We start from the raw sequence: 72,089 nt of genomic DNA, 5'->3' as shown, positions 1-72,089 counted from the left end.
CACATTGACACTTCTGTGTATGTGACTGAGAGCAGATTCGTTCCTGGGTGCAGTTATGACAGTAGGAGAGGAAGAAGGTACAAAGGTACTGAGTTACCAAGGAATAGGGGGAAGTCATCAAAAGCTGGGGTCCTGAAAGCTGTCCCCAACATCCGATGTTGACTGCAGAGCAGACCCCCTCCATCCCTCCTCCAGCCCTGCTGGACTCTCCCCACCCCATCCTGCAGGAGTGTTAACACAGGCATGCTCACTTTCCATCCTGTAGGCTTGCTCAGCTCAACAGATAAAGCTGTGGGAGATGGTATCCTGGGCAGGTCTGCCCTAGAAAGTGAGTCTGTGGGTGGGGGCCAGATATACAGCTGAGTCTCTGGGTCTCATGGAAGAAAAGTAGAGGCTTCATACTCACAGATGGGGCTGTCACCTCAGGGGACAGAAAACCCCTGGGAGATTCCGTCGTGATCACTTAGCTCAGGGGCTGGTTCAGCGTAAGTGTGCAATACATGAGTGTTATTATACCTATTACCATGATCATCCCCATTTTTGCTGGCAGGGAGAGTGGGCTCTATGGGGAGGTTGGCTGGGTTCTAACTGGGTTCACAAACTTGCCACCTATAGGGCCTTGGGCAAGGCAGTGCTCACCACTGACCTCGGTCTCCTTGTCTGTAAAATGGGAGAATCACAGCACTTGCCTTGTGGGAGCTGCTAGGAGGATTCAGTGGGATAATGAAAAGCGTTTTGCACAGCACCCTGCACATTACTAGTGTCAGCTCATATAATTGTTAACCAGCTGATTTCCATCTACCGAATGCCTTCCAACCTGGGCGAACGGAGAAGACCTGCCCCAGACTCCCCAGGGAGACTCCAGGACCAGGAAACCCCTTTGCAGCAGTGCCCAGGGCAAGTTCAACGACTGGGACCCTAGTTGGTGTCAGGCTAGGGTTGGGGGGGCTCTCCCACACTGTCATGTTCCATCCTCACCACAGCCCTGTGAAATGGGTGTTACCACCCCCATTTTACAGATGAGGAGCCAAAGGCTCAGGAAGCCTGGGAAGCTCCAGACAGCAGGCTTCCTAAGGCTAAGGACAAAGTGGGGCTGGAACAAGGGCTGCTGTAGCCTCTGGGGTGAGAAAGGAAGGCGGTGAAGGTGCAGAGCAACCTAAGGGAAGGAGATAGTCTGAATCCAGGACTGAGCCTGGTCTGGGACATACAAGTCCTGGGTGTGAGTCCTTGTCAGCCTTGATACCACCCTGGCTGGTGACTTTGGACTTATCATTGCCTCTCCCTGAGTCTGAGCCCCCCGTCTGTCAAAGGAGGGTTGGATTCAGCGCTTCCCAGGAGTCAGGAGTACCGACTGTTGCTGTGTGTCCTTGGCAGGTTACTCAACCTCTCTGAGTCTTCCCTTCCTCATCTAGAAAGCAGTGGTAACAGCAGCCACCCATCCCAGTCCACAGGGGATTCTGGAACCAAGTCATATTTGTGAATGGTATTTCACAGTGGGGAAGAAGGGCTCCAGGGTAAGATGAGAGCAGGAACTCACACACAGTGAATTCTCCTTCTTTGTCTCCCTTTCTCTGGCTCCGTGTGTGTGTGTGTGTGTGTGTGTGTGTGTGTGTGTGTGTGTGTGTGTGTGTGTGTGTGGGCGCGCGTGTGTCTGTCTGTCTTTCTCTTTGCGTGTGTGTCTGTCTTTCTCTTTGCGTGGGTGTCTCTGTCTGTCTTTGCCACTCTCTTTTCTGTCTCCCTGTATCTCTCACTCTCTCTCTCTCTCTGTCTGTCTCACATATACACTCTCACACACATTCTCACGCAGGTACAGACATGCACACACACTCAAACACACACTCACACACTCAAACACACACTCACACACTCTCTCACACACAGTCTCACACACACCAACACACACACACACACACACACACACACACACACACACACACACACACACACACACACTGATTTCCCTGCTGCCTTCTGGCCTCTCTCCCAGCCCCTCCTGCCGCCTCTGAGTCTGGCCCTTTTCTGGCAGCAGCTCAGGAGCTGGCTGGGCTCCAGGTGTCCCAGGCACAGAAGCAAAGCAGGAGCCCCTGAGTGTGGGGAGGAGGGGGGCAGACAGCCAGCATTCCTGTAAGGTCCTGGCCTGAACCTGGGAGGGAAGGTTTGGCTTTCAAAGCTTGGGCCTGGTGGTGTTTTACTTTTAAATGTTTTCTTGTTCCCTTTCACTGGTTGGTACCTCCCAGGTCACGAAAAAGCAGTCCGTCAAGAGCAAAGAGGTGACTGAACAGTTATAAGTGTCAAAGCCCCACAAAGAGGATCACATTTAATCCTCACCACAACCTGCGTGGTGGGATCATCATTCTCATTCATAGCCAAGGAACTGAGGTTCAGAGATGGGTAGTGAATTGTTTGAGTCTGTGACCCAGGCCCACCTGGCCCTCAGTGTCTCCTCTTTCCCTCTAGCCCATGCCGTCTCTGAAATCAGCTGTGGTTCTGATTTTTAAGACAACAATAGTCTGTACAGAAAGTCGAGGACGTTACTGAGGCACTGGCCAGGCAGGAGGAAGGCAGGCAGGCCTTGCCTGTGGCCACTTCTTGAAGGTGGTGTTCACCTTTGGGGGACGTTTGCCGACCTTCCAGAGGATGGGCAGCAGATGAGGCCCTGACGTCTGACTTCCCTGGGCTCAGCCAGAGCTGACTCCAGCCTCCTTGAGGATGACCAAACTCTGGAACTTTACTTATCCAGGAAGCCCTGCCGCTGTCTTTATTAAGAGCAATAAATCTCTGAGCATCCTGCCACTGGCCAGGAAGGGTCAGGGAAGCAGGTTCAGGGGGTCTCAGGCAGGCACTCGCCAAGCCTCACAGCCCTTAAGCTTTTCTGCTTGTAACTTGTCACCTTTCATAACTCATGCTGTTGGCATTTAAAGACTCAGTGACTCTCCTTCTCAGGGGTCACGGGGTCTTCCAGCAGCTCCTGGTCCATCCCCATGTGCCATGTGACAGAACCTGCTTTAAAACCCTGTGATGAGGGGATGAAGCAGCCCCAGCTAGAGGCCTCCCGCTGGTCCTCACTGCTCCTCTCGCAGCAGGAAGGGGGGCTCCTCCCCTCCAGGCCAAGCATGTCTCTCTCTCCATACAGACAGTCCTGGAGAGCCCCTGGGGACTGTGGGGAAGGGGCTGGATTGGGACAGTCCTCATACTCTATCTGCCCCAGCTTCCCTGGAGCCTACCTCTGGAGCTTCATGGTTCAAGTCCATGAAAAGTTCAGGAAGTCTGGGATAATCATAGTGGAGTCACTATGAGGATTCAAAAGCCAGTGTGTCTGGTCCAGTCCTCGCTCAGTCATTGACCAGCTGTGTGACCTTGGACAAATTACTTAGCTTTCTTGTGCCTCAGTTTCCTCATCTTGGAAATTCAAATAATGATTTATTTCTCACAGGCTTGTGAGCGGTGAATGAGTTAATGCATGTGAAGTGCTTAAAGCAGTGCCCAGTACTTACATGGTAAGTGCTCAGTAATCAACTGTTAGCATTGTTATTATTGACACCATTTTGGAAGCACAGATTGCAGGATGACAGCTACAGAAAGGAGTAGTTAGAGCTTCTGGTTTTCATCTTTTAACACGTCTAAGTTTAGGGCTTGGAGCAGGAGAGGACCTTCCCGCTGGAGGGGGACTTAGTTCTCTGCGTCCAACTGAGACGCACTGAAATCTTTCCCTCAGCATCTGGGGCGTGGGAATGAGGGTGGTGCCAGATGGGGCCCCCGGAGGTGGTGGTGGGAAGGGAGGCGGAGGGGCACCGAGGAGCAGTGGCAGTGGTGAGGGCAGCTGGGCAGAGGGCTCCCTTCAGGCCCCCCACACCTTCCTCCCATTGATTGGTCCAGCCTGGGGCAGATCTCAGAACTTTGACATCCGAGTTGGAAAGAACATTAGTGTCCAGCATGCTCCCAACCCATTTTACAGATGAGGAAACCGAGGCCCCAAGATGGGAAGACCCTCATCCAAGGTCACACAGCACATCATTATCCAGGCTGGGCTGAGGCCCCAGGTTTCCTAACTCCCTCTCCAGTGCTCTTTCAGGTCCTCTCAGGGAGTCAGAGAGAGAGGAAGTTGGGTGGGACAGGGCTGACCTTCAGGGGCTCCTCAGAGGCCTCCGGCCTGGGGGTTTCTTGAGGAGCTTCCTTCTTTTTTTTTTTTTTTTTAAAGTAAAAAGAAAGTTTTCTTTGGCATATATTCAAAAGGACAAAAGTGGGAAGCAGACAAGCATGCTTGAGGAGCTTCCTTCTGAGCAGGACCTCATCCACTCTCACCACAGCTGGGGGTGGGTGGGCGGAGTCACCGCTGATTGACAGGTGAGGCAGCTGAGGCCCAGCGAGGACCCTGGGAGCCTCAGGTGGCTCACTGTACAGGCGGCAGTGTGGGACTCAAGCCAGACTCAAACAGAGAGCTCCTGTCTCCAAACCCAGCCAGTACCCCTGAGCTGATCGCTTTCATTTAAAATCTCACCTAGAGCTTTGAAGCAAAGGCCAGTTTTATTACAGCTTTCATGTCTTGCACAATCCTTGCCCATACGCCCAATGTCTTGTAATTATTTTCATACCTCTCTTTGTCTCCAAGCCTCCAGGGTCCCCAGGCTTGCCGCCTCTCTTCTTGCTGCCAAGCTCCCAGTGCTGGCCACAGTGTGGCACAAAGTGCCTGCTCTATTTATTTCCTAATAAAAAGACAGCCTGGGTGGCCCACTGGGAGATTAAAAAAGAGATTTACTGCAAGAAGATTAACCATAAAGCAGCAGGTTAAATCAACACTGGACAAGGAGGAAGAGAGGGAGAAAGAGGATAAAGGACGGGAGCTGCTGGAGACGTTAGCAAAGTGGGCTGACACACGGGTGACTGGGATCGCTATCGTCTGCACGTCTCGGCTCAGAGGAGGCTAAGCGGGAGGCCTGGACCTCAGTCTGCCCCTTCTCTCAGTGCAACTTCAGGCACGTCCCTTCTGCTCTCTGGGCTTCAGTTTCCCCGTTTATCTAACGCCGAGCCTGGATTAGAAGATTCTTGCCTGGTACGAGTGGAAACAGCATGATCTTTGGCAGCAGATGGGCTGCGCTTTGGATTCCAGTGTTGCAGTGTCCTGGGGGTAGCCTTAGGCAGATCACTTTGCCTAGCTCAGTTTTCTCCCCATGGGGATAGTAGTAATAATGGAAATGCTGCTGCTGCTGCTGATGACAGCAATACAGAATATTTACTGAGAACTTACTACGTGCCAGGAGTTCCTGGGTGGTGCTAACAGTCAAGCGCTTGGCTACTAACCGAAAGGTTGGTGGTTTGAATCTACCCAGAGGTGCCTCAGAAGAAAGGTCTGGTGATCTACTTCTGAAAGATCACAGCCATTGAAAACCCCATGGAGTGCCTTTCTACTCTGACACATGTGGGGTTGCCAGGAGTCAGAATCAACTCGATGGCAACTGGTTTTTACTACAGGCCAAACATTATTTGTTCTAAGTGCTTTACATGTTTTGAACCATTCAATCCTCACAGAAACTCTATGCGTGGGGTGCTATTATTATCTCCATCTTGCAGATTGAGTGGATTTCTCAGGGAGGTTTAGTGATACTCCCAAGAGCGGATTCCTGGCAAGTGCCTTCAGCACTGTAGTCGGCTATGTCCTGCTTGCCAGCCTCAGCCTGTGGCACCTCAGCACAGTCTTCACTGTTCAGTGGGCTACAGCCTCACCCTCTCCAATGAGATCTGAGTCATAGCACTGGCGAGGAATGCTGTGGGGGGCGATTCTTCCAAATTTGTTTATTCCTTGGGTACTCTGTCTTAGCTCATATATTGACTATTTCTGTTTATTTTAGAGTTATCTTCACTCCCTACTAGTTAAACTCATTAACCCATTGCCATCGAGTCTATTCTGACTCATAGCAACCCTATAGGGCAGTGTGTAATTGCCCTATAGGGCTTCCAAGGCTTTAAATCTTTACGGAAGCAGACTGCCACATTTTTCCCCTGTGGAGCCGCTGGCAGGTTCTGCTCAATGACCTTTCAGTTTGTCAAGTCGATTCTAACTCATCGCGACCCTATAGGACAGAGTAGAACTGCCCCATGAGGTTTCCAAGGAGCAGCAGGTGGATTCAGACTGCCGATCTTTTGGTTAGCAGCCAAATGCTTAACCACTGCATCACCAGGGTTCCTAGACAATCTCATTACTAGTCAATAATTCTTTATGTTAAACTTTCCCTGTTTAAATTATTATGTGGTCCTATCTTCTAACTAGGCCCTGACTGATACAGAATTGGTATTGGGAGTGGTCCCAGGATATAGACCAGCAGTGATGGTATATATATACATATATTTTACAACTCTTTAAAATATAATATATATTCATAGCTTGTGGGCCATTCAAATTAGGTGATGGGCCAGATTTGGCCCACAGGCCATCATTTGCCAATCCCTGTACTAGAGTGACTATTAGAGAAAAGAAAATACCCAGACATTTTAGAGATTACTAGATCCCCAGGTGGTACAAATGGTTAAGCTCTGGGTTACTAACTGAAAGGTTGGAGGTTCTTATCCACTCAGAGATGCCTTGGAAGAAAGGCCTGGCAATATACTTCTGAATAATCAGCCATTGAAAACGCTATGGAGTACAGTTCTACTCTGATACACATGGGGTCGCCATGAGTTGCAATCAACTCAACGGCAGCTGGCACTGATACTGGTGGCTATGAATTGATACTAAATCCTGGGGACCCGAAATACTACTGTGGCCATTGATTAAGGTAGGAACTTACAAGAATCAGGTGACAGATGGAGTCTTATTTCAAGTTCATCTCCCAGTGAACAAAACCGGTTATTTCACTGGTTTCTGAAAGTATAATTGGAATAGACAGACCTGGAACTTCGCTTCTCTAGGACAATAGTAAGCTAGAAGAACACTTTAATCTTGAGGTAACAGAACATTCAGTGACACTCTGACTAAATTTGATGAATAATTAATATAGCTAGAGACGGTTATAAAGACTGTTGGGACTAAGCATTTCCTCATTTTGGTGGGGGTGGGAATAAGAAACTTCTTTACTTGTATGAAGGATACTGTATCTTATAGGTGGGCACATACTTATTTCATTGTTGGATGGAAGTTCAAATATGTGTAGAAGGCTGCATATGGAAGCCCAGAGTGCCTAAGCCTTTGGCTTTGCCCAAGGAAGGCAGACTCCACGCTCACCAACAGGCTCTGCTCTGGGGGTCAGAGGTGCAGGGCCAGGGCCTGGACAGGGGTCACAGTACCTTGAGTTCAAGGCCAGTTCTTCATTTACCTGCTGTGTGACCAGTTGCCTCATCTGTAGAATGGGCATGATGATAGTGGGTTGTTGTAAGGAGTAAATGAGACAAGAGTTGTGAAATGTTTGGGATAATGGCTGGTTGTTGACCTTGGGGCCACAGCCTTGTCTTGCTCTTCTACCACATTCTCAGTAGCACTTTACGGGTTACAGTTCCTGCCCTTTCTTCTCACTCTAGCCTGTGAGGTGTGCAGGGAAAATTAATGCCACCCATGGTCTCACATACAAGAGTGGTGTCTTAGTTATCCTGTGCTGCTATAACAGAAATATCACAAGTGTGAGGCTTTAACAAACAGAAATTTATTTTCTCACAGTTTAGGAGGCTAGAAGCCCAAATTTAGGGCATCAGCTCTAGGGGAAGACTCTCTATGTCTGCTCTGGGCAAAAATCCTTGTCTCAGCTTCTGTAACATTCTTCTCAACATTCCTTGGAGATCTCCTAGGCTTGCAGACCAGTCTGCTGCTGTTGTCTTCAGATAGTATGGCTCTTCCCCTGTGTCTGCGCTTTCATATCTAAAAAGGATTGACTTAAGACACAGTCTACGCTGATATGTCCTCGTTAACATAACAAAGAAAACCATATTCCCAAATGGGTTTATATCCACAAGTATAGGGTTAGGATTTACAACACATATTTTTGGGGAACACAATTCAATCCATAACAGATGGGAAGCGGTGGAGCTGGGATTTGAACCCAGGTCTGTGTGGCCCAAACCTGCATGCATATCTTCTCACCCAGCTCAGGAGATGCCAGCTTGAGCTTCCCCAAGGGTATGTTAGCAACTTGAACTTGAGTCCCTTGGAGAGGACACTTGTCCTCAGGTTAGATGTAGAGTCCTAAAGGTGATCTGTGACCAGGCCACGGGGAAGATGAAGATGCTTGGCTCCACCTCCCCATTCCCTCACAACACTTGGGGACTTGACCTCTTACCCCAACCTCACAGTGGCAGTGGCCTGTGTCTAGCACCTCAGGGGCATCTCCTGACTCCCTCCTGTGTGGCACTACTTGTGGGCAGGTACAAAGGGCAGGGTCAGGGAGCTTGTGCTGTCCAGCAGGGCAGCCAAGTGGTTATGAGCTCTGTGTTGCAGACGAAAGGCATGGAGTTTGAGCCCCAGCTCTTCACTCACTAGCTGTGTGTACTTACACACTTACCTCTATGAGCCCACGTTTCCTCATTTGTAGAGTGGGCTGAGGGTCTCCACATCGTAGAGTTATTTCAAGGATTGTCATTATAAAGCCTCACTTTGTGCTGAGCACGGTTCTAAGAGCTCCGTTCGTATGAACTCCGCATTCCTTGCAAGAATCTTAAGAGAGAGGCACTACTATGATGGGGACACTGGGTACAGGGTGGTTAGGTAACTCCCCTGGGTGTGATCTGGTGAGTGGAGGAGCTGGTCCCTAAACCCATGTCAGCTGAATCCACAATCTTTGAGTTTCAACACTGGCTATAAACGTCCATACAACACTTAGTGCAGGGCTAGAACACCCTAAGCCAATGTTCTTCCAAGGGTGGTCTGTACAAGACCTGCATTGACTTACCTAGGTGAGGGGGTATTTCCTTTTTAAAATACACATTCCCTAGCCCTACCCGTGTACTTACTACATCAGAATCGCTGGGTGGGGCCTGGGAGCCTGCATTTTAAACAGACTCACCTTCCCCAGGTAATTCTTAAGCAACCTGAAGACTAGAACCAGGGGCTGAGAGTGTAATGAGACCAATCATGTCTTTATTTCTTAAATGTCAGCTGAAAAGCTGGAGCTCCAAGTTCTGGAGGAAGCCCTGCTGCAAACAGGCTGTGGCCCCCCAGACAGGTCACCCACATCCCCTAGTCTCAGTTTCTGTCTGTTTAATGAGGATCCTGGTCCCTCACTGCCCACCTCTAGGATGCTGAGACCATGAAGGTGGTGGCGGCTGCAGTTGTCTCTGGTGACAGGTGGCCCCAGAGTCACACTGACTTGAGATGGAATCCCAGCTCTGCTGATGACGTGGTCTGACCTTGTCTTGTCCCCTCTGGGCCTTGGTTTCCTGGTCCTTGAAGTGGAGACAATAATCTCTCCCCCACGCTGGTTACGGTGAGGGTTTAATGAAGCAGCAGGTGTGTGAGCGCCAGGTCACATCCATCCTGTCCCTCCATAAATGAGAGTTTTTATGCATTTTATCTGCTCTACTCAGGGCTTTGAACGAGTTCCAACTGGTTCAGTCATGGCCCGAAGTTTTACAGTTTGTATGATCCAGAATATAACTGGAACTGGAAAAACTACGGGTCTAAGCCTTGGAATGGGAAACTCGGAAGAGGTGTAGTGAGCCTTTTCAGGAGCCTTAGGTGTGAGGTTGGATTATTACTGGCAGGACTGTGGAGAGCTACAGTGGCTGGCTGCCATCTTTGAGTGGGGCACCACTGTTTCTGACTCAGCTCAAAATCTGACGGGCGGGAGATTTGGTTGCTATGCAATGTGTACTGCTGCCTTTGTTTTCTAAGAGGAAGATTAGGTTTCTAGCAGGGCTTTGACCCATAATTTTTCCCATTCTGGTTATTGTTCCAGTTCACCCAAATTTAAAAAATTTGAGTCTGTTCCTGTTTCACTTCCTGGGCCACGACTGAACAGGGAAGAACTGGTTTGAAGCCCTAGCTCTAGTTCCCAAAACCTCCAGCAACACCCTCTGCCACAGGTGACTCTCACTCCAGACTTTTTGCTGATGCTGGAACTGAGTCAGCATGGGATGTTTCTCTCTCTCTTCCCACCTCTATAACAACAGGATGAAGAGCTGAACTAACCATCCAGGTGCAAGCAGGGTGGAAACCATAGTTGAGCAGAAACGGCAGCTGCTGATTTTATTAACGTCGTTCAGCCTGTGAGTGAGCTGTAATTAGCGTCATTTTCAATCTGTGTCCCCAATAAAATGAAGGTGCAGATCCAATTCTTTTTCCTCCCACCCCACCTCTAACCCCTGCCCCAGACCTCGTGGACAGAGAAAGCCCTGTGATCTGCGTTCCCATGTCCCCTGCTCACTGGGCTGTGGAGAAGAGATGGGGAGGGAGTGACTAGAAGTGCCAAGACCCAGCTGTGCTCTCTGGGCTGGCAATGAGACATAACTGAGGTGGGCTGCCTTGGTTTCCCCAAGGTGGTCCCAGGGAGATCAAAGAGGGAACAGCTCAGAGAAGCCATGGCTGGAAACACGCTCTGGGGTTATTGACCGACTAGCTGCCTTTAGAGATGCTCTCTCTCCCCCGTACCAGCCTCGGTGTCATCAACACACCCAGGGGAGCAACAGGGCCCCTTACCCTCATCACCCCCACCCTCAATAAGCCAAGGATGCTGCCGCAATGAGCCTTGGTCAGCCAGGTTCTGGGCTCCCCTCCTAGGAGGCCAAATCTGAGAGGTCATCTAGGGAGGAGGGAGGAGCTCGGCTTTGCAGCAGGATACCCCTGAGATCTAACACTAGGCGGCTCCAGGATTCTGACCCAGGAGCGGCTTGGGGAGCAGCTGGGGGAGAGCCAGGGCTCCTGTCCTAAAATTGTATTCTACCTTAGGCATTGTTTACTTAAGATTTGTGGTGGGGGAGTGATGGAGATTACTGGGGTATTAAAAGCCTTAATCAGGCCTTAGTGGCCCACTGGTCGGCATCCTGACTCCACCTCATCCTAGCTGTGCAACCTTAGCCCTGTGACTTCACCTCTCTGATACTCCTCATCCAACCAACAGGATGAGTGATGCCTACTTCACAGGGTTGTGGCCAGGCCCTGTGATGGCCGGTCGCAGCCATTATGGCCTGTGGCTGCCATCACCCTCAGCCTATCCAGAGTCCTCTGGACAGGGAAGTTGCAGAGATGCAAGTAGAACCTGCCTTTCTGGAAAATTACTGACCTGGGTACCAGTCTCGATGCAAACCCAGTCCTAACAGCCCATGGTGACACCAGCACACCACACCTGCTCACGATCCCCGGTGGGGGACAAGGGCATCTGACTTGGTGGAGGAAAACACAGAATGCAGAGCAGGTTTTTAATGAAGAATGTTGGCTTTGAAATGATTCTGAAAGTGATGCATGTCTCTTATGGAAGACACCAAAAAGTATAAAGAAGAAGGTAGCAGTTGCCATCATCCCCTCCTCAGGGATGGCCACCGTTAATATTACAGCCTATTTCCTTTTTATTTTCCTTCCGTGCATATTGCTGTAAGTCAAATTAAGCTCCTATCTGCCTGGTATCCCAGTTGGTGAAAATAGCTCTGTAGGTTTCCATCAAATTAGGCGGCTTCATTTGGCTGGCCTGACTTAAAAGCAATGAGGCCTCCTCAAAATTCATTGCTGGGGGGCTTGGGGGCACCTGAAAGAAATTGTCAGCCACCAAGCAGTAAACTGAAGCTAGGGACAATGGGAAGCCTGCAGGGCTGCTCTTGGGAGGACCCGCCTGGTGGATCCAGATGCAGTGGGTGGTCATAGCAGATGGAAGTTTCACATATGCCTCCACCCCTGCCCTGCCTGTCCCACCCCCATCAGGAGTCACAGGGACAGGTGCTCTGCTTTGTGATCAAGCTGCTTCTCGCCCGGGGATCTCCATACAGGTGAGCAGCAGCAGGGAGATTCGTCCAGTCACAGCTGGTTATTCTCCCCAGCAATACGGGGTGGCCAGCTGCTGTGAGTGTGTCTGTGTGTCTGCGTGTGTGTGTCTGCGTGTGTGTGTGCGCACATGCGTGCATACACATGTGTGTGTGGTTTTTACCTGATGTCCGGCACATACAACTGCACATCCTTTACCCTTCACATTTTATTTTCATAAACTTTTGCCCCACATTATTCAACGTGGGCAGGAAATGAGTTGGTATCCAAGGGACAGGCCACAGGCAGGAGGGTCAGGAAAACAGCGCCTACTGAGCACAGTGTCATCATAAATGGCACATGTCACAGTCACTGTATACCAGGCCCTGTCCCAAATGCTTTACATAGGTGCTACTATCCTCACCCGCATTCTACAGGTGAGGAAACTGAGGCCCGGAGAGTTGAAGTAGCTTTCCCAAAGCCACACAGCCAGGGAGGAACAGAGCTGGGATTTGAACCTAGGCTGTCTGGTCTCAGCCACGCCCTGTACACTGCACACCTACTACATGTCAGGAACTCTCATTGTTGTTAGGTGCCATCGAGTTGGTTCCAAATCATGGTGACCCTACGTACGATAGAATGAAACACTGCCTGGTTCTGTGCCATCCTCACAATCATTACTATGTTTGAGCCCATTGTTGCAGCCACTGTGTCAGTCTATCTCGATGAGGGTCTTCCTCTTTTTTGCTGACCCTCTACTTTATCAAACATGATGTCCTTCTCCAGGGAATGGCTCCTCCTGATAACATGACTAAAGTATGTGAGATGAAGTCACGATATCCTCGCTTCTAAGGAGCACTGGAAATCCTATAGGGGCAGTTCTACTCTGTTCTATAGGGTTGCTATGAGTTGGAATTGACTCTCTGGCAATGGGTTTGGTTTTTTTTTTTTTTTTTTTTTTTTAGGAACATTCTTGCTGTACTTCTTCCAGACAGATTTGCTTGTTCTCCTAGCAGTCCTTGGTATATTCAGCATTCACCAACATCATCATTCAAAGGCTTTAATTCTTCTTCGGTCTTCCGTATTTATAGTCCAGCTTTCACATGCATATGAGGCGATTGAAAATACCATGGCTTGGGTCAGGTGCATCTTAGTCCTCAAAGCAACTTCTTTGTTTTTTTTTTTTTAACACTTTTAAGAGGTCTTTTGTAGCAGATTTGCCTAATGCAATATATTATTTGATTTCTTTTTTTTTTAAATTGTGCTTTAAGTGAAAGTTTACAGCTCAAGTTAGTTTCTCATACAAAAATTTATACACACATTGTTATGTGACCCTAGTTGTTATTTCTATAATGTGACAGCACACTCCTCCTTTCCACCCTGGATTTCCCGTGTCCATTCAACCAGCTCCTGTCCCTTTCTGCCTTCTTATCTCGCCTCCAGACAGGAGCTGCCCATTTAGTCTCATGTATCCACTTGAACTAAGAAGCACATTCTTCACAAGTATCATTTTATGTCTTATAGTCCAGTCTAATATTTGTCTGAAGAGTTGGCTTCAGGAATGGTTTTAGTTCTGGGTTAACAGAGAGTCCGAGGGCCATGTCTTCCAGGGTTCTTCCAGTCTCAGTCTTTATCGTTGCATAGTATTCCATTGTGTGAATATACCGTAATTTATTTATCCATTCGTCTGTTGATGGGCACCTAGGTGGTTTCCATCTTTTTGCTATTGTGAAAAGTGCTGCAATGAACATGGGTGTACATATATTTATTTGTGTGACGGCTCTTATTTCTCTAGGATATATTCCAAGGAGTGGGATTGCTGGATCGTATGGTACTTCTATTTCTAGCTTTTTAAGGAAGCGCCAAATCGATTTCCAAAGTGGTTGTACCATGTTACATTGCCACCAGCAGTGTATAAGTATTCCAGTCACTCCACAACCTCTCCAACATTTTTTATTTTGTGTTTTTTGGATTAATACTAGCCTTTTTGGTGTGAGATGGTATCTCATTGTAGTTTTGATTTGCATTTCTCTAATGCCTAATGATCTTGAGCATTTCCTCATGTATCTACTAGCCACCTTGAGTGTCGTCTTTGGTGAAGTGATTGTTCATATCCTTTGCCCGTTTTTTAATTGGGTTATTTGTCTTTTTGTTGTTGAGGTTTTGCAGTATCTTGTAGATTTTAGAGATTAGACCCTGATTGGATAAGTTGTAGCCAAAATTTTTTTTCCCAGTCTGTAGGTTGTCTTTTTACTCTTTTGGTCAAGTCTTTTGATGAGCATAAGTGTTTGATTTTTACGAGCTCCTAGTTATCTACTTTCTCTTCCGGTGTTTGTGTAATGTTAGTAATGTTTTGTATTCTGTTTATGACATGCATTAGGGCTCCTGGTGTTGTCCCTATTTTTTCTTCCATGATTTTTATCATTTTAGATTTTATATTTAGGTCTTTGATCCGTTTTGAGTTAGTTTTTGTGCATGGTGTGAGGTATGGATCTTGTTTCATTTTTTTGCAGATGGATATCCAGTTATGCCAGCACCATTTGTTAAAGAGACTGTCTTTTCCCCATTTAACAGACTTTGGGCCTTCGTCAAATATCAGCTGCTCATAGGTGGATGAACTTATGTCTGGGGTCTCAATTCTGTACCATTGGTCTATATAGCTTAATCTCATTGACTCTCCTTTGCAGATGACTTTTCCTTTATTCCTAGCTGCTCTTAAAATTCTCTTTTTATCTTTGGTTTTGACAAGTTTGATTATAATATGTCTTGGTGACTTTCTTTTGGAATCTACCTTGTGTGGGGTTCGATGAGCTTCTTGAAAGATATCTTCTCATTTTTCATGATATCAGGGAAGTTTTCTGCCAAAAAACTTCAACAATTCTCTCTGTATTTCCTGTTGTCCCCTCCCTGTTCTGGTACTCCAATCACTCATACGTTGTTCCTCTTCATAGAGTCCCACATAATTCTTAGGGTTACTTCATTTTAAAAATTCTCTTTATCTGATTTTTCCTCAGATAAGTTGGTGTCAAGTGCTTTATCTTCAGTCTCACTAATTCTGACTTCCATTGCCTCAGTTCTGCTCCTATGACTTTCCACTGAGTTGTCTAATTCTGAAATTTTATTGTTAATCTTTTGGATTTCTGATTGCTGTCTCTGTATGGATTCTTGCAGCCTGTTAAATTTGTCATTATGCTCTTCTATAACCTTCTTAAGTTCCTCTATTGCTTTGTCTGTGTGTTCCTTGGCTTATTCTGCATTTTGAATGATTTCCTTCCCGATCTCTTGAAGTGCTCTGTATATCAATCTTTTGAATTCTACCTCTGATAATTCTAAGAAGTTCACTTCCTCTGGAAGGTTTATTGATTCTTTGTTTTGGGCACTTGCTGAAGCCATCATGGTCTGCCTCTTTATGTGGTTTGATATTGACTGTTGTCTCCGAGCCATCAATAAGTATTATATTTATTTATTTTATACTTGCTTACTGTGTCATAGCTTCCTGTTTTTTTTTGTTTTGATGTGCCCAAATACGCTGCTTGTGTGAGTTAGTTTGATTATTGGCACCTTTGAAGCTCTCACGTCCTGTCACCAGGTGGTTAGAGCTGTTACTAGGTATGTTTGTATGGATTCAGCTCAGGTGTTGAGGTCGTTGGTCACCAAGCATGGGATACAGGCTCTCACCTACAGTCCTTTATGGACAGGGGTGACTGGAGTAGGCACAGGTATCTGGCTGCAGTAGGAGGTCATGCACTGAGGAAGGCAGGAGGCTGATGGCTGCCCCTGAGTGTCTGGGAGGAAAGTGTGTCCCTGTTCCCTAGAGTGCATAGGTGGGTGGGTTTTGCAGCCAGACTATGGGCACCCAATACTGTTGGTTGTAAGGACTGGGAGGTACCACTTATTCTTGGGCCCCTGTTGTGGGTGGCTAGGTGGCATGAGTGGAGCCACCAGTCCTCAAGCCCCTGATGTGGGTAGGTGAGAACCCTGCTTAATGGGCAGAGAGGTGTCAAATGTTATGAATCTGCCACTCCACCTTATAGGTAATACAGTTGAAAATAGGCTTCAGGTATATACCCTGTTGTACTGTGGTAATGAGGGCTACACAGTTGAAATGGGCCCACACAGGACTATGCAGGGGTGAAAGGCATTCAAAGTCCGTGGACCCTTTATACTTGTGCCTAGGCAAAGGGGCTGTGCCTGCTCTAAGTTCCCAGCTTAGGGCAGCTGGCAGATTATTTTTTCCTGTTTGTTAATTTGCTCCCTCTCCAAAGCCAGGAGAATGGATCAGGGTGTGCAATGGGTCCTATTTCCAGCCCAGGGAATGTGGAAATCACTGAAGCTGGCCTGGGACCCAGAGCAGAGTGGGGAGGGTGCAGGTAAATGGGAGAGAGGTTCTTCCCAAAGGGGGTGTTTTTAGATTGGTGCGGTAGATTAGACACATGTACTTAACTTTTGCCAATTGAGCACCTCTTCTCACTAGTTCTGGGGACTAGAGTAGACTCTTCACTGCTTGGTCTTTACCGATGTGGAGAACGCGTCCTGAGCATCAGTGCTTGCCTCACCACGCACACCAACCAATCCAGCCTGCACGGTGCCAGTTCCTGCTGGGTCAGGTCTGGCAACTCATTGCTGCTTCAGAACTGTCTCTCCCTCCCCCTGCAGCTCAGTCCGATTTCTCAACTTTGCCTTTGATGTTCAGGGCTCCTAGATTGTCACATATAATCAATTCACTTGTTTTTGGGTCTTTGTTGTAAGGGGGACCACAGGAAGCGTCTGACTACTCCGCCATCTTGGCCCTGGCTCTGTTGTTTGATTTCTTGACTGCTACTTCCATGGATGTTGATTGTGGATCCAAGTAAAATGAAATCCTTGACAACTTCAGTTGTTTCTTCATTTATCATGATGTTACTTATCGGTCCAATTGTGAGGATTTTTGTTTTCTTTGTGTTGAAGTGTAATCCATACTGTAGTCTTTGATCTTCATCAGAATGTGCTTCAAGTCCTCTTTACTTTCAGCAAGCAAGGTTGTGCCATCTGCATATCACAGGTTGTTAATGAGTCTTTCTCCAATCCTGACCCCACGTTCTTCTTCATATAGTCCAGCTTCTTGGATTATTTGCTCAGCATACAGATTGACTAATTATGGTGAAAGATACAGCCGTGATGCACACCTTTCCTGATTTTAAACCACACAGTATCCCCTTGTTCTGTGTGAACGACTGCCTCTTGATCTATGCACAGATTCCTCATGAGCACAGTTAAGTGTTCTGGAATTCCCATTCTTCGCAATCCATGATTTGTTATGATCCACACAGGTGAATGCCTTTGCATAGCCAATAAAACACAAGTAAACATCTTTCTGGTATTCTCTGCTTTTGGCCAAAATCCATCTGACATCAGCAATGATATTCCTCATTCCATGTTCTCTTCTGAGTCTGGCCTGAATCTCTGGCAGTTCCCTGTCGATGTACTGTTACAACTGCTTCTGAATTATCTTCAGCAAAATTTCACTTGCGTGTGATATTAATGATATTGTTAGATAATTTCTGCATTCTGTTGGATCACCTTTATTTGGAATGGGAACAAATATGGATCTCTTCCAGTCAGTTGGTCAGGGAGCTGTCTTCCAAATTTCTTGGCATAAACTAGTGAACGCTTCAAGCATTGCATCTGTTTGTTGAAACATCTCAGTCGGTATTCTGTCAATTCCTGGAGCCTTGGTTTTTTTTTGCCAGTGCTTTCAGTGCAGCTTGAACTTCTTCCTTCAGTACCACTTGTTCTTGATCATATGCTACCTCCTCAAATGGTTGAACATCAACCAATTCTTTTTGGTAGAGTGACTCTGTGTATTCCTTCCATCTACTTTTCGTACTTTATGCATCATTCAACATTTTGCCCATAGGATCCTTCAATTTGCAACTCGAGGCTTGAATTTTTTCTTCAGTTCTTTCAACCTGAGAAATGTCGAGCATGTTCTTCCCTTTTAAGTTTGTAACTCCAGCTCTTTGCACATTTCATTATAATATTTTACTTTGTCTTCTGGAGCTGCCCTTTGAAATCTTCTGTTCATCTCTTTTCCTTCAACACTTCTTCCATTTGCTTTAGCTACTCTACATTCAATAGCAAGTTTTGAGTCTCTTCTGACATTCATTTTGGTCTTTTCTTTCTTTCAAGTCTTTTTAATGACCTTTTGCTTTCATAACAGCATCATTTTATTCTTCACAGACTTATTCAAGGTAGACAGCAGGTGAAAACTATAAAGGTTAAACAGGTCCAGCACCTGGTTTCCTTACAAATCAGGAGGGAACAGGGGAAGATAGTGACATAAGAATCCCATGCAGCAGGTGCCATTATTACCAACTCCATTCTACAGAGGAGGAGACTGAGGTGCAGAGGTGAGATACTTTACTCAAGAGCACTCAGCTAGTGAGAGGCAGAGCTGAGACTCAAACGCAGGCCCAGCTGGCTCTAAGCCCAAGCGTGTCACCATGAGCCCAGCCCTCTCTCTCCTGGTTCTGGAACTGTCCTGTCCTGGGGTAGCAGCTGCAAGCTGGAATGGAAGCCTGGGGAATTGAACGTCAGAGGGGTGAAGGTCAAGTCTGGACAGATCTGCCTTGTTTTCCTAGTGATTATGGTCCTCCTTTTAGTATCAAGCCTGTGTCGTCTCAGCAAATGTCAATGATTGTGAAAACATACCAGTTATATTGTAAGGCCTAAAATTTCAAGTGCTGCCCTGACATCTTTGAGACTCACATGGCCCCAAAGGCCTATCCATAAGTTCCCTGCTCTTTCCAGCTAGGCCCCTCCACTTTGGGGAAAGACACCCACTGGGCTAGTTCCTCTATCACCTGGACCAGCTACACCCTACCTGATTCTCAATGGACTTTATCTCCCTGCCAGCCCTCAAAATTATCCAAACAAACCAACCACATCCTCCCACAAGAACCAGGGGGTACCCCACCCCCTTGTTACTACAAAGCCTGCCTCCCACACCCTTGCTGGTTCACTCTGCTCTGGAGCATGAGCCTTGCATGGTGGCCCTGTATGGTGGGAGGTCTCCTCCTCCTCTGAGCTGTGAGTGTACGTGACTAGTAAACTGATGCCAGTCTCACCTGTCCAGTGTCAGGTGCTGTGTGTTTGATCATCTCATACTATCTAGGGCAGAGATCCCTCTTTCACCAATGGGGTGGGTAGGAGGAGTCAGAAGACCAGTGAAGGCCTAAGAACCCCGTGCACTGCTCCTCCAAGCCCTGCAGCCCGCCCAGCACAGCCTCAGCTCTCTGTGGTTTCCCCCTGTAAGCCGAAGCTGGGCTTGTCCTTTAAAGCTCTACCCAGTATGCATTAGCCTGAGACCAGAAGAACTAGATGGTGCCTGGCTACCACCAATGACTGCCCTGACAGGGAACACAATAGAGAGTCCCTGATGGAGCAGGAGAAAAGTGGGGTGCAGAACTCAAATTCTAGTAAAAAGACAAGACTTAATGGTCTGAGACTGAAGGAACCGCTGAAGCCAGTGGTCCCTGTTAACCCTGAAATAAAACCATTCCCAAACCCCACTCTTCAGACAAAGATTAGACTAGACTATAAAACATAAAATAATACTAGTGAAGAGTGAGCTAATTAGTTCAAGCAGATACAAGAGACTAAATGGGAAGCTCTTATCTGGAGGCAGGCTGAGAAGGCAGAAAGGGGTGGAAAGGGGGAGTGTGCTGTCACATTATAGGGATTGCAACTAGTGTCACATAACAATGTGTATAAGTTTTTGTATGAGAAATTGACTTGGGCTGTAAACTTTCACCTAAAACACAAAACAAACAAACAAACCCTACCCAGTGGTTGGGATAATTAAGCGGCACATCCTTGGGAGGGTGATTTGACTCCATGTATTGACAGCCTTAAAAACATGCCTGCTATTGACCAGGAATTCAGTTCCATGTGGTGAGTTTATCTTGTGGAAACAATTTAAGAAGGGCCCACGTGGACTTTCCTTCCAGTGTGCTTTATAAATACTTTACAGTTACAGATGACAAAGTCCCCACAGACAGGACTATGAAAGCCCTGGGGGCAGACCCCCTCATTTGCACACCCCCCCCCCCGCTCCATCACCTAGTGTAGAGCCAGACACACAGTAGGTCTTCAGTTACAATCTCAAGAGAAGAAAACAACTAACATGATTGGAAAACCCATATATTCTTAGACGGAAAAGACAGGTTTCAAAACCATATATTCAGTATAATGTGTTCTTTGTTTCAAAAAAAAAAAGAAGATAGGTAATAGGTAGAAAAAGTCAAACAGGATATGCTCTAAAATGTGGGTGCAACTGTAACTATCTCCCACCTCCGGGTGGTAGGGTAGTGCGAGAATGTAACTTTCTTTTGTTTATTCCATTCTGTAAAGACTAAATTTTTTTTTTTTTTTACCATTTATAGTTAATATTTATTGAACTTTTCATGTATGTTGTTCTAAGCATGTTAACTCATTTAAGCTGCACAACAACCCTTTAAGGAAGGTAGGTACTATTATTATCATACCATTTTACAGTTGAGGAAATTGAGGCCAAATGTTACTGAATAGTAATTTGTGCACTAGGATTTGAACCCAGACATTGTCCTCTAACTGCTCCATTTCTGGGGGCAAAGCTGAGTTTCTGGAGTGCTGCCCATGACTCCTTTAGGGGATGCCCTGTCCTCTGATTTCTCTTTTTTATTGAACCTCCTTTAATCAGGTCTCTCCACCCGTAGCTGTCCTCCAGGCCCCACCTGGGGGTCACCTGCTACCCACACCTCCTCTGGCAGCTATTACCTGAGAGGCTCTGGGCCCAGCAGCCTTTTGTGAGTACAGGTTCTGCCTTGTGTCTGTAGTGAAGGCACTACTACAAAGTCAGCTCTGGGTGACCCAGATATCCTTGGGTACCAGGCAGTGTTATCAGCCCATTCTTCAGATGGGGAGACTCAATGTCAAGGATGAAGGTAACGTGTCCAAGTCTGTAAGTGCTGGAGCCTGGATTCTTTACACCTGTGTCTCCTGCCAGGTGCAGACCAGCCGTAAAAGCCTCCGAGCAGCCAGCTGATTCCTCTGGTATGTTTCCCGGAGAGCCCACTCCCAGTCCGGCGGATCCATGGAGGAAAGGCTACTTGATCCTGGGCCTGCCACACCCCCTACCATTTGTGGAGCAGGCTCTGCTACGTGCTGGGTGCAGGTCCTCATTATATTCTTTCTCCTAACAGCCTTCTGAGGCAAGGGCTATGATCCCCATTTACAGATGAGAAAACTGAGGCTCAAAGACAGGAGGCAACTCTGCAAGATCACATGGCAAGTAGGGATGCATCGAGGATTTGAATTTGGGCCTGCTGGATTGCAGAGGCTGTGCCCTCCTCCCACCCCAGGCTGGGACTCTCCAGGGCATGGGGCTCCATCCGAGCATTGGCATCTGCAGGAAAAATGCGAGCTGGGGAGAAGGAAACTCACATCATTTGAGCCCCACCAGCTCTCTGCTCAGCTGTCACCTTCGCAGGGAGGGCTTCCCTGACCACTTTGTTAAAGTGTCACCCGCCCCCCACCATTATCGCTCCCTCCCCGACCCTGCTTCATGTCCCTTCACAGGGTATATGTCTCCATGTCACAGCACCAGGCATTGCATGGTTTATGCATCGCCTGCCACCCCCATTCTGAGATCCATGAAACTTGTTTTGTTCAGGGCTATGTCTCCAGGGTCCAGATAGTGCTTGACTTACGGTAGACGCTCAGTGAATATTGGAATGAATTAACAAATGAACCGGAAACATTCTCTACATTCTCTCATTTGATCCTCTCACCAGCCCTGCCAGGTAATTACTATCATCATCCTCATTTTGCAGGTGAGGAAGTTGAGACCAGGGAAGCAACTTTACTTGCCCAAAGTCATGCCTCTCTGTGTTGGAGGAGGCAGGATTCAAACTTTCAAACCAGGACTCCTCTCTTTCCATCTCTAAATTAGGGCCATGACATTAGGGGCAACCCTGTAGGGGAGGGCAGAGTGAAGTGTCCTGAACTGGCAGGAGCCCCTGAGAGCCCCAGCTCAGAGCAGAAGTGGGAGCTCGACAGCCAGTCACAGCGGCTGGTGGATCCTTGACCTGCCTTAGATAGACAGATAGCTGCCGTTGAGCTGACTCCAACTCATGGTGACCTTATGTACAACAGAAGAAAATGTTGCCCACTCCTGTGGCACCATCACGATTGCTAGCATTTTTAAGTTCATCGTTGCGGCTACTGTGCCAGTCCATCTCACAGAGGGTCTCCCCACCCTTGCTGGCCCTCTATTTCACCAAATACATGTTCTCCCCTAGCAGTTGATCCTTCCTGATGATGTGGCCAAAGCAAGTGAGTTGAACAATGTTCTGTTGTGATCCATAAGGTTTTTATTGGTAAATTTTCAGAAGTAGATAGCCAGGCCTTTCTTCCTAGTTTGTCTTAGTCTGGAAGCTTTGCTGAAACTTGTCCACGATGGGTGACCCTGATGGTATTTACAATACTGGTGGCATAGCTTCCAACATCACAGCAACATACAAGCCCCAAGTACTACAAACTGACAGACCTGCCCAGTGTCTTCTAGATAGGCTGCTCCTCAGCCGCATTGTTCAGGGAAGGGAGCTGGGGGGTTGAGTTCAAAGCAACCAGATTCCAAATGGCAGATTCCTAAGCTCTGTTTGCAAAGACGTGCCAGGCCCAGGGATTCAATCAGAGAAAGGGGAATATTCACCACAGTGAGGCGGCTGACTCAGCCAGCCAAGCAGAGCCTGGCGGAGGAGACAGAAAGAATTTAAGGTCTATCATTTTGAGGGGTCGGTGGGGGTGGGGCACTGAGCAAGGAGGCAGGGTCCTGGGTAATAAGGTGGGGTCCCGTCTCCCAGAGCAGGGATGGAGGCAGGGACAGAGAGGACGGTAGGTTTGGCCTCAGGCAGAGCTGGCTTTAAATCCCCATTCTGCCACCCACTGGCTTTGCGTTGCTGGGTAAGTTGCTTCACATCTCTGAGCCTCAGTTTCCCTAGCTGTAAAATGGGAACTTTCCCAGGACTGTCATGAGAGAACATATGAGAAAGAGCCTGGCACACAGGACCTGCTCAATAAATCTGAGCTCCCCTTCACCCTAGCAAGGGAGAAACTGGAGGATCATTCCGTTCAGTTCAAAAGGCAGGTTGTTGCCCAGAGTGAGCAGAAGCTTAGAGGGGCTAGGCAGGCCCAAAGGAAGTAAGGCTTGGCCTCTTGCGCTCTTTTTACAGATGGGAAAACTGAGGCTGGAATAGCGACTTGCCCAATGGTACAGGAGTAGGGACGAAGAGACTGGGATGAGTGGCTAGGCCTCCTGACTTCTAGTTCAGAGCCCATCCCACCATTCGGAGGCAGGAAGGGGGAAATTGAGAAAAATATCCTGCTGTGTGTCCCAAGGTGTTTTCTCGTCCTTTCTGGGCCTCAGTGGTGGGTAGATGAGGGTTCCCTGAATGCTTGGCTGGCCTGAACAGTCTTGGACTCTAGGATAGGTGATATGGTCACCATTCTCAGCCCTCCCTCATGCCCAGGCCTGTGCCAGGTGAGGGAGATGACAGGAAGGGGAGTGGACGGGGACAGGGAAAAAGGCTGTGCCAGAGCCTGAGTCCCCTGTGCAAGGTGGAGGGGCACAGGATGGGTAAACATCCCACAGGAGAGTAGGGTGTCTCCTGCTGGCCCTCCTGGCTCCACCCCTGCCCTGGCTTGCACCCAAGCCCTGCTCCTTACCTCCCCTTTCCTATGCTAGCCCTTGCTTAGACCTAGCATCTCCCTGAAAATGCCACCACCAACAGCTACACACCTGTTCTCTGCTTGGCCACATATCCTCCTGTTCCTCCTTGGGGTACATCCCCTCCCCCTCCTGAGCTCCAAATGCCTTCCACCACTGACCCCCAGTGGCAACTGAGAAAGGTGACTCCCACTCGTGGGCTGAGCTCAGGTACTGGTCCAGGAGGACAATCTTCATTCTGGGGGTGGTAGATGATGGCAATTTTGTCTAGGTCGGTGATCATTCATTCATCAAGTATTTACTGAGTACCTACTAAGTGCCAGGTACCTTTCTAGGTGCTGATGATGCATCAAGGAACAAATCACAACAAATTCCTTGCTGCCCTGGAGTTTACATTTACATTCCTGAGTGTGAGTGTATGTGTGGGCAGACAACAAACAATATACACAATAAATAAGTAAATTATACTGTATGTTTGAAGAGGATAAGAGCAGGGTTAGGAGGCTCGGGAGAGCTGGGAGGAGGGGCTGAAGTTTTAAGTGAGGTAGTTAGGGTGGGCCTCACTGAGGAGAACTTTGGTGGAAGACTTGCAGGAGGAGAGGGCGTGCTTTTGGAAGTGAGATTGTTGTTTGCTGCCTTGTGGTGACCGCTCAGCATGTGAACATTTCTGTGCCAGGGATTTTGCAGACCTGGGTTCACCTCTCACCTGAAGGATGCAGAACCCCTGTCTGTCCTCCCCACCCACTGCACTGCTCCCCTTCAGTTCATTCTTCCTACAGCAGCTGGGGTGAAGATTCCTCACGAATCTGATCATACCACTCTACTGATTCAAACCCTCCCACAATTCTCCATTGCCCTCGGAAAAAAGTCCGAAGTCCTAATAACTTGGTACTCAGAGACCTTTATTATCTGGCTCAGCCTTTGCTTGGCTCACTGGTATTCAAGCTGCTGAACTCAGCCTCTTCCAGGAAGCCCTCCCAGGTTTCTCCTCTCTCTCCCCAACCCTCTCTGACTGTTCCCATGGAACCCTGTGTTTCCCCATTACAGCACTTAGTCCTGAGTGGTAACTGCTTGTTTAAGGTGTGACTCCCCCGCCAGTCAGTGGATCCACGAGGAGGGGTGATGTTTGTCTTATTCATCCCTGGATTGCTGGCACAAAGCACAGGCTTGGGTATACAGTAGGAGCACAATAAATCTCTGCTGACTGCAGAGATGCACAGATGGCCAGAGGGACCTGTGGCTGAACACACCTATGTGAGCTCATTCATCATCTCCTCCCAAGGGACATGTGGAAGGAGTCCATGGATAGGAGAGACCTCTACTCAGCATCCAGAAACTCATTTGATTTAATTTCATGATTGGGTCTTTTTTCTTTCTTGGCAACTATGGATTGGGAGCTGATCTGAAAATCAATCTTTCTCTCCCCCTCAAATTTACCTAGTGGTGGTGACAGATGTTTCTCAGGGCAGAACAATGGAGTCAAAGACTCAAGCTCAGATTTTATACCTGGACTTCCCCTCTGAGCCTCAATTTCCTCCCAAGTGACTTGAGAGCATAACTCCTGCCTCATGGGGCTGCTGTGAGTAGTGGATGAGCACGTGATGAGCACTGGACCAGCGTCGGGTCAGGCTGGTATCTTCCTTGGCTTTTTCTACCTGCCTGGACCCTTTGCCCTTGGCACCAGGAAGTCTTTGTCCCTTGCCTCTCTGTGCTTTAGGGCCTGGCTCAGATGGGGGGTCCTCCATAAAGCCTGCCTGAACCCCAACTGGATGAGCCCTTGCCTTGTTCTGAAGCTGTGTTCAGACTCTCCGTCCTCCTGAATCTGCCTCCAGGAATGATTATGACAATGATTGTCATAATCATAAGTACAAACTATTAAGGTGACCCACGCAGAGCAGCAGCTCTGTGCTGGGTGGGCACCATAGTAAACACCCACCTGCCTTATCTCATACAGACCTTACCACACACAATCCTATAGGGTCATCTATTGTCCCCATTTCAGAGCTGATGGGACCCAGGCTCAGAGACGTTGTCACTGCCCAAGGTCACACAGCCTAAGGGTGGCTGAGCAGGGCTTGGGGAGTGACCTTGGTTGCCTCCTCTCCCATCTGACCTGAAAGCTCGTAGAGAACAGAGCCAATGACCATCCATCTCTGTTCAGCACCACGGAGACCACTGAAGTCACCAAGGCAGAGGGCAGGGCCTGAGAACCTTGGGAGGGCGGCCTCCACACACTCAACTCTGTTAAGGAGATTCCTGGATTGCTTACAAGGAGACCCTACTCTGGCCCTGATTTGGCTACTATTTTCTGGGTGACTTTGGGCAAATTGCCTTCTCTCTCTGGTTCTCAGTTTTCCCATCTGTAAACTGTAAGCATCAGAGTCCGTGTTTATTGGTTTTCTAGATTGAATTTCCTGATCTCTGTCCCTGGTGCTGGCAGATGACACCGCAGACCCCCCGACCCCACCCCAAGCCTAATTCTCCTGAGCCCGTAACAACAGGTGAGCCAGCCCTACCCTGACAGTGGCACGTTCTCCCTCTATCCCTTAGACGAGAGTGTACTGACCTGGGATTCTCAACCCAGGGCAGACTCATCCCTGGGGATCTATGCCATGACACGGGACATGAATACAAACATTTTTCCTCCCCAGATAACAAATAATATGAAATATTTTTGATTAACACCGAGAGAGATATATCATAGAGTCACGTGAATTTTAAAGATAAGCACCAAGACTTCAAAGGACCTTCCACTTGCCCAGGTGGCCTCTGCCCCCAACCTCTCCTCCCTGCCTCCAAGTGGACCCCATTAGAGGCCTTCCACACAGAACAGTTTAAAAATCAGTCATAGGAGAAAGAGCTTTAGAAGCCACCGATGATAGAGGCTCACCTCCATCTCTACCACTTAGCAGTTGTGCAACCTTGGACAAGTTACTTCACCTTTCTGAGCCTCAGTTTGTCACCCAGAAAATGGGTGAAGGACAGCAGGGTGCTTTGGATGAATAAGAACAGGGGCCGCTAGGAGTCAGAATTGACTCCACAGCAGGGGATTTGGTTTGAGTAGTCTGTGTGTAACGTTTATTTCCTACTTTGTTACTAAGTATATCTTTATTATATGATTTTCCTCAATTTGTCAAATTGTTATTTGCAATAAAGTAAACGAATAAGTAGACTACTTTTTTGGTGCTGTTATATTAATGGGTGCCACGGATGCCCTCTTCCTGGGGTGCAAAATATCTTTGTCAAGGCCTGCACTCACAGTGAAGAGCAGGCCACTGATTCAGCACAGCCTGGACCCTCTAGGGTCTCAGGATGGACACAGTGGTGGAGAATTTCCAGTGGGAGAGACCCCAGCCCTCAGCAGAGGTTCAGGCTCTCGGCGACCCCAGCACCAGTAGCAGAGGTGGGAGGCCCCCTGATTGGCCTGTAGGCAGTAGGAAGTCTATGAAGAGGGCAGAATGGACAGCTGAGGGTAGACAGAGTCCTGAGCATGTTCCTCACACACCATGGACGCTGAGTGATAACTGGGGAGACTCAAGCAGGAAATGAGATTGTACGGTCATCTAGGTGGGGGAAGCGCTATAATCTACCACTAACGTCATTAACATGATTAACGTCTTAATGTGCTACTTTATTTCTTGCAGGCTGGGGAAGGCTGAGACATTCTGGTTACCCGGATCACAGTCTACCCTGCCCACAGCAGCATGTTCCCTGGGATGCTGTGTGCTGAAAGATGTTAACAGGTGTTTTCCGGGAAAGAACTCCATACAAATCAATTTGCATAACCGTATTCGGCAGTGTTTTGCTACTGAATTAGCAATCTCAAAATCTCTGTGGGTTACAATAACAAACATTTATTTTCTTTGCTCATGGATCTGTGATGCGGGAGAGGCAGCTCTGCTGCAGGTTGAGGGTGGGCTCCAAGTCCGCTTCTCAGATCACTCCTTGAACCAGCAGACTCCCTGGGTGTGTTCTTCCATGATGAATGACAGGCACACCAGAGGATGAGCAGAAACAGTCAATGACTCTTTCTAAAATATAATTTTATGTTTAAAAACTTTAAATTTACGTAGAGTAAAATTCACTTTTTTTGGTGTACAGTTCTATGAGTTCTAGCACATGGATAGATTTGGGTAACTGCCACCACAATCAGGTCCCAGAGCAGATCCATCACCCCCTAAAGTTCCCTTGTGCTGTTTCTTTGTAGACGTACTCATTCCTTATCTCTAACCTCTGGGAACCACTGACATGTAGTCCATCTCCATAGTTTTTCCTTTTTTAGAATGCCATTCAAATGAAATCATACACTACGTAGCCTTTTGAGTCCGGCTTTTCTCACTTAGCATAATTATTTTGAGATTTATGCATGTTGTTGAGTGTATCGATATAATGACTGAAGACCAGATGAGTTGCGGAAAGACTTCAAGGACATCATACATGAAGAAAGCAGAAGGTCATTAAAAAGACAAGAAAGAAAGAAAAGACCAAAATGGGTATCAGAAGAGACTCTGACACTTGCTCTTGAATGCAGAGTAGCTAGAGTGAATGGAAGAAATGACGAAGTGAAAGAGCTGAACAAAAGATTTCAAACGGAGGTTCAAGAAGGAAAGGTAAAGTATTAAAATGAAATGTGCAAAGACCTGGAGCTAGAAAACCAGAAGGGAATAACATGCTCAGCATTTTTGAAGCTGAAAGAATTGAAGAAAAAATTCAAGCCTCGAGTTGCAATATTGAAGGATTCTATGGGCAAAATATTGAACGATGCATGAAGCATCAAAAGAAGATGGAAGGAATACACAGAGTCACAGTACCAAAAAGAATTCATCGACGTTCAACCATTTCAGGAGGTAGCATATGATCAAGAACCGATGGCATTGAAGGAGGAGGTCCAAGCTGCACTGAAGGCATTGGCAAAAAACAAGGCTCCAGGAATTGATGGAATACCAATTGAGAAGTTTCAATAAACAGACACAGAGATGAAGGGGCTTACTCATCTATGTCAAGAAATTTAGAGGACAGCTACCTGGCCAACCAACTGGAAGAGATCCATATTTGTGCCCATTCCAAAGAAAGGTGATCCAACAGAATGCAGATATTATTGAACAATATCATTATTATCACATACAAGTAAAACTTTGCTAAAGATCATTCAAAAGTGGTTGCAGCAGTACATTGACCGGGAACTGCTAGAAATTCAAGCTGGATTCAGAAGAGGATGTGGAATAAGGGATATTATTGCTGATGTCAGATGGATCTTGGCTGAAAGCAGAGAACACCAGAAATATGTTTACCTGGGTTTCATTGACTATGCAAAGGCATTCATCTCTGTGGATCATAAGAAATTATGGATAACATTGTGAAGAATGGGAATTCCACAACACTTAATTGTGCTCATGAGGAATCTGTACATAGATCGAGAGGCAATTATTCAAACAGAACAAGGGGATACTGCGTGGTTTAAAGTCAGGAAAGGTGTGCATCAGGGTAGTATCCTTTCATCTTATTCAATCTTATTCAATACTTATTCAATCTGTATGCTGAGCAAATAATCTGAAAAGTTGAACTACATGAAGAAGAAGGTAGCATCAGGATTGGAGGAAGACTCATTAACAATCTGCTACATGCAGATGACGCAAACTTGCTTGTGGAAAACGAAGAGGACTTGAAACACTTACTGATGAAGTTTGAAGACTACAGCCTTTAGTATGGATTACATCTCAACATAAAGAAAACAAAAATCCTCGCAACTGGACCAATAAGCAATATCACGATAAACAGAGAAAATATTGAAGTTGTCAAGAATTTCATTTTATGTGGATCCACAATCAACACCCATGGAAGCAGCAGTCAAGAAATCAAGGGACGCATCGCATTGGGCAAATCTGCTGCAAAAGACTTCTTTAAAGTGTTGAAAAGCAACGACATCACTTTAAGGACTAAGGTGTGCCTGACCTAAGCCATAGTGTTTTTAATTACCTCATATGCAGTGCGAAAGCTGAACAATGAATAAGGAAGACTGAAGAAGAGTTGATTGTGTTGGCAAAGAATACTGAATATACCATGAACTGCCAAAAGAATGAACAAATCAGTCTTGGAAGAAGTACAGCTAGAATGCTCCTCGGAAGCAAAAATGGTGAGACTTTGTCTCACATACTTTGGACATGTTATCAGCAGGGGCCAGTCCCTAGAGAAGGACATCATGTTTGGTAAAGTAGAGGGTCAGTGAAAAAGAGGAAGACCCTCAAAGAGATGGATTGACACTGTGGCTGCAACAATCGGCTCAGTCATAGCAAAAATTATGAGGATGGTGCAGGACCAGGCAGTGTTTTGTTCTGTTGTACATAGGGTCCCTATGAGTTGTAACTGACTCGATGGCCCTTAACAAAAATAACAACATGCTTCCTTTGATGAATTGCCTGTTCAAATATTCTGCCTATTTTTCATTGAACTGTTTGTTTTCATATTGTTGAGTTTTGAGTGTTCTTTATATATTATGGATATAAGTCCTTTGCTGCATATGTGATTTGCAAATATTTTCTTCCAGTCTATAGTTTAATTTGTTTCTCTTCCAAAGCCTTTCACAGAGCAATGAACTTAATTTTGATGAAGTCCAATTTATCAACTTTATTTGGTGGATGATTATTTTGATGTCATATTTAAGACAAGTTAAACAAGTTCACAAGGAATTTTTCCTATGTTTTCTTCTAAAGTTTTATGGGTTTACATTTTGCTTTTCAACTGATGATCCATTTTGAGTTAATTTTCACATAAAGTGTGAAGTGTGTGTTGAAGTTCTTTCTTTCTTTTTTTTTGCACATGGATGTCTAATTGTTCCAGCATCCTTTGTTGAAAAGATAATCCTTTATTCATTGAATTACCTTTGCACTAGTGTCAAAAATTAATTGACCATATTTGTATGCGTCTATTTTTGGACTCTAGTCTCTTCCATTGATCCTTCTATCTGTCCTTTTACCAGTATCACACTTTGAGTTTGATTACTGTAGTTTTATTACAATAAAGTCTTATTAAAGACTAAGTCTTAAAATCTGGTAGTTGGGTCCTCAAGAACTTCATCCTTGTTTTTTGAAAATGTTTTCACTAATCCAGTTACTTATAAACTTCCCTTACAAATTTTAGAATTGGCTTATCTATATTTAACCAAATATTTTGTTGCAAATTTGATTTAAATTGCATGAAATCTATACATTAATATAGGGGAGAATTGACATCCTAGTGACATTGAGTCTTCCAATCCATAAACCTGATAGGTCTTTCCAATTATTCAGGTCTTCTTTGATTTCTTTTAACATTTTTTGGTAGTTTTCAGCATATGGATCCTACACATATTTTGTTTAATTTATAGGTGAGTACTTCTAGTTTTTTGGTAGTATTGTAAATAGTACTGTTTTTAAAATTTTGGTTTCTGATTGTCCATTGGTATTACGTAGAAATATGATTGATGTTTGTGTAGTGACCTTGTATCCTATGACCTTGCTACAACTTTTTAATTCTAGGAGATCTTTTGTAGATTCCTTGAGATTTTTTACATGAGCAATCATTTTGTCTGTGACTATGCACAGTTTTATTTCTCCCTTTCCAATCTGTATGTCTTAAGTTTTTCTTGCCCTATCGTACTGACTAAAACTTCTAGTACAATGTTGAATAACAGTAGGGAGAGTAGGCATCTTTGCCTTGTTCCTTATTTTAGCAGAAATGCCTTTAAGTATAATCTTAGTTATAAATTTTCCATATATGCCCTTTATCAGGTTAAGGAAGTTCCTTGTATTCCTAGTTTTCTGAAAAAATTTTTTTTAAATTCATGAACAGATATTGAATTTTTTCAAAAGCATTTTCTGCATTGATATGATCATATATTCTTTCTTCTTTAGTCAGTTGATACTGTGGATTACACTGATTTGATTCTTAAATTTCAATCAGCCTATGCATTTCTGAAATAAACCAAATCAGCCATTATGTATTATTCTTGTTATATATTCTTGTATGCAATTTGCAAGTATTTTGTTGAGGATTTTTTCATCTATGTTTATAAGGGATATTAATTTTTAGGTTTTTTTTTCCCTTATACTCTCTTTGTCTGGTTTTGCTGTCATGGTAATAACGATTTCATAAAGTATGTTGCAAAGTGTTCCTCCTCTTCTATTTTCTGGAAGAGATTGTTTAGATTTGGTATTTTCACATTCCTTAAATGTTGATAGAATTTGCCAGTGAGACCATCTGTGCCTGAAATTTTCTTTTTTGGAAAGTTTTTTTTTTTGTAACTACAAATTTAATTTCTTTAATACATATAGGGTTATCAGATTATCAATTTCTTCTTGAGTGAGCCTTGGTAGTTTGTATCTTTTAAGGAATTGGTCCACTTTGTCTAGGTTGTTCATAATATTCTCCTATTTTCCTTTTAATATTTGTGGGGCCAATAGTGATGTCCCTGCTTTCATTTATGATATTGGCAATTTGTATTTTCTCCTTGGTCTGACTAAAGATTTATTAATTTAATGATCTTTTCAATAAACCAAGTTTTGGTTTCATTGTTTTTCTCTATTATTTTTCTTTTTTCAATTTCACTGATTTCTGCTCCTATCTTTATCATTTCCTTTTTTCCTGCATGCTTTATACTTATTTGGCTCTTCTTTTTTCTACTTTCTTAACATGGAAGCTTAGATTATTGATTTTAGATCTTTCTTATTTTTCATAATATAGGGACTTAACATTATAAAATTTCCTACAATTTATAGCTCTAGCTCCATTCTACATTTTTTTATTTGTTGTATTTTCATTTTAATTAAGTTCAAAGTATTTTGTGATTTACCTTTAGATATACTTTCTGATCTATAGATTACTTAGAAGAGTATTGTTAAACTTCCAAGTATTTGGGAATTGCCAGATATTTTTGTGTTATTGATTTATAGCTAATTCCATTATGATCAGAGAACATAATTTATATGATTTCAATCCTTTTAAATTTGTTAAGTTTTTTTTTATGACTCAGGATATGGTCTATCTTGGTGAATGTTCCATATGCGCTTGAAAAGAATGTTTTCTGCTAATGTTGGGTGGAGTGTTTTCTAAATGTCAATTAGTCAAGTTGGTTGGTAGTATTGTTCAGGTCTTCTCTATCTTTACTGATTTTCTGACTATTCTATCAACTACTGAGAGAGTATGTTGAAGTCTTCAACTATAGTTGTGGATTTTTAAATTAAGCTCCAATGGTTTTTGCCTCATGTATTGTGAAACTCTGTTGTTAGCCCCATGCATATTTAAGATTGTTATGGAGCCTGGGTGGTGCAAGTGGTTTGTGATTGGCTGCTAACAGAAAGGTTGGTGGTTCAAACCCACCCAGTGACTCCACGGAAGAAAAGTCCTGGTAATCTGCTTTTGTAAGGATTATAGCCAAGAAAACCCTATGGAGAAGTTCTACTCTGTAACATATGGGGCCACTATGAGTTGAGGGCTGACTCGATGGCAGCTAGCAACAACAAATGACTTGTTGCTAAATTGACCCTTTTATCATTAGGTAATTTCATGCTTTATCTCTGGTAATTTTTTTGTTCTGATATCTACTTTTTATGATATCAGTATAGCCACTGCAGCTTTCTTTTGATTATCATTTCCTATCTTTTTTCTCTTAACCTATCTATATCACTATATATAAAGTAGGTTTCTTATGGGTCTTTAGATAAAATCCAATCTACCAATCTCTGTCTTTTAATTGGCATACTTAGACCATTTACATTTAATATAATTATTGATGTAGTTGGATCAGGAGTACCATTCTATTATTTCTTTTTCATTTATTCTCCATGTTTTTTATTCCTTGATTTCCCCTTTCTCATTTTCTTTGGATTATTTTAATATATTTTTATTATTCCATTTTAATTTATATATTGGCTTTTTCATGATATCTTTTTGTGTAGATTTTTTTTTGTGGTTCTCCAGGGACTACAATATACATTTGTAACATACAATATACATGCTTAACAGTTTACTTAAAATTAGATATTTTCCACTTTAAGTGAAATTTAGAAACTTAACAACCTTATTAGTTTCTTTATGTTCCTCCTTTGTATTATAGTTGTCATATATATTACATGTACATACATTGAAAACTCCACCAGATAATGTTATAATTTTTGCTTTCAATTGTCATACATGTTTTAAAGAATTAAAAGGAGAACAATAGTTCATTGTATTTACCCAAATGTTTATAAATTATGATGTTGTAATAACACTACATTCCTGAAGTTTCAAGTTTCCTTCTGGTACCATTTCCTTTCTGTCTGAAGAATTCTTTTTGGCATTTGTTTTAGAGAAATTCTGCTGGCAACAAATTCTCTTAGTTATTCCTTCATCTGAGAAAGTCTTTATTTTGCTTTCATTCCTGAACGAAATTTTCATTAGATACAGAATTCTGGGTTGACTGTTTTCTTTCAATGCTTTAAAAATGTTCGTGTATTCTAACTCTGTGGATTATGGTTAGAAATCCATAGTCATTCATATGATTTTTGCCCTGTATGTAATGTGTTGTTTCTCTCTGGCTACTTTAAAGATGTTTTTCATTACTTTTGTTTTTCTGTATGGTTATGTGTCTAGGCATGATTTTCTTTTAGTTTATCCTGTTTGGGGTTTGTTGAGTTTTTAAATCTGTAAAAGTATGTCTTTTTCCAGATTTGGTAAGTTTTTGTCCATTATTTCTTCAAATAACTTTTTTTGCACTTATCTCTTTCTCCTGTCCTTCTGAAACTCAATGATACAAATGTTAGACCTTTTGATATTGTACCACAGTTCCCTGAGAATATTTTTATTTTTTAAAAACTTTTTTTCCCATTTCTGTTTTTCAGATTGGATAATTTCTATTGATTTATCTTCAGTTTACTGGCCCATTCCTCTGTTACATTCATACTTCTATTGAGCCCACACAGTGAGATTTTAAATTTTAGTTATTGTATTTTTTCAGTTCTAAAACTTCCATTTGGTTCTTTTTTTATACCTTCTGTTTCACTGAGTATTTCTATCTTTCCACTTGTTTTAAGAGTATTTTCTCTTACTTCATGGAACATTGCTATCATAACTGCTTTAAAATATTTTTCTGATAATTTTAACATCTCTGTCATATTGAGGTTGCCATCTAGTGATAGTTTTTTCCCTTGAAAGTTGTTGAGATTTTTTCTAGTTCTTTACATACTGAGTAATTTTTAATTGTATTGAGGACATTTTGAGACCTTGGATCCTGTTAAAATTCTGTGAAGAATGTAAATTTTTTTAAGCAGGCAGTCAATCTGGTAAAATACAGGCCACAAGTCTTAACCTATTTTCTGTAGTTTCAATTTCAGTTCAGTTTCAATGATTTTTGTAGGATATTCCGCATGTGTATGGCTCCCTGGCAGAAGTCTACATTGTAGTTAAGCTCTTAAAGCCTTTAGTACACTGTTTTGGGTCAGTTCTATACATGCACAGCTTGGGGTGGGCCCCGGACTTCATACACAGCTTTATTAGATATCTTTCTCAAGCTATTCTTTCCCTGCATTTTTCTCCCACACTCTCTGGCTCCTGAGGGCCCTCTTTCCTGCTCCTCTGACTAGAAAGCCAGAGCTTTAGTATCTTCATGCCATTGGGTACTTTCTATGACTGAATTCGCCTCTGGAGTGAAGTGCAAAGAGAAAAAAAAGAGGGAAAAAAGTAACAAAGATTTCTTCTACTTTTTAACCACAGGGTCTCCTTTATCAGTCCATCTGGTCAGAGGGAAGGATTTTTTTTTTTTTTTTTCAGAGTTTTAGGTGACTGCATGGCTGTTGCTGCTGACACTGCCACCATGGAGTTGGGAAGTTACAGTCTTGGGACTGGGACTTACCTTTGGCCTGATCTTGGAGAGAAAAAGAAAACAAAAACAAAACAAAACAAAAAAACACCAGGGAATTTACCTCACCCTGTTGCACCAGGCCTCCCTGCCCAGTCCTCTGACAGAAAGAGAGGCTTTCTCTTGAAGATTTTTCTGTCTGTGCTCTCTGCCCTTGAGTGAGTCTTAGCTGGAGATATTGGAGGAAAAAAAGCAGAATGCTCATAATTATATTGGTAGTTCTTCAAATTTTTATTTTTCTCTCTGACATTGCTGCTACTTTTTACCTTTAAGAGTTCTTAGAAAATTGCTCTCTGCATTCTGTCCAGGGTTTTTAGGTGTATTCAATGGTGAAAATAAGTGGTGGGTTCTGGGCCAGAAAGAGGTTTCCACAGGCACCTGGAGGCTGCACTACACCTGCAGTTGTTTAAACAGCTTCCAGGACAGAGTTCTAGGGAGTTGACGGAGACGAGATCACTTCCTTCTCCATCCGGGAGCACTAATCACAACTTGCCTGCTTCTCTGGGGAATGATTACCTGTCAAGGTTCATTTGAGCTGTTGGCCTCGTGGAGATCCTCTATCTCCCACCAGACAGCACTGATGGCAGCCGAGGAGCTGCTCCCCAGGAAGTGAGTGGGAGGAAAATTACCTTTCGCTGTACCTCACTACCTGTTTGGATTGGCAGTCGCAGTGACAGCTATGTCCTGCCAGACCTGATAACGTAACTGTCGTGGTCTGTGGACAGACTGGCCCTGGGAGGTGAATGGTAAGGATTCCAGGAAACTGTGGAGATTGCTCGCAATTTGGGCCACCTCAAATTAGATTGCCTTGGTGAGTGATTTCAGACTCTGCAAATTGCATCTTGACCAGGACCTGTCACTTTGTTTCTCTCAGCCCCAACTCTAAAAGCTTTTCCTCTAAACCCACCACCATTAGAGACAGCTGGATCTGGGCTTGAATCCCCGCGTGGTAACTGACTGCAGTTAAGTTACTCCACAGAGATAATAATTCATGGGGATAATGATTGTATCAGTCTGGACTCTATCACAAGGGAAAGAAATACAAAAAAGGGAACTATAGGCTTATTAAGTGAAAAGTCCAGCAGAATTTCAGGTATGGCTGGATCCAGGTGCACAGATGAGGAATATGTCTCTCCCCATAACTTGGCTCTGCTTTTCTCTCTTTTCACTTCTCTGATGGCAGCCCCTCTCCTTACAGAGGCCCTCAGAAGTCCCAGCAGAAGAGAGAGTTTCACTTGCCCAATAGTTCCAACAAAGTCTCAAGATAGAATTTCATTGATCAGTTCTGAGTCATGTGCCCATCCTTAAGCCAATTACTGTAGCCAGAGGAAGGGGATGCCCTGATTGGCCAGGCTGAAGTCATATGCCCATCTCCTGGTGCCCAAACCACAAGGACCCAGGAAGGGGTGGGTGTATGGGTCTCCAAAGAAAAATGGAGGAGCCTGTTACTTCAGAGAAAGGGAGAATGAGTGTAGACTTGGCAAAAATAGCCTCTTTAGAGGGATGAGGTTCAAAATATATATCAACTGGTAGACTGAGGGCATTGACCAATCATATTGGAGGATGCCAGATCTGTGTAGGGCCCTGGAGGCCCCCTGCTGGGCTGGATATTACTCCATTAGTTGCTGGACTGTAAGGAGATCCGGAAGGCACAGGCTGACATGAGGCAATTTTTCAATAAGAGTCATCATTATCTTTCACTTGTGCTCCTCCTCCAGGATTCTGTGGCCATCATCCACCCAGTCACCTGTGTTGAAAAGCTGGGTGTAGGAATCATTAAAGCTGCTTACCAAGTATTCCTGCTCTCCTCCCTTCCTTGCACACTGCAGGATTGATTCCTCACTCTCTGTGGTTGAGTGAGGATAGAGGACTAGTTGAGTAACTAACGCTGGACAATTTGTTGTGAGCAAAATTGATGTGTGTCAATTCTGAGTGGAGTGTTTAATGTTGATGTGAGACTTTCCAGGGTTCTCTGTCCGTCTGCTACTCTGCCTGGCAATGTACTAAACATTATCTGCTCTGTTAGCCTGGCTCCCTTAGTAAAGACCACATGGGGACAAGCCTCAGCTGAGCCTCAGTGGACAGGAAGCCTGAGTAAGCCATAAACCTTGTTGATTTGGGGGTCATTTGTTATCTCAGCAGGGCCTTGCTTATCCTGACTGGTAGAGTTATAGGAAGCTAGTAAGGTAACCCCTCAATCAGACAGTAGAACAATAGCTCTTTAGGATAAAGCAGGGCTTGTTGTTGCTGACTGAATTCAGCTCTCAACACTTCTCTGGTTTCTGGAAAGGATGGCAACATGGAAGCCAGAAGAGTCCTGGTTTCCACACCCCACTCCTCCATGAACCAACTGTGTGACCTTGGACCAGGCACTACCCTCTCTGTGGCTCAATTTTCTTTTCTGACATGTGGGGATAACAAGAATCGACTCCCCCAACATACACACTAGATTCTTGAGGTAACTAAGTGAGATAATGAATATGAGAGCATGGCAGGAGTGTGGGCCATTGTTAAAATGAGAAACCTGGACTGACTCCTGTTCTGTAGTCCCTCCAGACTCACAACTCTGTGTCCTTGTGATTTCCTGGTTCTTGCATTCTCCTGAGAAGGTGGCCATGGTCACTCAGAGATGTTAACACCCCTCAGATTAGGAGACATGATGAATTGGCTGTGTCTCCAGTCTTGCTTGCTGTCACATTTAATGCAGGCTCCAAGCCTGGCCACTTAGTCACTGTCATCAAACACCTCACTCAGAGTGAACACCAGGATACTTCCCACTAACACGGCTCCCCTTGGAGACCACAGCCCTCACTCCAATCTTGTCTCTCTTTGTCCTTCCTGTCACATTCAGGAGAAAGGTTGTATTCAGGTTATCTGTCACCCACAGGAAATGTTAAGCCTTGTTGAGGTGAAGTTCTTTAAGGGTCTGTCTTCCTGGTTTGACCCTTCCTGGGCTGCAGAATCTTGGCTGTGGTCCTGTTTACCATCTCCCTCCATTTGGCTGTGTGCAACATTGCCTAACTCAGGGCTTTTTGATATTGACTAGATGATTCCTTGAGGAAGATAGAATCAACCTATGAGAAGAGAGCTGTTGACAATTCAGTGTATGGGTAACTTAAGACTAGTTAAATGCAACTTTGCATGATAATGGAGCCTGTGGCCAAGACCAGTACTGGTTGCTTTTGAGCTGATGCCAGCTCATGGTAACCTCATGTACGTCAGAGTAGAAATGTGCTCCATAGGGTTTTCAATGGCTTATTTTTCAGAAGTAGATTGCCAGATCTTTCTTCTGAGACACCTCTGGGTGGATTAGAACTGCCATCCTTTTGGTTAGCAGCTGAATGCGATAACTGTTTGTAACATGTAGTATTCACCAGATTATTCACTTGGTGCCCTATATTTCCCAGCTTCCCTTGCAGTTAAGTTCACACCATGTGACTAGTTCTGGCCAGTAAACTGTGAGCAGAAGTAATCAGACAGCATAGCTACAACATAGAGAAGAGCCAACTGACCCACATCAGACTGTGACATAAACAAAAGGAAATTTTCATTGTGTTAAGCCCTTGGGATTTTTGGATTTGTCTATGATTGTGGCTGGCATTCATTATCCTGATCGATACAGGGCCCCACTAGAATGTAAGCTCCATGCAGACAGAGACCTTGCCTATCTTGCCCACCTCTGTGACCCACACATAGCAAAAGCATATAGAAGTTGCTAAATAAATATGTGATGAATGAATGAAATCTCTGTATGAATTTCCAATGTTTTCTCACTGGGCAACCAGAAAACACTTCATACAGGTGTAGCTTGGATAAAGACCTCTGTTCTTCTCTTCCTTCTTCTTGCCTGGTGCAGGTTTCATGGGTCATTGCCTGTAAGAATCCCTGCTGCTCCTGCTTGTACTGTTCTGTCTCCTGATGCCACTTCCTTAAAGACACAGATCTTTCCAGCATTTGCGGAAAAGCCACACTCTCTACACACTGAATCCAAGTCTTCATCAACAGCTTTCCTGAGGAGCACATTTGCCCCCCGTGAAGTTTCTGCTGTGAATCACTTGCTTGGGGCTTCCGACATTGGTCTCCCTAGTAGTTCTGGTGTAAGGATAGCATGGGAATTTGGCACGCTGAAGCTTGGGTCTAGAGAAGCTGCCATGCAGATGCGCCATAGCCAGTCTTGATGTAATTGATGCAGCTAATGCCACTGCGTTGTTATTCACTGGATGATGGTCACTCACTTTTAAACCTATCGCCTCAAGTTTTATGTTCTGAAATCAGACTTCTAGAGTGGCCACTAGAGGACTCTTTCTAAGATCACATCTGATCCCATCCCTCTGCTGCTGAAGAACAGTGTAGTGGCTAAGAATGAGGGTTCCAGAACCAGCCAGCCTGGGTTTGAATCCCTCTTCCACCACTTAATGGCTGTGTGGTCTTCTGTACTTTACCTAGCCTCTCTCTGCCTCAGTTTCCACAACTGTTAATGGAGATGATAGTGACGTCTATCCTCCAGGCTTCTTGTAGAATTGAATTAGTTAATACATGTTAAGTGATTAGAATCCTGCCTGAAGTTAGGGCAGAGGGGAATAGTTTCTCCAGGAGCCTCAGGCTAACATGTCTTGGGCCTGGCATTCAAGGCCATTTACCATGTGGCTCCCACTGGTCTTCTTTATCTCTTTTCCTGTCACTCCCTGACCTGACCTTCCAGCCACTCTGACTAGTTCCCAACATATCTGATCTCTCTGTCACCTCTGCCTGGACTGGTTTCTCCCTGCCTTACTTTGAAGCAGGGCTTCAAACTGGTTCGTTGAGGTTCGAACCCTTGCTGAGAATTTGCATTTCTAACAAGTTCCCAGGTGATGCTAATGCTGCTGGTTAGGAACCAATTCTGAGAATCACTAGTAGAACAGTAGTTCTCAAAATTTATTATACATAGGAATCACCTGGTGTCTTAGTCATCTAGTGCTGCTATAACAGAAATACCACAAGTGGATGGCTTTAACAAAGAGAAATTTATTTCTTCATGGTAAAGGAGGCTAAAAGTCCAAATTCAGGGCGTCAGCTCCAGGGGAAGTCTTTCTGTCTCTGTGTGCCTTCTCATCAATCTTCCCCTGGACTAGGAGCTTCTCCGTACAGGGACCCTGGGCCCAAAAGACGCACAATGCTCAGAGCACAGCTTTCTTGGTGGTATGAGGTCCCCAATTCTCTGCTTGCTTCCCTTTCCTTTTGTCTCTTATAAGATAAAAGGTGGTGCAGCCCACACCCCAGGGAAATTCCCTTTACATTGGATCAAGGATGTGACCTTAGTAAGCATGTTACAATCCCACCCTAATCCTCTTTCACATAAAAACAATCACAAAATGGAGGACAACCACACAATACTGGGAATCATGGCCCAGCCAAACTGATACATATATTTTTTGGGGGGTACATAATTCAATCCACAACACCTAGGTATCTGGTTAAAATGTAGGTTCTGATTCAGTATATCTGGGGTGGAAATGCAAATTCTCAGCAGGGGTTCGAACCTGAATGAACTGGTTTGAAGTCCTGCTTTAAAGATTCAACTCAGGGGCACCCCTCCCAGGAGATTTCCTGACTGTTTCAAACCCCCCACCTCCCACCCCACCTGCACTAGGTGTCCCCCACCTCTACTGGGATTCCTTTTATGCATATTCCTGTCATGGCCCTTAACACTTTATTGTTGCAAAATTCCTTCATTCAGCAATATTTATTGAGCACCTACTATGTGCCAGGCATCCTGCTTAAGGCTGGGTGGGGTAACATGGAAATGGAGAGCATCCTAGTCCTACCTTCTTGGAGCAGATGTTCCAGAGGGAGAGGCAGACACTGAACAAGAGTAATGAGTGTTAGAAAAGGGGAAGCAGACAGCACTATAGACTTGTAGGACAGGAGGACCCAAACTACATCAGGAGGTAGAAAGGACCCTGGCAGATGGCCCCAGCAGGTGACAATAGATGTCCACTCAATAATGAACAAAAGCAGCAGCCAATATTTACGGGACCACGGCTGTGTGTTGCTCTAGGCTCTATGTGTGCTGTCATGGATTGAACTGTGTCCCCCCCCAAATATCTGTCAACTTGGCTAGGTCATGATTCCCAGTATTGTATAATTGTCCACCATTTTGTCATCTGATGTGATTTTCCTATGTGTTGTAAACCCTATCTCTGTGATGTAATGAGATGGATTAGCAGCCGTTATACTGATGAGATCTACAAGATTAGATTGTGTCTTAAGCCAATCTCTGTTGAGATATAAAAGAGAGAAGTGAGCAGAGATACCAGGGGACCTCATACCACCAAGAAAGAAGAGCAGGAGTGCACGTCCTTTGGACCTGGGGTTTCTGTGCCAAGAAGCTCCTTGACCAGGGGAAGATTGATGACAAGGACCTTCCTCTAGAGCTGACACAGAGAGAAAACCGTCCCCTGGGGCTGATGCCTTGAATTTGGACTTTTAGCCTACTAGACTGTGAAAGAATAAATTTCTCGTTGTTAAAGCCATCCACTTGTGGTATTTCTGTTGTAGCAGCAATAGATGACTAAGACATGTGCCATCTTACTTACTGCTTACTAACTCTGTTGTGCCCATTTTCCAGACAAGGGAACTAGGGTTTGGGACGGCTAAGTGACTTGCTGCATTCAAATTGTAGTGTTGGCAAAGAATATTGAAAATACTGGGAACTACCAGAAGAACGAACAGATTCATCTTCAAAGAAATACAGCCGGAATGCTCCTTAGAAGCGAGGATGTAGAGACTTCATTCAGCTTGCTTAACTTGGATCCGTCATCAGGAAAGACCAGTCACTAGAGAAAGACATCATGTTTGGTAAAGCAGAGGGTCAGCGAAAATGAGGGAAACGCTCAGTGAGACAGACTGACTCATAACTGCAACAGTAGGCTCAAACACACACGTGATTGAATGATGGCACAGGACTGCGCAATGTTATATTCTGTTATACGTAAAATCACCATGAGTCAGAGCTGACTGACGGCAACTAACAACAGCAGCAAAGTGACTTGCTCAAGGCTGCATGGCTAGTAAGGGGTAGACGCAGTACTCCATCCAGGTCTGACTCATGTTAAAGTCTTGCCCTTAATAGTCACCCTCTATTGTATCTGGTCCTCCATCCCTACTCCACACATTTGCCCCCCAGCCCCTTCTCTCTGCTGAACCCTATACCAAACTCACATACGCAGTGACTTAGTTGCTTAGTCCCCCAACATTCCCCACCACCCCGTGCATGCACGGCTCTCCAAACTCACCAGCAGGGGGCTAGACCGCAACCTGCCCACCCTTCTCCCCATGTCTTGCACTGAGTTTGGAATTCTCCCCTCTGAACATAAGGTAGGTATCGGCTGGCTTCTTTGTCAGCAGTTTCCCACCCTCTTATCCTTGTGATAATAACATTGAGGTTTTGGAGGCCCACTGGAGTACAGGTTTCCCTTCCCAAGTGCTGGACCAATCCAGAGGGTCCAGGGCCAGGCGGATGGACAGCGAACACTGCCTTTATCCCAGACAAACTGATGCTGGAGAATGAGGCTCATACAAGCACGCACACGGGCCCCTACTGCAGACCCCCGGATTAGACAGGATGAGCCCACCACCAGAGGCAGTGCTGGGCCCCACAGGCCTCCCCATGTTCAGGGTGTTGGCGGCTGGTGCTACAGAACCTCAGGCAGTGGGAGAGCAGGGCAGGCTTGAGCTCCAGCCGCAGCCTGGCTCCCAGGAGAGAGTGAGAAGGGCGGGGCCCAGTGAGTTTGTTCATCTCCTCCCCCACATCACCCAGCTCTGTGGGAGGGGGAGGCCGCAGAGGGGAGACCCCTGCCCAGGAAGCACCCCCATCTCTAAATAACTAAATAACAGCATGAGCACTCACTGAGCACGATTCTGTGTGAGGCACGGCTGTCCCATCTCATGGAGGGGAACGAAGACGTGAAATGAACTCACTCACCCAAACCCTTGGGAAGGGGGAGTCAGGAAATGAACCCAGATGTGACCCAATGCCCTTGTTCTTCACACCCTCCTAAGTGACCACACCAGGCTCTGGACCTGACCGGCCTCACCTGCCTCCTGGGATGGCTCACTGGGCACTGACAGGCTCTGACTGCACATGACAGAACGTGAGAACAGTCTCCTGGAAGGTTCTACCTACTGGTCCCTGTTTTGCCCTCTGGAGCCACACAAAGTGAGTTTATCTCCTCAGTAACTGCAAATAAATTTAATAAACTCCATTAAACTGTGTAATCTCGTAGACAGGATGCAGAATTTCTGTGCTTCAGATTTTTTTTTTAATAATTACTAGCACCATGGAAACTGCAGGGATTAGAGACTTCGCTGGAAATGAGGACAGACTGTGTCACCAAGAAAGTACAAATGAACCAAAACTCCCCCTCCAATAAAGCAGGCTGGGATTTGCATTAAATTAGGAGGCAGGCCTGTGCCCATTAACCCCATGGGGACCAACAGAGACTTCTATGGTTTGCTGAGGAAACTGGGAAGGGTGGGAGTGAGGGGGGAGGGACGTCAGGCTTGGTGATTTGGTGGCAGCCTTTCTTTAAAAAATTAATCCATTTCATCTGTTAGTGTTCATCTGAGCTAACCCCGTTTCCAAGGTCAGACAACATTCCTCTACCTCCTCTGCCCTTTCCCCACAACCTCCCTCTCCCAGGAAGGATTTGTCACAGAGGCGGAGCAGGGATCCCTGGGAGCACTACCTGTACTTATCTAAGATGCCCATACAGTCTTGCTCTATGCTCAGACCTGAGCCTCTTGTTGTTTGCCCTACTGCCACCCCTATCCACCCAGGGTGACACAGCCTTGTCCACCTCCCAGGGTTGGCATTAGGACTGAAAAAGAAATGAACGAGAAAGCATTTAATTTCCAGGTAAAAATGATGACATAAATGCACTTGACTCTGACTCCTCTTTCAAAACCAGCCAAAGAAAACAATGATAACAACAAAAAACTGCATATAGGGGAAGGATTGTTTCTCTTCATTTTTATTGAAACCAGAAATCACCACAGTTCCAAACCACAAACTCTGAAGTCTTTCTGCTCCTAAACTGTGAAATCTAGACCAGAATGCTGAAGGAAACTTAGAATCCATGCAAACATTCCTAGCATGTTTTACAGATTGGGAAGCTGAGGTTTTATGGGATATATCCCAAAGTAAGTATCCCAGCCCTGGAAACTTTATCCAAAAATCCTTGGCTTAAAGTGCTGAGCCCCAGCCAGGCCCTCAGGGGAGTGGAGGTCACCTCTGAGGAGAGCCAGTTGGATGTTGCAGGCCAGCAGGGAGGCTGAGCTGAAGGAGAAGCCACTCTGATGTGCCACATCCCAGTCCCTAGTCCCCCCACCCTGGGAGCTTCCAGAGTTAGTTGAGGTGAGGGATGATGAGGGACCAGCAAGCCCTGGTCATCGTCCTCAGAGACTGTGATTTAGACAGCTTTGCTGGGGCCATGCTGACTACTGGGATGTTAAAAACTGAGCTGTGCTCCCATGGCAAAGGAATTAAATATTTGGTAAGAAAGAGTCTAAAATGATAAACCCCAAGTGTAGTTGCAGGTTGCCCGAGGCCATTCTTTCCACCCCTCCCCACATTATCCTCCCACAAAGAGCTGGCTCCATACAAAAATGACTTAAGAAACCAGTATAAGAGCTATGCATAGATGCTGCAAAAAGAGAGAAAAGAAACATAAACGAAGGCAGATGAAGAAAATACACCACAAGAGGAATTGCTCAAAGAAACAGGGAAAAAAAAATATTCTTCACAGTCTCAATAAATTTCAAATGACGTGATGTCTCTTTTAAAAGACTCAAACAAGAAATATGAGAATTGAAAGAAGTGATTACAAAATAACAGCATGAGATGAAAATCCATCTGGTTGTTCTTAGGAATGAAATGGAGAGAGAAAAAAGAAATGAGATTAAAACCACATTAGAAACACCAAAAGTAAAACGAGTATGACTAAACTACAATGAAAGCACTGTTGGATAAGCCATAGAAAGTCACAAAAAATTAAATGGAAAGGAAGAACTTTTTTTTTTTGGTCACAGATTAGAGAGAAAATGAGAGGCATACAAGACGGACAAAGGTTATCCGATGAATAAACATTCTGTGGGAAAATGGTACAAAAATGTTAAAGACATACTAAAATAAAACAGTCTTTAAATAAACACATGAATCTGTAGAGCAAAAATGCATATGTCTTTCAGGAAAAGTTGCTGAAGAAATATTAGTACTAAAACAAATCTAAATGACATAATTGAGCTTCAGAACAAACCATCCGTCTGGTCATCTAGGTCAAAAAATTAATCACAATGTAGGGGAAAGTCAGGTTGGCACAAGCATCTCCTTAGTAACATCAGAAGGCAGTGGAACAATGTCTACCAAGTTCTGAGGGAATGAAAATACAACTAAAGAATTTTATACCCAGCCAAATTGTCTTTTAAGTAAGGTGGCAATGGTGATATCTTCAAGTGTGTAGAACTCGGGAAACACAGCATTCATGAGTCCTTATTGAAAAAAAAATTCTAGTAAGAAAGATTTGAAATTTAAAAAGAACAAAGGAAAGGCAAAAAATGGTTAAAATTAAAAAAGAAGAAGAAAGAAAGAAGAAAAGAGAGAAAGGAAGAGAGAAAGGTTTGGTGCTGAGAACCAATTCTATTTAATTCAGAACCCAGTCTAAATAAATTGCCATGAGAATTGTACTTCCAGAACAGCCTGAAATGTTATAAATCCTGAAATAATAATGATAATGTTATAAAGAACAGTATATATGTGCCAATTTTTAAAACTACTACCAGGAAGTCAATACATTGAGTCTAATATAAAAACATATAGATTTCTTTTTTAAAGCATGACTGCAGCATGTTAATATTTTATAAATTTTCTTTCCTCTTAAACTGCATAAGTATCTCTTATAAATTATAAAAAAAAGCAAAACCCTTGTGAAGCAACATTCATCTGAAATGAATATTTATTTCAGTTTCACCTCAATTTCTAATTCTTCTGTTAAATGCAAGTAAAGTTAAATTTAGTACTCTTTTATTAAAAATAGCATGCATAATATAATTTCAAATGTCCCTAGGTGTCGCAAACTGTTTTCTTTCAGTTGCTAACCTAAAAGTGGGTGGTTTGAATTCACCCACTGGTACCACTGAAGAAAAGTCCTGGTGATCTGCTTCTGTTAAAATTATAGCCAAGAAAACACTATGGAGCAGTTCTACTGTGTAACATATGAGATGATCATGAGTCAGAATCAACTGGACAACAACTAACAACAATATAATTTCATTTTTCCTCATCTATCTCTCTTTTTGGAGCCCTGGTGGTGTAGTGGTTAAGAGCTTGGCTGCTAACCAAGGTGTTGGCAGTTCAAATCCACCAGCCACTCCTTGGAAACCCAACAGGGCAGTTCTACTCTGTCCTATAGGGTCCCTATGAGTCATAATCAACTCAGCAGCAATGGGTTTGGTTTTTTTGGTATCTCTCTTTCTAAGGATCCCTGGTGGCACAGTGGTTAAGTGCTCAGTTGCTAACTGAAAGGTTAGTGGTTTGAACCCACCAGCAGCCATTCAGAGGGAGAAAGACGTGGCAGTCTTCTTTCATAAAGATTACAGCCTTGGAAAAACCCTGTGGGGCCATTCTAGTCTGTGCTATAGGGTCACTATGAGATGGAATCTACACAACGGCAATGGGTTTTTTTTAAATCTCTCTTTCTATGTTATGTATATCTTTGGAGAGGTGCCCAGAATGAGATTCACCAAATATTGATCACAGTTGTTTCTGGATGATGAGGATTTTTATTTTACTTTCTTTTTAGTGATATTCAGTATCGCTTGAATGTTTTGCACTATGTATTTGCCATTTTTACAAAATCAAAATGCATTTTTTAAACAGAATTTTGCTTCCACAAATTTACAGATTTTGTTTACAGAACAAGATTCATTATACTTCACTTAAAAATGAATATGTTAAAAACTGTAAAACTGTGAGATTTGTTCGTTTTATTTGTTTATTTGCTTAACAACAACGACAAAAACTCTATGGAACACAGTTATACTCGAACACACATAAGGTCACCATGAATAAATGTTGACTTGACGACAACTGGTTTACTGGTTTAAACCTCTCCTCAGACCTATGAGGTGGGGACTTTAATTAGTCCCCATCTTGCAGATGAGGAGACCAGAGTACAGAGAGGTTAAGTAACTGGCCTCAGGTCCTTCAGCCATGATGGTGGACCTAGGCTGTGTGACCTCACGGTCTACATCTTGGCCAAGATGTTACACCCATGCTACCTGCAAAAGCCACTCCCCTCACCTCCACCTACCCTCCACCCATCCCTACTGCCATCTTCCTCGGACCTCCCTGGCCCCTGCGAGCTCATATACTGACAGCAGGAAAGTTCCACTCAAGCAGCCGTGTGTGGTCACTAGAGATGTCCACCATCAGCTCAGCCACATTTGGCTTGGAGCTCATAATTTCCAAGTCCTTTTAACTTTACTAGGTCACAACTTCATTGCTTTTGGCCAAAGGCCACTTCCAACTTTAAGGAGCAGAGTAGGTGTGATGCGATTTAGAGTAAGTTGCAGTTTGTCACAGACACGTGGTCTGAGTGAGTGGCTCCGTCCGCAGTCTGTCCCCTGACCTTTCACAGCAGCCTGGACCACAGTCACTGACCCCACCATGCCGGGTGATTGGACAGGATTTCTCTCGCTCAGGTTTGCTCTGACGGAGCCCCGGCTGTACTTACTGCCAAGAGGCCTGGTGGTGGTTCAGAGCCCGGGCTGAGTGGGAGGTGCCAGAGGGACAGCAGCAGTGGGGCAGTGGCTCGGAGCCCACAGCCCAACTCTGCACTGACACCACCACGTACCAGGTGTGGGCCAAGGTCCAAACCTCTCTGTGCCTCAGTTTCCTCATCAGCCACATCAGGAGAATAACGCCTCGTATGTGTGTTTGAGGGTTAAGTGAGGTGACGCCGATGAAGAGTGTGTGCCTGGCCCAAAGTCAGCTTTCAATAAGTGTGACGTTTGTTTAGGGGCCTCAAACTCAGGGTTTTGGAACTTTCCATCAGACCCTGCATCCTGGTAATTGAAAGTGAAAAGCAGATATCAGCAGTTAATTTTCTGTCTCTCCCTGAACCTCAAACAGTATTTGTGGCCCTGAGGTGAGATCAAGGCAGCTGTAATGAGAGAAAATAGAGTCACCTGATCTGAGCCTGACTGACCACAGGCCTGTCATGTCCAAGGCTGGACTGAGGCCCGGCATGAAAAGAGGAGGGGCTGTGGCCGGGGTGGTGACTCATGGCTGGGTCTGCTGAGTTGTAAACACCAGGAGGGATTCCCAGATTTCTCCCTCCAACTGCAGGAGGATGAAGCTGAAGGCTATGGTCAAGGGCTCACAGACCCCCCTTCCTCCTGGACCAGCTGGTGTGAGAATGCAGCAGGGCCTCCCAGCAGGGCCCCCAGAGGCTATTGCTTATCTTGTGTCCTCTGCGGCCTGAGGTTGGGGTTGAGGTTTTTGAATGTAAGCTGGTGCCCAGGGAGAGGGGACCAGAGGGGCAGGAAGGGGAGGAAGGAGCTGAGGGCAGCAATGGGACCAGCCATTTCCTCTTTGAGCCTTGCTAGACTCCCCAAGAACAGGAGTGGAGATTCAGGTCTCAGTGTTGGGTGAGGATGGTGTGTGAGGTGGCCAGTGACAGTGGTCAGCCTAGGCCTGGCCAAGCAGGCGGTTCAGCGAAGGTGGGAAAAGAGGCTGTGAGTGAACCAACATGGCTCCCAGACATTGGAGCATATCAGACTCCCAGGCAGTGAGTTAAATACAGACGATTCCCTGCCTTCCCCCATATTTTGATTCTGGGGTGTGAGGAGGGTCCTGGGAATCTGCATGTCAACAAGCCTCCTCCCCTATTCTGAGGCAGGTAGCTTACTTTGGGAGATCCTGAACTGCTGTCTCAGGACCTTGGCAGGTAGGGGCAGAAGGGGGTTTGAATTGTAGCCTGAGGGTGCAGCAGATGATGGGTAAAGATGTGTGTGTCAAAAGGACAAATATTGTATGAGACCTCTACCATAAAAACTCATGAAAAAGTTTACACACAAAAACAAACAATCTTTGTTGGTTACGAGGCATGGGAGGGGTGGTGGAGGAAATACTAAATAGACAATAGATAAATGATAATTTTGGTGAAGGGTAAGACAGTACACAATACTGGAGAAGCCACCACAACTTGTACAAGGAAAGGCCACGGAAGCTCCATAGACACATCCAAACTCCCTGAGGGACCGAATTACTGGGCGGAGGGCTGTGGGGACCATGGTTTCTGGGAACATCTAGTTCAATTGGCATAATACATTTTATAAAGAAAATGTTCTACATTCTACCTTTGTGAGTAGTGTCTGGGCGCTTAAAAGCCCATGAGCAGCCATCTAATATACTCCACTGGTCTCATACCTTCAGGAGCAAGGGACAATGAAGAAAACAAGATACAAGGAAAAGATTAGTCCAAAGGACTAATGGACCACAACTACCATGGCCTCCACCAGACTGAGTCCAGTACAGCCAGATGGTGCCCAGCAACCACCACTGACTGCTCCGACCAGGATCACAACAGAGGGTCCCGGACAGAGCTGGAGAAGGATGTAGAACAAAATTCTAACCACAAAAAAAGACCAGACTTACTGGCCTGACAGAGACTGGAGAAACCCCAACAGCATGGCCCCCGGACACCCTTTTAGCTCAGTAATGAAGTCACTCCCGAGGTTCGCCATTCAGCCAAATATTAGACAGCCCCATAAAACAAAACAAGACTAATGGCACAATAGTCCAGGGACATGGACTAGAAGGCAAGTGGGGACAGGAAAGCTGGTAATAGGAACCCATGGTTGAGAAGGGACGGTGTCGACATGTCGTGGGGCTGTTAACCATTGTCATAAAACAATATGTGTACTAACTGTTTAATGAGAAACTATTTGTTCTGTAAACCTTCACCTAAAGTACAATTTAAAAAAATCCTAAAGAAAAAAAAAAAGGATGTGTGTGTGTGGAGGGGTGGTGGTGCAGAGCCTATGGAGGGGGAAGAACAGGGCTTTGACAGGTAAGATGATGTTCAAGACTCTAGACCTGCTTCTGGGTAAAGTCTGTCAAGCAGAGCTCACATGAACGTTAGGGTGTACACTTCCATGGCTTTGTTTCCATGTGAGCCCAGGGAGTAACTTTGTCCTCTCCAATCTGGAAGGGGGCTCTGTGGCTGCTCTGACCAGTAGAGAATGGCAGAAGTGACAGTGTGCTACTTTCTGAGCCTAGGCCTTAATCAACCAGAGCTTCCCCTTCCTGCCTCTTGGAGCAGTGCATCTGGGTCAGCCAGCCCCTGTGAAAGAAGTCTGACTGTCTGCTGTGAGGAAGCCCAAGCAACCTAAGGAGAGAGAAGTGCCTGGTTGACCTCAGCTTTGCCGGCTGGGCCAGCCCTAGTACTATGCATGTGGGTGGAGAAGGCACCTCGGGCTTTCCAGCCTCGAACTTGTGAGCCAGCCAACAACCAGAACCCAGGTCTAGACATATGGCCTTACTCACGCCATTGCAGCCATCAGCAAGTCATCCCAGCCAAGGCCCAGTCACCATGGCACAGATCCTGGCCATACTTGCTGTGTCCTGCCCAAATTCCTGACCCAGAAAATCACGAGCAAAATAGAATGGTGACCTTTTTTTTTTTTTTTGAGATTCCAGAAAAAGATTTCCAGAAAAATATTTCTCCTTTTACACAAAACAAAGTAAAAGAAATAATACAGGATTAAACTGTAAAAGTAGTTAATCAGCAGAACATGCACATACACAAAAAATCCAGAATAGGAAGACAGGCTTATTTACAATGAAAAAATACTTGTAAAATTAAGATAATTTTCATATGAAACATTAAAAAAAAACCAAACAAAACCAAACGTATGCTACATGGGTGCTACTGTCTACGCAGTATAAACCAAAACCCAAACCTGTTGCCATCGAGTCAATTCCAACTCATAGTGACCCTATAGGACAGAGTAGACTGCCCCATAGGGTTTCCAAGGAGCAGCTGGTGAATTTGAACTGCTGACATTTTGGTTAGCAGCCAAACTTCTTAACCAGAAGGGGGGAAACCATTTATTTAGGAACAGATATACCACAAGGTAAAGTTTACAGTAACACTGCAATAAATTCACAAAACTATGACACCTAGTTAATCCGAGTTTAAGAATTGTTCTCAAATATGTTGCAATATTTTTGACCTCGGAGGATCACTCCTATAGATTTCAACTACTCTAAATTTCTCGTTACTGAAAAGGAGAGAATGATTATGAGAAACTTTACAAGGAGTTACAAAATCTATGCAGATCAGAGGCCAACAATCACCTCCACCAGTCAGCTCTCACCAACAGCCCCTTGCATTCTTCAGAGAAATATCCAGAAAAAAAGTAAGACTCCAGCACAGTCCCTACCTCCTATTCCAAACCTGTGGGGCCTGAAAGGGTCAGTACTACCATAAGATGAGAATCTTGAGGTTTGCTTTTAAAGACTTATTCTGGTCTTGAAAAATTAGTAGGGTAAGATATTTTCTACAGAAATGAATCTTGACTAACCTAAGAAGACTTTTGTCCTTCATTGGCTGGTTTTGGAGGGAAGGTCGTAGACATGAGTCTTAACCTACTATGTACTTTAGTTTCAGTCAGCTGAAAATATGAAAGTAAAGCTATGTTAGAAATCCTAAATACAATCTTTTGGAAGTCTGCTATTAAAAACCCTCTAAGGGTTTACTTTACTTTTGCTTGGGTTTAGTTTACTTAAAAAGTAAGGATGTCACTTTGGAGACTAAGGGGCACCTGACCCAAGCCATGGTATTTTCAATTGTCTCTGTGAAAGCTGGACAATGAATAAGGAAGAATGAAGAATTTATGCCTTTGAATTATGGTGTTGGTGAAGAATACTGAATACATCATGGACTGCCAGAAAAATGAACAAATCTGTCTTGGAAGAAGTACGGCCAGAATATTCTTTAGAAGCGAAAATGGCGAGACTTTGTCTCACATACTTTGGACATGTTATCAGGAGGAACCATCTCTGGAGAAGGACATCATGCTTGGTAAAGTAGAGGGTCAACGAAAAAGAGGAAAACCCTCAATGAGATGGATTGACACAGTGGCTGCAACAATGGGCTCAAATATAGCAACAATTGTGAGGATGGCGCAGGACTGGGCAGTGTTACATTCTATTGTACATAGAGTCTCTGTGAGTTGAAACTGACATGATGGCATCTAACTACAACAACATTCATGAGCCAGACAGCGATTGGAAGCAGTCTTTGGAAGCAGACAATAGAACCAGCTTCCTGCAGCCACAGACCACTACCTTGCGTCAAGCTCAAGCAAACATTAACTTGAACATTTATCAAGTGTCGCTGGTAACTGTACTAAAAGATAAAGTTCAGTACTATATTATTTTAAAGGGAATTGCCTAAAAATAAGAATTCAATTAACTGTGGGTGAGAAAAATGAAAACAAGTCAGTACTCACAAATGAGTTTTCCATATAAGGTCAACTGATGAGAATGTACCCAGCTATACTTGCCATGAAGACACTATGCACAAAGCCTTACTTGGCAAGTCTTGAATTTCTGTTAACTAAGGGAAGAATGAGGGGGAGCGAAGAGCTACTTCTGTAACATTTTAGTATACAAATGGCATAGTAGAAACCATTCCCAGGGACAATGTATACTCCATTAATCACACTGAAGAAAGCAGACGCATTATTCATTCTTTTCTTTTTGTTTGAGTAGCTTGTTTATCTCTCTCTTGGCCATTCCAATGTGCTTCGAAAGGATTCCATGTTGGTTTAGTCCAGGAAGCAACAGTGGGAAAGTTACGATCAGGTAGGTGAGAAAAAGATTGTGGACTTGCTTTCCCACCCCAGCAACCACAGGAAGAGAAATAATTATGGTCATTGTGGTGGTTAAGATTGTGTGTCAACTTGGCTAGGCCATGATTCTCAGTGGTTCAGGAGATATTATGTAATCATCATCCATGATGTGATCTGATGTGAGCAGCCAATCAGATCAAGAGCCAATCAGACCAGCCAATCAGATCAATCAAGCCAATCAGCCAAGGAAAGGGGAGTTTCCTTGGAGGTGTGGCCTGTATCCAAAATCTATGGATGTTCTGGGAAAGCTCTCTCTCTCTGGATCCTGCATCTGACTCATCATCCTCTGACCATTGGTTTCTGAGGCATGAGCCAGCAGCCTGTCATCTGACCTGCAGATTTTGGGTTTGTCAGCTCCTGCAACCACGTGAGTCAGGAGAAGCCAGCTTCCGCAACAGTGCGACATAAATGTCTCTCTCTCTCTGTGTATATATATGCTTCACTGGTTTTGCTTCTCTAGAGAACCCAGCCTAAGACAGTTATGAAGTACACGTTAGGCTTTTCTTCCTTTAGTGTAAAGAAGCATTTCCACCAGCCCACAGCTCTGCTTCGAGTTTTTACTAGATTGCTGCAAATTTCATGGAATATTTGCTGTTGCTTGGTGGTCCATTTATTGGAGCCAAAAATTCTAGGTGCCAGAATGGGAACAAGGTTGTCAGCCAAGCACAAAAACACAATAAAACAAGAAACACCAGAAAGAACAGATGGATCTAGATGATAGGTCATCAGAAATACCAAAGAAACCACCTCCATGATGGCAGGTGGAAACCAGGCTGTTTCCCATCAGAGGGCTTTGTCAGCCCTCAGCATCACTTCTCCCCATCCTTGCCACTGCTCTTCCAGACTTGCAGTCTCTGCAGCCAGTATATTGGTGCTGTGATTATGGCCTTCCGCCATCATCCCTGAGTTGCCACCTCAGCGAGCTCTAGGGCTCAAGCCACCCTCTAGGATACACTCCACCCCCAGCCCTCATGGCAACCCCAGCCAAAATGGTGACTTTTTAAAGCCAGCTCATTTTAGAGTGGTCTGTTTCAGAGGGATAGAAAACCAGAACACTTGTCTGAACCTTAGTTTTCATCTAAAATTGGGGGTGATAACATAGCCCAGTGGGTCACAATCAGACTCTAGCATATTCAGGGAGATTCTTGACTTAAGGCTCAATTCTGCCACTCTCCAGTCATGTGACTTTGGTCAAGGGACTTAACCCATCTGTAAAACGGAAGTTAATAATAGTACCCACTCCATGGGCTCTTGAGGATTAAATAAAAAAGCCGTTGCTATTGAGTCGATTCCTACTATAGTGATCCTATAGTGTCCTGTAGAGTACAACTGCCCCACAGGGTTTCCAAGATTGTCATCTTTATGGAAGCAGACTGCCACATCTTTCTGCTGAGGAACAGCTGGTGAGTTGAGGGTCAAACGGGTCAGTATATGTGCTACTGCGTAGAGCAGTGCCGGCACAGCACGTGGTTAATGGCTAATAGACACTAGCTATGACTTCACCCATTACCACCCCGTAAGCAGTCCCTGTGTGGTGCAAATGGTTAAAAGCTTGGCTACTAACCAAAAGTTGGTGGTTTGAATCCACCCAGGGGTGCCTCAGAAGAAACACACGGGCTAGCCATAAGTCAGAATCGACTTGACGGCAACTGATTTGGCTTTTTTGGTTTTATCAGCCCATAGGACTGTTGTGAGGATTAAATGAGAGCCCGGGAAGGGCCTGGTGCAGTGCTGGGCATCTAGTGTGTATTGAGTCTGCGTGCACTGTTATTATTAAGGATGCATTCACTCATTGAGCACCTACTATGTGCCAGGCACTATTCCAGGAGCTTGAAACACATCAGGAACAAAACATACCAAGATCCGTGTGTGATGGGGGACAAGGGGCAGGAGGATTGGGAGTGGGTGAAGTTGTAAACTGGTGAAGTCCCCACCCATTATGTGACTTTACAGAGAAAAATGGGGCAGAGCAGGTGAATTATAATCTTCAGTGAATTGCCATGAGGCCCGAGGAGAATGTAGCTCTCTCAGCAGACATGCCCTGTGCACTGAGTGAAGCTGATCTGATTCTAAGCTCTGCCTGCCCTGGAGACAACGTTGCCGTCATCCAGTTCTGGCACCATTCAAGACCCTCCAAGAAGGGGTGCAAATGGGGCCAAGTGCCCCGGGGGCCAGCCCACCACAAGTATCGTCCTGGAAAATAAATCCTGTTTTCCTGGTGCCCTAAATGAAAAGCATATTGCTTGGAAAGTGCCGTTCAAACAGAATTACCGGAACGTTTTATCACCAGAGCAGGCGTTCCGCGGTAGACATCTGGTGACGGCATCAGTTATCATAATTAATTAGATCTTCTCCAGATTCCTGACATGATAGACTGTCAGCAGGAATGGCCAAGTTCAATCGGAGCCACCTCCTGTGTCTGCAAGGACAGGAGGGGGATTGACCTCACACCTGGGTGCATGCCTCCTATACCTCCCACCGTGGGAGGTCAGGGTGTTGAGTTCCTCCTCATCCAGGGAGGCAGTTATTTCCCCAATCACTTCTTGCTGAAGGTTTCTGAAGCCTCAAAATAGGAGGGGAATGGGAAGCACCTGTGTGATCAGGACAACAATAGTCAGAGTGTAATGATGATAATGATAATATGGCTGTCATGCACTGAGCACCTACTGTGTGCTGGGCCCTGAGTTAAGCATGTTATGCACACGAGCTCATTTAATCCTAATATAAAGTGTGACCATATACTTCATTATCCCAACTGGAGCAGTTTTGAAAGTGAAAAGAGGGCACTGGTAATAATTACACTAGGACAGCAGTGTCAATGGTCACCTCACTTACAACAGGCCACTTCCATGGGCTCCTGGACAGGTCACTCCTCTACTTCTGAGGTCACTGCCACACCTCTAGCCACTGTCCCCTCACACTGTTTCATGTCTCCATCCTACCCATGAGTCCCTTCTCTTATGCCGTCTGCGTCGTCCTCACCGCCTCCTGGCATGATACGTCGTTGGTAAGTTGTTCCTGGGTCTATCCTCCCCCTTTACCATGGGGGCTCCACGTGAGGAGGCCAGGTCTTGTCGGCCCACTGCTATGCCCAGTGCCTAGAACAGGGCCTGGTCCGTGGGATTTGCTCCTCAAATGTTTGTTGGATGGATAAATGAATGGATGGGTGAGTGAATTAATGACATGTCATGGATTAGAGGAACTGGGACACAAATTCATGTCTCCTCTCTAGGGCTTTGCTGGGTTATGACACTCCTGTCAGAACTTCTGCAACCCTCAGCCACTAGTGAGGCATGAGAAGGGGCTGCAGGGCAGCTTGGGTCTGGGCAGGGATGAATTACCCAATAAGCAAGGTACGCACAGGTTTAATTATGCTTACTTACTAATCTGTAGTGTACAATTTCACCTGGTTTTCACCACATCAGAGACGTGTACCTTGCTTACTGTAAGCCATTGCATACCATGTTTACTTGTCTTAGTTATTTAAGGCTGCTGTAACAGAAATACCAGAAGTGGATGGCTTCAACAAACAGAAGTTTATTCTCTCACAGTCTAGTAGGCTGGAAGTCCAAATTCAGGGCACCAGCTCCAGGGCAAGGCTTTCTCTGTTGGCTCTGGAGGAAGGTCCTTGTCATCAATCTTTCCCTGGTCTAGGAGCTTCTCCCTGCAGGAACCCCAGGTCCAAAGGACATGTGCTCCTGCTCTGTCTTGGTACTGTGAGGTCCCCCTGTCTCTCTGCTTGCTTCTTTTATATCTCAAAAGAGATTGGCTCAAGACACAATCCAATCTTGTAGATTGAGTCCTGCCTCATTAACATAACTGCCACTAATCCTGCCTCATCGACATCATAGAGATAGGATGTACAACACGTTGGAAAATCACATCAGATGACAAAATGGTGGACAATCACACAATACTGGGAATCATGGCCTAGCCAAATTGATACACATATTTTTGGGGAACACAATTCAATCCATGACATTTGTTAATCTGCTCCTGGGTCTAGGGATGAGCTGCTGAGTCTGAGTGAGTCCCCTGGACTGGAGGACAGGTAGGGCTCCTCTCGGAAGTGGCAGGGTTCCCTGTGGAGGTACAAGGAGGGCGGGCGACGCTCAGGGAATATGAACGCCGGTGTGGTCAACCACCAGGCAGAGTTGGGGAAAGATGAGGGATGCAGCATGAGACAGAAGAGGGAACAGAGGAGCCTGAGGCCCAGTTCTACCACCAAAGGTCTGTGTGACGTTGGACCTGTCACCTCCCTCTCTGAGCCTCTTTTTCATATGTGAGACAGCAGCCTGCTGATAGGGCCGCTTTGAAGATGGGGGAGGTGGGGGGTGAAGCGGTGCTTTGAATAAGTATATGGGGCTCTGGGAGGCGGTGTTCACTTTGACTTTCCCAGAGAGCACAGGCCTCCCTGAGAGGGTCCCCGGCCCTCCTGCCCGCCCATCCTCCAGCAGCGCGCTCATCCCCTATGCAGGCCTTAATTATGATGCTCAGTCAAGCAGGCAGGCGCGGCAGATCTGACAACTGGGGCTATTAACCCTTCTGAGTCAGTCACTTAGCATCTGAGGATGTGGACAAATAGAGGAGTGGGAGGCAGTGTCAACTGGGCCAGGAGGCAGGGCCAGCCCAGCTCTAAGGCTGGGAATCAGTGCCTTTGGAAGATTCAGGTCCTCTGAGGATCTTCTGTACCTATTTGCCTCACCTTTTACCCTGCTCATTCAACCAACATCTACTGAGCACCTTCTACGTGCCTGGTAATGTGCTGGGTGCTGGGTCACTGTGGGGAGTGAAACAGGCATGGCCACTGCCTTCCTGGATGTCAGTGTCTAGCAGGGGGGATTGACATTAATAAAATAATTACTCAGATAGATAATTACCCACTGGGGTAAGTGTTCCAGGGAGTCCCTGGGTGGTACAAACAGTTAAAGACTCGGATACTAACCTAAAGTTTGGTAGTTTGAATCCACCCAGAAACGCCTTGGAGCAGTCTTTGTGGTCTGATTCCAAAAAGTCACAGGCATTGAAAACCCTGTGCAGCACAGTCCTACTCTGAAATACAAGGGATTGCATGAGTCAGAATTGACCTGACTGCAACAGTTTTGCTTTTGTTTTTTTAAGCGCTACTGGGATGGGGTGGGGATTAGAGGGATTGGGATGAGAGCAGATCACAGAGGGAGGGCGTGGTCAGGAAAGATTTCCTGAGGAAGTGACATCTGAGCAGAGACCTGAAAGTCACAAGGGCATTAGCAAGGCAAAGAAGAGAAGGAGGAGGCAGGAACTGCATGTGCAAAGGCCCTGAGGTGGGACGGTGCAGAGTGTGTTTGGGAGAATGAGTTGCCATTGTGGCCTTGTCCCTGTCGTCTGAGGATGATAATAATGAAGAAGCCACCATTTCTCCATCCCCTGATGTGTTTTAGGCATTTGCATCCATGGTCTTGAATATTCCAACAACTCATTGCGCAGGTGAGGAAACTGAGGCTCAGAGCAGTGAAGCCACTAGCCCAAGTTCACCCATCTACTGAGGGAAAAACAGAGCAAGAACTGGACCTGGGTCTGCCTGAGTTCACCTGCCAGGGGTTCCCACACCTGCAACATATCAGATTCACCCGGGAAGTTTGTTTAAGCTTGGCCTCCACCCCAGAAATTTGTCACAAAGTGTCTCTTTACCTATCTGGGCCTCAGTTTCCCCATCTGTAGACTGGAGGTGAGGTTTGGATCACCCAGTCTTCACCAGCGCCTATATTTTAGGTTGCCCATTAGGGCTGTTGTGAGGATTAGAATAGTCAATACATATAAAGCACTTAGAACAGGGCCTGGTACACAGCAGGCACTCAATAAATGCTCATGATTATTGTTTTTATTGTTAGTCTGAATCTTGGGGGAAAATGTTGACTCTGTCTCTGGAGAGGAGAAGGGCTCTTAAAGTACCACTTGCTTCCAAATTTACTTACCCTATGAGCCGTTCGAATCCACCAGCCCCTGCTTGGAAACCCTATGGGGCAGTTCTACTCTGTCCTATAGGGTCGCTGTAAGTCAGAATCAACTTGATGGCATACAACGAAAACAACATGGTAACTTCTATTAGTAAGGCCTATGTGTAAGTGTTGTTATTATCATTTCCTTACACTCCTGTTGCTGCTGTCCAAGACAAAATGGTTCAGTGATCAGGGATAGGCTCTGGGGTTGGTGCACCTGCACCACATTCCAACTCTGTGTCTCTTAGCTAAGAGTGACCTTGGACAAGGCCCTTCTCTTTCTGCACCTCAGTTTCCTCGTCTGTAAAATGGGGCCAGTCATGGAATCCACCCAAGGGGATGCTGTGAAAGTGAAATGAAAGTGAAGTGCTCAGCACATGCCTGGCACACAGTAGGTGCCCAATCCCTGGTTATTATTATTATTTTTAAAAGCTTCTTTATCAGAAGCACAAGCATCAGTAGAACTCATTGTATTCAATTTGCTGTGTGGCCTTTGGGAAAACTGCTTTCCTCACTGTCCACGGTTTCCCCGTCTGAACTCGGAGGGATAAGGGAGCTCCAGACTCAGATACCTTGAGTTAGGCTGCAAGTAAATGGCAGAGCCTCAGGAATCCTTCTCCAGCCTGTGGCCCCAGAGTCACAGCAGCCACTGGCCAAGAGGCGGCTGGGCTGAGCAGGAAGGGTAGGGGTGGGGGAACATACCAGGCTCATCAGGAAACTCTCCCTTTAGCCCTGTGTCTGAGGGGTGAGACCTGCTCAGGAGCCACGCCCCCTCCTCCTCCCTCCCAGCCACTGCACTGTCCGCAGCCTCTTTCCTCAAACCACTCCCTGGCCCCTCCCAGGCTCTGGGCACACCAGGCACACCCTCCACCAGGCCTCAGGGAGTCATTCTAAATGGAAGGACTCAGGGCTGGCTGGAGAGGCCCTTAGATCATCTAGTTAGTCCCCCATTTCATGGAGGAGGAGACTGAGGACCTAGCTAGACTGAGGGTCTAGCTCTGCTCACTATTGTGACGCAGCCCTTTGCACAATGCACAGCATGTAGTCGGTCCTTAATAAATTATTTTTTGAATGAATTGGTGAATTAATAAGTGACAGAGAAGAGTTTGACGAATCCAGTTACCTGGCAACAAAAAGGGACCAGAACGAGTCTCCCAAGCCCAGTTCTGCATCCTTACCAATATATCCCCAACAGGGGCCCAGCTCTTGAGTTCGCAAAATCTTTCCAGCCTGTATCACTATCCCCCCACATTTTCAACCCTCAGAACAAGTATGTCAGGTGAGAAAAGGGAAACTCAGCGAGGGGAAGGGACCGACCTGCAGGAGCCCAGCTGGAGCTGAGGTGGGCTGGGAAGGTGACTCTGAGAAGCTTCTCATGGTTTATAATCTGTGAAGCTGAGGCCCCAAGAAAGATGGCCGCATGCCTGGGAGATACGGCATATTCAGGTCCAGCTGCTGCCCCTGCCCCACACTCATTAGGCTGGCAGGGTGCAGGAGCCCCTGATTCCTGCCGAAGCTCTACCTCTTTCCGGGCCACTGTATAAATGCTACCTTGCTCCCCTGCAATAGGAACCTGCTAAGTGGTCAGCCGGCGGGCCTCTGTTCACCTTCACTCCAGCTTTCCCTCCTCACTGCCCACGCTTGGTGCCCTGGCTGGCTGGTGGAGTGTGGAGCCACCAGGAGGGCTGGAGTTCCCATGGGGAGAGACTATTCTGAGGGAGCCACTTGGAGGGATCTGACTCACATCCCTTGGCAGGTGTGCATCCTTTAACTCTCCCATCATTGCAGAGAGAGAGACTGAGGCACAGAAATGGGGCCAGGGAAGAGCAGCTACAGGTGGAGACACAAAGAGAGTCATAAGGAGTGAGAGGCAGGGAGCTCTGATGTGCTGCCTCCACAGGAAGCCTTTCCTGATCTCACTAGCCCTCCTCTGGGCTTCTGGAGCTCTGACTGCCCCTCCCTTAGTGCACTTCTGCTGTGCCTGGTGCTCCTGGCTCTCTGTGCTTGGGTGTGTCTTCTCCACCAGGGGGAGCACTGAGATGGGGAAGGCTGTAATGTATTCACCTCTATCATCCCTGGACAGACCCTGAGTGACAGAGGCTGAGTGACCTGCCCAGGGTCGCATGGTGGGAAGAACAGGCTTCAAACTGAGATCTGCCTAACCCTGAGACCTGGCCTCTTACAGTCTCTGTAATCAAACCAAAACCAAACCAGTTGCTGTTAAGTTGATTCCGACTCATGATGACCCCATGTGTGTCAGATTAGAACTGTGCTCCATAGTTTTCAATGGCTGGTTTTTGGAGGTAGATTACCAGGCCTTTCTTCCAAGGCACCTCTGGGTAGACTCGGACCTCCAACCTTTCGGTCAGCAGCCAAGCGCTTAAACATGTGCACCACCCAGGGAATCCACAGGCTCTATAAGAACCCATCTAAACTACTAAATTAATCACTTCCAAGTGAGCATGGACTTCCCGTTCTTGTCGCCAGGAAGAAACCATCAGGATGTAGGCTGCCCTCTTGGAATTGCAGCATCTGGCTCTGCCCCATATGACACTCTCATCACCCCTAGTCCCAGCCCAGGCCACCATCACATCTGGACAGAGAACTTGCAGAGGACTCCCCTCTAGCCTCCTGGCCTCTACTCTCTTCTCAGCTGTCAGATCCAGTCATTTTGAAGCTGAAAACCCTCCTAAGATCCGCCCTACTCTATCACCCCCAGCGTAAATTTCACACACTTCAGCCTGGTGTTCAAGGTCCCTCTAGGTTTGGCCCCTGCTGACCTCTCTGGCCTTGTGGAGGCCACAATCCCTATGCACCCCTATGGTCCAGCCTCACTGAACCCACCATTTCCCAAACTATTGTGGCCTTTGCACATTCTGTTCCCTCTATTGGGAGTGCCCTTCCATGCCTTTAATTCTGAGCAAACTCCTACTCATTCCTCAGAGCCCAGCTAGGTTTTAGGTTCTCCTTGAAGCCTTTCTCACTGACAGCCCCAGGACCCTTTCCCTCCACCCCCACCCCAGTTTCCTGCTGGCTTGTCATATGTTTACTTGTTTGTCTCCCTGTAAGACTATGAGGATGGTAAGGGCTGAGGCCATATCCAGTTCACGAGCTCAGCTTCAGGGCTCAGCCTGGCAGCAGGAAGGATTTGTCATTCATTCACTCATTTATTCACTCAGCCACTCATTCAGAAGCCTGCACTGAGCACCTGCTACATCTAGGGCTGCAGCACCGAGTGAGTCAGACCAAGTCTCTCCCCTGAGGAGCCTATTAAACAAACCCACCAATTAGTGTGTGATTATAATTCATGGTAAGTGCTCTGAAGGAAAGGAAATGGATTTGAGAAAGAATCTTAGGAAGGAAACACTAATTTAGGTTGGAGGATGGTGGTCAGATAAGATTTTCAGAGGAGATGACATCTAATTGGAACTGTGTGGTGGGGAGGACACCCCAGCTGGAGGGACCAGGTGAGCAAACCTGAGGGCAAAGGAGGCCCTGGAGCCCTCCCAGCCGCCCACAGAGACTTGGTGAGGACGAAGGGTTAACTGCTGTGACGCTCTGATCAAGCTGCTGGAGCCCGCTCGCCCCTCCTGCCCGTGATTAATTCAGTTTGGTAAAGCGGTATTTACGCTGGAAGTTTAATAGTCATTTCTGGTAGTAAAGGAATTGAAAAATAAATTGAAAGTGTCAGGCGATACATTAGGGAGGGTGATGGAGTGGAAGTGGGGACCACTCACCCCCTCCCTGTGGGTGTTTCACAGGCCCAAGAAATTAGTTAAGTTTCTGTTCCCACAAGTGCAGGGGCAATGGGGTAAGAAGGGAGGGGGCAAGGGGAATGGGATGAGGACGGGAGAGAGATTCCAGTGTGGAGGTGGAGGGAGGCAGCATTAGGTGTCACCAGCCCCAGTCCTGAGCCAGAGATGAGGGGCTGGGCTAGAGAGGGGCAGGGACTGGTCCGCAATGACATAAGATGTTGTGGATAAAGTGAGGTTTGGGATCTGGGCCTCCCTCCTCCCACCACCAGGCCAGGCGAAAATACCATTGGTGGTCTGGATCTCCAAGGGAAGGGAAGCCCTTGGCAGCTCTGCTCCAGGGTGCCCCCACAGGGGGAGGGAAGTCTCTATCTCCCCTAAGCTGCTACCCTGCCTCAAGCCAGAGTTCAGGAAAGGGGTGCCCATGGTGGCCTCACGGTGGTCTCTGTCAGGACAATGTGAGCTCATGTCTCTGTGAATTTGTAGGGACTGGGGTCTCCTCAGCTGTACCTGGTCTATCCCAGAGGGCCCCTGACCCTAATGAGGATTAGGAAGCCCCCATCAGGCTGGATGCTTCTAAAGACAGAACTATCTCTCCCATCAGACTGGGGACTCCTGAAGGCAGGTCTCTGACTCTCCCTTCAGGTTAGAGAGCAAGGCTGTGTATCCCCGCTCAGGCTGCCACCCTGCCACCCCCTCCCACCACCCCACCCGCCTGAGGCCTCCCTGAAGGTGGTAGACAAACCCTCCCAGTTGGGCAGCCTCTCTTCAGTCCTCATACCAGACTGGGGCCTGGGGTGGGCAGAGTCTGTGGGCATTCCAGTGGTCAGGCTGGCTCTGTCCATATCTGGCCAACCTGGGGGTGGTGGTGGTGGTAGACAGAAAGCTGGAAGGGGGAGGAGCAGTATGCTGACTCTCAAATCCCTTGGATGCAAGGAAAAGTCTGTGTCAGGAGAACCAGGGGCCCAGGGACCATGAGGACAGCCCTCCACTGTGTCCTCCAGCCTGGGAGGGACCAGGCAGGGCCACAGCCAGTCGCTGATAATGCTTAAAACCTCCTCCTCCTCAACAATCATAAAACAGGGAGAGCCCAGCACTGGCAAGCAGAAGGCCTGGGCTTCAGACCCAACCCATTTATTCATTCATTCAACAAAGGTCTCTTGAGCACCTACTTGGTCACTTGGCACCATGCAGGGCACCAGGATGCAGAGAAGCACAAAGAGACAAGGTCCTGCCCCCACAGAGCTTGCACACTTTTTGGGAAAAGACTGACAGTAAACTTGTGTGGATAAGTAAGCTCATTTCAGAAAGTGTTAAACGCCATGAAGGAAATAAGGAAGGAGGACATGGTAAAGAGTGCCTGGGGGGCACTCCTGTGACTGGGTGGCCCGAGAAGGCCTCTCCGAGGAGGGAACTTGAAGCTGAGGTCTGGGGGATGAGGAAGGGCTGCCCTGCAGGGCTGTAGGGAGGGCCTACAGGCACTGGGGATGGTGAGAACAAAGCACTGGCACCACCTAGGAGTGACCTGAGGACCAAGTTGGCCGAGCAGTGCGGATGAGGAGGGGGGCAATGAGACTGTAAGCATTGGCCTGAGACGGGTCGTGGTTCCCACACAACCTCATGAACGTGGTGAGGACTGTATAGTTCATTCTGGGAGCAGCGGAAGCCCGTGGAGGGTTTTAAGCAGGAGAGTGACCCAGTCTGGTGCGTGTTTAAAGGTCACGCACGCTGCTGTGGATAATGGAGTATGGTGGTCAGCGGGGAGCAGGGGATCTGGCAGGAGCCACGCAGGCACCAGGTGAGAGCTGGGGGTGGCTGAACCAGGGAGGAGGCAGTGGAGGTGGAAAGAAGCAGATAGAACCCAGATACATATGGAGGTCGAGTAAATAGTGCCAGTGATGGATTTGATGTGGGTGGTGGGAAAAGGGGAGAGTCCAGGATGACTCTTGAGTTCCCAGCTGGGTTAACCTGTGGACAGAGGTGCCATTTGATGGCATTGTGAAGGCTGGGGTGGATAGGTTTAAGGGAGAGGAAGCTCTCTTTCGGATATGCCAAGTTTGACCTGCCTCTTGGATACACAACTGGGCATATCAAATAGGCAGTTGGCACTTGTCCTGTGGGCCCAATATTTCCTATTGTCCTCCCAGACTCATAGTGGGATTGCACGTCTCTGCCTCTTGAACTTGGATGAGGCCACGTGACTTGCTTTGCTCCATGAAATGTGAGTGGACGTGACACATGCAGATGGGAGCCTAAGGACCTGTGCACAATTCATCTGACTCCTCTTTTTCCTTCTGCCTGGACAACCTGCAGTGCTCTCATGGAGGCTGCTCCATCAGCCTGGGATGTGGGGAGAGGATGACGTGGATCTGAGGCACCAGCAATCAACAAGGATAGGTAGCATGAGTGAGGAAGAAGCCTTAGTGATTTTCAGCCACTGAGATTTGGGGGATATTGTTGTTAGTTGCTGTCAAGTCAGCTCCTACTCATGGTGACCCCATGTACAACAGAACACTGCCCAGTCCTGTGCCATCCTCATGAGCACTAGCATCCTTGAATCCATTGTTGCCTTGTAACCTAGGGGCTCATCTTTCAGCACTATATCAGACAACGTTCTGCTGTGATCCATAGGGTTTGCAGGAGCCAACTTTCAGAAGTAGATCACCAGGACTTTCCTCCTAGTCTGTCTTAGTCTGAAAGCTCCACTGGAACCTGTCCACCATGGGTGACCCTGCTGGTATTTGAAATACTGGTGGCATAGCTTCCAGCATTGTTGCAACAGGCAAGCCACCTCAGTACGACTAGCCTAACCTGACTGAGGCAAAGCTTGGAGTTTGGAACTCAGAGAAGCGCTCGTGAAATTTTGAGAGTCACCACTGATTGATGGATTTATTTTTTAGTTAGAAGACTCTGGGTGTGAGAGTAGGGAGAGAAACACTCCTTGCCTTTTCTCTGCCTCATGCTATGCATCTGTCCAATGGGTGCGCTATCTTCTCCCCAAACCCAGGCTCCACCCTGACCTCAGCTCAAAGGCTCAGATTCCCAGGCTGATTTTCCAAGCCTCAACCAACTCTGCCACCTCCCTTCCCTGTCAGATTGTCCTCTCAGATCTTCTTGGGGGGAATCTTTTCCATCCCCGCCACCACAGTCCCAGACAGGTTATCCCTGTGTGGAGCGAGCAAGCAGCACTGGGTTCAAGCCCGAGGTCTGCCGCCTAATAGATGTGTGATTCTCAGTGGGTAATTAACCTCTCTGACCCTTCGTTTCTTCCTAAACGGTGCTATAATAGGACAGTTTTTAGGGTTAAATGAGATCAAGTATGTGAAGTGCAAAGCACATCCATCTATAACTGTTCAATATACAGTCACTAGTGTGACATCCTTCTTTTGTGGTCAGGTCTTGTCACCACCCACCTGAACCACTGCCCCAGCCTCCTCTCCATCTCCCTGCCTTGACTCATCATCTCCAATCCTGCACCCATGCTGTATCCAGGGACAGTTCCTTAAAGCAAGCTTTGATTATGTTACTCTTCTGTTCAAGAACCATCTATGGCTCCCTATTGCTTATATAATAAAGTTCAACTTCCTTACCATGGCATAAAAGGTCTCCCTTCCCAGTCCTCTCTCCCACACAGCAGTAAACCGAGCAGCTTGTTTTCCCTTAGACAAGCCCTTTAGGTCTAAAGAGTCCTGGCTTGGGAGACAGGTGACCTGAGTTCTAGTCCCTGCTCTGCCCCTAATTTATAGTGTAATCTTGAGGAAATTTCTTGCCTTCTCTGGGCCTTAGTTTTTCCATTGGGCCTCTTGGAGCCAGGCTGGAGTCTTTCCTTGCCCTGGCGCACCCTATTTCTCCTCCCTAGTTTCACCTGCTGCCTGACCACCGATAGGGGCTCTGCAGTGGGAGTCAGCTCAGCTGTGGAATCCAGGTTCAGAGATGCTGCAGACAGAGGCCACGGGGACCCAGCAGCCTCTGGGTAAGTAAACCTTGGCAAGGCGGGATCTGATTAGACCCAGGGCTTGACTAGAGACTAGAGTGAAAGTTACTCCTTTTTTCCAGGATTCAGGGAGGCCTGGGGATGGGTGGGCAGGGCCCGGAGCACTGGCAGGGAAGGAGGACTGTGGAGAGGGCCTCGGCTGGTGGGTGGCAGCCAGGCCTGGGGACAGGTCAGCTCGGGCTGGCAGGGAATGTTGGAGACAGTGACATTCACTGAGCTTGTCCTGAGTAAAACCCTCATCAACATCAAGCTATATAAAGTGCTATGTAAGTGTCAGCTATTATTGTTATGATTAATCTTCATAACTACCCCATCATCAAGGGCTCCATTCACTGAGCATTTACACCTGAGCTGGGCCCTGCTGTAACTTCCTAAGTTTCCCAATTCACCTAATCTTTATGACACCTCCACCAGGCACCTCTTATTTTATTATGATTCTCCCATTTTATAGATAAGAAAATTGGATGGTTAAGCAAGTTGCTCAAGGTCACACAGCATGTAAGTGCCAAGGATGGGATTTGAACCCAGGCCATCAGGCTCAGTGCCCTGTGTTTAACCATCACACTGCATGGCCTCTGTGTAGACCCTCAGCGCCCCCAGGTGGGGATCATTGTTCTGATCTGACAGGTGACGAGATGGAGGCTAAGAGGAGGGGCAGTGACCCACCCAAGGTATCACAACTGGGAAGTCCCGCAGTGGACCCTGCCCCGGGCTGGCTGCCTGCTGTGCTCACACTCTCCACCGCCCCGGCCCCTTCAGAGGGGGAGGGGGGCACTAGGGGACCCCGGCAAAGGAGCAGGGCTTTGTTCTCTGACAGACGCAGGCTCATGGCCCAGCCCTGCCACTCAGAGTTTTGCAGTCCTGGGCTAGCCACTCAACTGCTCTGAGCCTCCATTTCCTCCTCTGCAAAATGGGGCGGCCAGGAGCTTTTTGGAGAATGGGAGCAGAGGTAGGCATACGTGCCTGGCACAGAGTAAACAAACGAATAAAAACCAAAGTCGGGGTGGGATGGGGGGAGCCAAACCAGCTGATTCCGACTCATGGCAAACCCATGTGTGTCAGAGTAGAACTGTGCTCCAGAGGGTTTTTAGTGGCTGATTTTTTTGGAAGCAGATCACCAGGTCTTTCTTCTGAGGCACCTCTAGGTGGACTGCAACTGCCAAACTTTTGGTTAGCAATCGAGCATGTTAACCATCTGCACCACTCAGGGAGGATGTGCTCTTCCCATTCTCTCCTGGAGCTGAGGCTCTAGCAGTCTTGGCTCTGATACCAGGGCCAGATGGTCCCCTCCTGGGTCCTAAGCTCCTGCTATGGGATGATGGAGTGGGAGGTAGATGAAGGAGCTGAGCTGGTCACAGCCCACAGACTACTTCTTGGGAAGATGGACAGCTGTCTGCAGAGGCCAGCTGGGTTCCCAGCCAAGCCCAGACTAACACCTGGGCCCTACTACCTGGACCCCAGGACTTGAACTGGACCCCTTGCCCGGTCACCTGTGTGGTGACCACACAGTCTTCCCACCCTGCCACCCTGGGGTGGATGTATAATAGAAACTAACCCACTTGAGGGCTCCCCCTGGGCCGGCAAAGCCCCATCTCCTCTCATTCTCCCAGAGGTCTTTGCGGGAGGAACAATTTGCCCAGATTGAGATGAGGAAAAAGAGGCCTGGGGAGGTGAATAAACAACTAGGAAGAGGGGAGCCCAGATCTGCTGGCTTCCAGGACCTTGCTGTTACCCCCGGGGGCAGACCTGTACCTGCACTGGTCACCCATTCCCTAGTTACCCTCTGTCGTCTGACCCCACCTCCCCTGCCCGCCCCTGACAAGGGGCTGCCTGCACCTGCCCAGTCACCGCACGTGCATGAGGGCGGGTGCACAAGTGAGCATTTATACCTGCGTGCGGGCCCGTACCCCCAGATGCGTCTCCACGCCCACATTCATGTCCGCCACCCCCCGCCCCTTCTGTATGAAGGCCTACTTCCTACCAATTCTTGTTTCTGGGTATGTTATGAAAGTCACCATCAAATAGGCAAAGAGGAGCCAATCTCATTTTATTTATCTGTGGCAATAATCCAAGTTTTCAAGCAGTAATTATAATAATTAAAAATTCTGTTATCATCTGTGTGGAGGGAGGCACTCCCGCACAGCCGTTTTCAGGATGAAGAACAGGCAGAATGTTCTGATAACAAGCTCCAGCTCCACACCTGCCCCTAGTCCCAGGACAATTCTGCTGGACCTTCTGGAGCTAGAGGACAGGGTGATAAGAGTTCAAGAAGAGGAGGCCACTCTTCCAGAGGAATGCACCTGACCAGGTGACCCTCACATATCCAGGACAAGAGCCCTTGGATGGGCCTAAAGAGACAAGAGAAGCCAGCGGGGTCGCAGTCTCTGCCTCTTGGCTGATGCTTGGCATGGGGGCTGAGTGTCCTCAGAGCAGAAGGTGCTCTTGCTGGGCTGTGGGGTCAGGAAACCTGCAGGGTACTTGGTGGGTCCCCTCCCAGACAATGCTGAATGCCTGCTCTGGGGCCAGCCTGGCCTGGGCTTTGCGATGAACCCACTGTGTGTCACCCACCTGCGCTACATTGTCCTGGCTCTTGGCAGCTGACAGACTCCTTCCCAGCCAGCTCCTTCCTGCAGCCACCTGACAACCCACTGAATCTGCTCTGAGAGAGCAGGGGCCTCATCTCCACTGCCCACTGCTGTCTTCAGTGCCCAGAGCAGGGCCTGGCACACAGAAGGTTCTGAAGAATATTAAATATTAGTTTAAGGATGACATGGATGTGTACATATACAGGACAATATGAGGTAGGCATTATTATCTCCATTTAACAGAAGAATGTTCAGAGAGGTGAAGTGACTTGCTCAGAATCACACAGCTGGTAAGGGGGCAGGGATTAGGAAGGTGAGGGTCAGTGAGAGGGCAGAGGGAGCAGGATGAACCCCGGGAGAAGGACAACCAGAGCTGTTGTGCTCCAGCTGTACCGGGGGAAACTCAAGCCAGCCTGTGTGAGGTCCCGGTGATGGTGGCCTTGTGGGGAGAAGCAGGAAGAAGGAGGGAGGGAAGATGCAACCTCATTTGCATAAGGGCCCCACCTCCTCCAATCAGAGGTGGGGACACCAAGGCCTGACCAGTCACCAGGGGCTGGGAGCAAAGGCAAGTGGAGCAGGGCCAGGCTCCTTCTAGCTCAGTGGTCAGGATCCTACCTCTGTGCTCACCATGGATCTGTTCAACAGGTTTTTCCCTCTTTGATCTTCTTCAGTTCTCCCAACAGCCCCACATCAAGGGCAAGAAAAGTTATCTCCATTTTTGCAGATGAATCAGTTGAGGCCCAGAGATGCCATGTAACTTGCCCAAGGTCACACAGCAAATCATCAGCAGAACTAGAACTGGTACTCAGGCCCCTGGCTCCCAGACCAAGTTTCTGAGTCCTGCCCCTCTGGCTTCTTCCTACCTGTCAGGGCCCAGGGTCCCTGCTGGACACCCTACCTCAGGCCTGTCCTGTTTGTGTTACCAGCCAAATGCCCCACCCAGGGCTTAGCTCAGAGCTGCTGGTGACTCTCAAGTCCCCTTCCAGTCTCCAGTCCTGACCTCTTGAGTCCAGCTGTCCCCAGACACCTTGGTCAGGGACCCACAGATTGTTGGGGCTGGCGGGGACCCCAGGAAGCACCTGGTCCAACCCCCTGAGGGGCAGCAGGTGGGAGCAATGGTCCCATAGCAGCCACATTGTGCCCCGACCTCCACTCCAGAAGGCCCCCAGAGCAGACTTGGATGCTGCTCTTTTCCTGGGTTTCTCCCCTGGCTTCCTGCCTTACTTATCCCCCAGCAATTTCTGTAAATCCATGTTTTGATTTACAGACTTTTGGGGGAAGGAGGGTGGCCTCATCCCCTGCAATTACTAAGAGGCAGCAGTGATTTACTCTGCCAGGAAATGTTTGCTTCTCTGGAGGGATCATCTCGGCCCCTCCTCTTTGAAGGGAGGCTTCCCTTTTCCAGGGAGCTGCCTGGTGGCTTTGAGGGGAGCCACAGAGGTGGGGGGAGCCATGTGGAACCCCAAGCAGTGAAGAGCAAATTTAGACAGTGTGGTTGGGAGGAAGAAGATAGACTTAGGTGTCACCAGAGGCCTGGCTTTGAATCCCTGCCCCACCATGGCCAACCTGTGTGACCTTGGGAGGTCACTTAACCTCTCTGGGCTTCAGTTTCCTCATCTGTAAAATGGGAGCAATCACAATGGGATTAATGACAACATCCCAAGGTGATGAGGCTTAGATGAGAGGATGTATAGAAATGCCCAGCACATAGTAGGTGCTCAGGACATTGGAGCTCTCCTTCTAGTCCATTTGCAGTCTCCCTTTCCCTGACCAGACCACCTCCTCTGGGTCTCCCCCCTAAATTTCCTCCAAGTCCCCTCCCTGCACCTGCCTCTGCCCTCAGGGAGCCCAGACCCTGCCAGTCTCGCAGGTCCCACCTCCACTGCTGCTGAGCGGCAGGAAAGAAAGCACTGAGGCTCCATCTGCAGGAGTAGACAGGCCGACCACCGCTGTGCACGCAGGAAGCTGGCAGAGACGGTGGCTCATAAGCCCAGGGATTGTTTAGAAGTGCGGTGGCTTCCTTGCTAGTGAGTTAGCAAATCTCAGGCTGGAAAGGGCCCGTGGGAGGGTGAGAGGGTCTCTGGGGCCCAAAGTTCTGCTTTGATCTAAGGGGACAGCAGAATTCTTTAATGGGTCTCATTTCCAACAAGGAAGGAAGGACTAGTCAGGGTGCTGGTCTCTTCAGCACAGAAGAGCAAGGGTCTGACTGGGCTATAGCAGGGGCCGGAGTCAGACCTCTGGGGAGAGTGAGTGGGGGGGGGGCAGTTCCACTCCCTCTGAAGGGATCTCTAGGTGATCTTGGCCTCTCAGGGGCACCCCAAAACAACCTCAT

General features: G+C 46.6%; 1 pseudogene; it reads right to left on the bottom strand.

Annotated features, from left to right (window-relative positions):
- Positions 1-53,278: 53,278 nt before the first annotated feature.
- Positions 53,279-54,348, bottom strand: LOC101352115 (ADP-ribosylation factor-like protein 6-interacting protein 1; annotated as a pseudogene).
- Between the last annotated feature and the right edge of the window lie 17,741 nt (positions 54,349-72,089).

Source organism: Trichechus manatus, unplaced genomic scaffold (genome assembly GCF_000243295.1).
Source record: "Trichechus manatus latirostris isolate Lorelei unplaced genomic scaffold, TriManLat1.0 scaffold00048, whole genome shotgun sequence".
Lineage (NCBI taxonomy): Eukaryota > Metazoa > Chordata > Mammalia > Sirenia > Trichechidae > Trichechus > Trichechus manatus.
The sequence above is the reverse complement of the archived record's forward strand: the minus strand, read 5'-3'. Positions and strand labels throughout refer to the sequence as shown.